General features: G+C 42.4%; 2 protein-coding genes across 16 annotated transcripts in view; one reads left to right on the plus strand and one right to left on the minus strand.

Annotated features, from left to right (window-relative positions):
* Window positions 1-2,145: 2,145 nt before the first annotated feature.
* On the minus strand, window positions 2,146-18,869 carry rpl8 (ribosomal protein L8). 2 transcript variants are annotated; one of them, XM_078232589.1, is made up of 6 exons: window positions 18,719-18,869; window positions 17,767-17,913; window positions 17,439-17,580; window positions 9,376-9,594; window positions 8,293-8,408; window positions 2,146-2,357 (listed from the first exon to the last, which is right to left on the minus strand). In XM_078232589.1, exons 2-6 carry the CDS (start codon window positions 17,902-17,904, stop codon window positions 2,199-2,201), a joined length of 774 nt encoding a protein of 257 aa, XP_078088715.1. In that variant the 5' UTR covers window positions 17,905-17,913; window positions 18,719-18,869; the 3' UTR covers window positions 2,146-2,198. The 2 variants fall into 2 exon arrangements, with proteins under 2 accessions (XP_078088715.1, XP_078088717.1); XM_078232591.1 differs by having other exon boundaries at window positions 18,571-18,738.
* Window positions 18,870-48,846: 29,977 nt separating this feature from the next.
* The window catches only part of ddx3xa (DEAD-box helicase 3 X-linked a), a 51,227-nt gene continuing 27,984 nt past the window's right edge, over window positions 48,847-72,089 (plus strand). For 2 of the 14 annotated variants that reach the window (XM_078232593.1, XM_078232592.1), the window contains exons 1-5: window positions 48,883-49,161; window positions 56,845-56,905; window positions 57,665-57,715; window positions 63,767-63,820; window positions 64,254-64,325. In XM_078232593.1, coding sequence (XP_078088719.1) covers window positions 49,117-49,161; window positions 56,845-56,905; window positions 57,665-57,715; window positions 63,767-63,820; window positions 64,254-64,325 — 283 coding nt within the window. In that variant the 5' untranslated portion in view covers window positions 48,883-49,116. Of the gene's footprint in view, window positions 49,162-56,844; window positions 56,906-57,664; window positions 57,716-63,766; window positions 63,821-64,253; window positions 64,326-72,089 lie in introns of all 14 variants that reach the window. The other 12 variants (XM_078232597.1, XM_078232600.1, XM_078232603.1 and 9 more) reach the window with 10 other exon arrangements.

Consider the following 72,089-nt stretch of genomic DNA (forward strand, 5'->3'; position numbering starts at 1 on the left):
CAGTACTTTTTCCCTATATAATTTTAACATAATCGTACTAAATTCTATATCTCAAATAAAATCATGTGCGTTAACATTTTTAATTGCTAACCTGCAATCCTGTTTTTACTCATTTCACTCGTGTCCCTCGATCCATTTGTTTTTCTACCTCATTCAATTACTTACTTTCTAAGGTGTAATGTTCCTGTTTCACTTAGAGAGCATCACCTCACGTTTAGCTGTGATGTAGTTAATTTGTCACTTCACTACCCAATCTATTTTCTCTTGTCATGTTGCATTCTTCCTTGGTGTTTGTTATCACCCCAGTTCGATATTGCCTGCAAATGTTGCTATTGAATTGGTCATTCCCAAGTCCTAATCATGAATGTAAATTATGAATTTGGGGTCCCAACACATCCTTGTGGAATACTCCTTTCTATGTACATCTAATTTGAATAACTACAGTTTACTTTTCTATTTTAGCCATTTTGCTTTCGATTCAGCTTTTTGCTGCTTGACTCCATCTGCCATTGCCTTTCTCATGTGCTCACTATGTGGTACCCTAAGACCTTTTGGAAATCCAAGTATATGACATGTTATGCCTTACTTTTATCTATTCTTTCAGTTACCTCTCCAAAAAATTCAATCGGGTTAGTTGAGCATAATTTAGCCTTAGAATCCAGGCTATTAATGTTTTCTGTCTCCAGATGTTAATCTATCACTTTTAATATTCATTTGTGTCTTTTCTATCACTGACAAACTGACTAGTCTGTGGTTCCCAAGTTATGGTACATCTTTCCTTTGTATAGGAGCAAGTTATCTGCTCTTTTTCCGAATTCTAAAATTCTCTCAATCTTCCCAAGAGGCTCCATTACAAGATTAATTAGCCCTTTATAATAAAAGCAAAATACTGTGGATGCTGGAAAATCTCAGGCCTGACGAAGGGTCATCCACACATGAAATGTTGGCTCTATTCTCTACACGGATGCTGTCAGACCTGCTGGGATTCTCCAGCATTTTCTATACTTGTTAATTAGCCCACCCTTGTTGCACAATAAATTGAAATCCTTAAACTCCCTAACAGCACTCTGGGTGTACCTGCCCCATATGTACCCCAGTGGTTCAAGGTGGCAATAACCACCTTGAGGGCAATTAGGAAGGGGTGTTAAATGCTGGTAGTGACACCCTCATCCCATGATATTTTTTAAATGCTGCCTTAATGGCATGAGTAGTCACTCTCTGGAAAACAGCTCTTTTGTTCAAATTTGGACCAACATTCTGAAGTGGCGCCACATGCATCAGTGAGCATTGTTGAATGTCAGTTATATTTTTCAGCACTTTAATGGGGGTGATTAGATTTGTGACTGTATTTGCCTAATTGGATCTGCCCTCTTTTGGACAGGATTATACATGGGGGGGGGGGGGGGAATGTTCCTGTTGTTGGGTAGATGCCTGTGTTGTAGCTGCAGTGGAGCAGCTTGGCTCGGAATGCTGCTAGATCTGGAGTGCAGATTCAAGGGACCAATTTGCCTACTTATGTTCCTAATTTGTATGTGTACAATTGGGATGTCAGGCTTATAGCCTTTACTGCATTTGGTGTTTCCTTCTGTGATGCGAGACCTCAGCAGGGGGCTAAAATGGTTCATTCATTCTGCACTTCTGGGCTCTTCACCATTGAAGATGGGAATATATTTTATGCAGCCATTTATTGTTTGTGATCTTAACACCTTAAATTGATGGCACACCCACGAGTCTGCAAATTTAGATAACATTTCAAAGCAAGAAGAGTTTTACTGAGTTGCCAATTTTCCCCCAATAAAGACTCAAGATTTTAAAATCTGTGGGATCTTACTGTACACTGAATTTGACTGTAGAAGTTCCTATGCTTCCTGATGTGGCAAGATGCTACATCAATCCAGAACTTCACAAATAAATCTGGAGTCTAATTTCATAATTTAGTGCATATTAGATAAATGATTGAAGGAGAAAGGAATTATGTTGATGGGTAAAACAGAGTAGGAGACATATGGACCATAAATACCAGCAAAGACCAATTGGGCCATAGTCCGTACTGTACAAGACTACATAGCTGGAGTTTTTAATTATCTGGACAAATTCTTGTAAATAACTAAACAGCAACAGTCAATCTTACACTAGTAACAAAAGTCATATTTTAAATCATTTTTATTGTGGCAAATTTGTGCATATACATTAAGAAACTAGTTCTCCTTCTCCTGGACGGTCTTAGTACCCCGCAGTCTACCAGTACGACGAGCAGCAATGAGACCGACCTTGCGACCAGCTGGAGCATCTCTTCTGATGGTTGATGGCTTCCCTATGTGCTGATGGTTACCACCACCGAAAGGATGTTCTACAGGCTGTGGAAGAAAATGATGGGTTAACAAATGCTGCTCCATACAATTTGTCCGTCAATGCAATTCTGTGTACACCAACACCATTTACACAGACATCACATCAATTAAGTTACCCAACACCTGGTGCTCACCCAAAACATGTACTGTTTTCCATTTCCCCAACCACAAACAGTTTCAATCAATCCAGTAATGCATTTCACAGCTGCCTATTCATCATAAAGCTGTTGTTTGAATATGTCACTTCATGATTGAAAATGCTTTAACTATCCTATTGCATAATTATTTTAAACCTATCACACAACTAATCCTCTATTCTCATTAAGCATTTGTGGGAAATCCATACTGTACCCTATTTCCTTGTCATTGTTCGTATAAAAGGTAAAGCCCAGAAACTTCTACTCCAACTGTGGACTAAAATTTATCAATACACGTTTTTATATTTACTTCATGCCGTAGAATACTGTACAACATTAAACTTTATGATCTTATCTACTTGGAGCAGTTTTGAATTCCAAAATCCCTCTACTTTTCCACATCAAGTTTAATCTAACAAAATAATTCAGCCTGTGTTCACACTGTCCCTCAAGCCTTCACTTCAGTTGTTTCTATGTTTAAGATCACAAAGACCAAGTGATGTTGGAACTTCTCATTCAGTCAGACAATTTAACTCTTCCATGCAACTAAATCTGATTGTTATTGGTTTACAAACCTAAACAACGACTGCCAGCTAAGAATTATTATTAGAGCAAGCTAGGAAATCTCCTGAATCACCCATCACTCAATCCCAGAAGATATTTTTGTAAAAGGATAACTTGTAATAAATTATAATTGATCAAAGTAGTTGAAACTAATTTGGGGGAACAAGTATTAAACTAATAAATTTCTATAATACATAGTAAAATGTCCAACAGTAGCAACATCAAACTTGATTCAATACCAAGCCGCACAAGGCGATAGAAATTTAATTAAAGTGGTATGCTTTAAGGAGGAAAGAGAGGCTGAAGTGCAAGGAGCAAAAGGGCCTCAGACGGTGAAGGCATCCTGCCAGTGGTGGAATTATTAAAAATGATTTTGTGAAGGGGAGGTCGTGTCTCATGAGCTTGATCGAGTTTTTCGAGGAAGTGACGAAGATGATTGATGAGAGTAGGGCAGTGGATGTTGTCTACATGGACTTCAGTAAAGTCTTTGACAAGATCCCTCATGGCAGACTGGCGCAGAAGGTAAAGTCGCATGGGATCAGAGGTGAGCTGGCAAGGTGGATACAAAACTGGCTCAGTCAAAGACAGAGGGTAGCAGTGGAAGAGTGCGTTTCTGAATGGAGGGCCGTGACAAGTGGTGTTCCTCAGGGATCAGTGCTGGGGCCTTTCCTGTTTGTAATAGAGGAAAATGTAACTGGATTGATTAGTAAGTTTGCGGATTTCACAAAGGTTGGTGGATTTGCAGACAGCAATGAGGACCATCAGAGGATACAGTAGGATATAGGTCAGTTGGAGACTTGGGCGGAGAGGTGGCAAATGGAGTTTAATCCGGACAAATGTGAGGTAATGCATTTTGGAAGGTCTAATACAGATAGGAAATATACAGTAAATGGCAGAACCCTTAAGAGTATTGATAGGCAAAGGGATCTGGGTGTACAGGTCCACAGGTCACAAAGTGGCAATGCAGGTGGAGAAGGTCGTCAAGAAGGCATATGGCATGCTTGCCTTCATCGGCCGGGGTATTGAGTTTAAAAATTGGCAAGTCATGTTGCAGCTTTATAGAACCTTAGTGAGGCCGCACTTGGAATATAGTGTTCAATTCTGGTCGCCACACTACCAGAAGGATGTGGAGGCTTTGGAGAGGGTACAGAAAAGTTTTACCAGGATGTTGCCTGGTATGGAGGGCATCAGCTATGAGGAGAGGTTGGAGAAACTTGGTTTGTTCTCACTGGAGCGACGGAATGAGGGGAGACCTGATGGAAGTCTACAAGATTATGAGAGGCATGGACAGAGTGGATAGTCAGAAGCTTTTTCCCAGGGTGGAAGAGTCAATTACTAGGGGGCATTGGTTTAAGGTGCGAGGGGCAAGGTTTAAAACAGATGTACGAGGCAGATTTTTTACAGAGTGGTGGGTGCCTGGAACTTGTTTCCAGGGGAGGTAGTGGAAGCGGATACAGTAGTGACTTTTAAGGGGCGTCTTGACAAGTACATGAGTGAGATGGAAGTAGAGGGATATGGTCCCCGGAAGTGTAGGGGTTTTAGTTAAGTCGGGCAGCATGGTCGGTGCAGGCTTGGAGGGCCGAAGGGCCTGTTCCTGTGCTGTAATTTTCTTTGTTCTTTGTTGTTGAGTATGATCATAAGGCCAGGAGGGGTTTACAAAGATGGGGAAGGATTTGAAAACCGGTGTGTATATTTTCAACAGCAGAGTAAAGGCAAGGGCAGAGTCAGGCAATGTTAATGAGGTGGAAATAATAGAACCAGATGATGCTTCAATATTCCCCATAATCAGTTGGAACAGGTTTCTGTTCACCTAATACTGGATGTCAGACAAGCAGTCTGACAATTTGGAGATGGTGCAGGGATGAAAGGAGGTGATAGTGAAGTAAAGCTGGGTGTGATCAGTAAACATTTGGAAACTGATGATGCATTTTTGAATAATGTTTGCATGAGTGTAGTAGATGTTGAAACAAGAGTGAGCAAAGCTCAGATCCTTGAGGGACATCAGAGCCGAGAGTGCACGAGCAGGAATTGACACCACTACAGGTGATTGAGGCTAAAAAAAAAATCAGCCTTGATCGATAAGAATAAATCAAATACAGTCCTTGTAGCTAGATGGCAGAGACATTGGTGCGGTCAACCATCTCAAAGGCTGCAGACTGCTGAAGAAGGACATTGTTGGAGTAACATGTCATTTCTGATATTAATTAGAGTTGTTTCAATGCTTTGGCAGCACAGAAACCTGACTGGAATGATTCAAACACAAGTTCCAGGAATGATAGACATAGATTTGAGGTGACATCAGGTTTAAGAGCTCGAGTGGAAAAGTGGGTTGGAAATAGGGCAGTAACTTGCAACTATACAGGGGGTTATTTTTTTTTTGTGGATGAGGGATGATGTGGCGTTATTTAGAGGAGCAGAGAAATCAACCAACATGGAACCAGGAAGGAATTTTCCCCTCCTTTGCCTTAGATCCCTTAGAACTTTTGTTAACCAAAGGTATTATCAATCTAAGACTTAAAATAACTGAACTAGCATAAATTGCCATTTTAAGGATTCTAAATTTCTACCACCTTGTGTGCAGAACGGTTTTCTAATTTCATTCCTGAAAGATCTCCTTTTTAAAAAAAAGACTATGCTCTGTAACCCTGGACTCCCTCACCAGTGGAACATTTCTATCCACCTTATCTTGAAAACTATTTAATTGTCCAAATTCCAGGGAATGCAAACCCAGTTTGTGTAAGCACACCCCATAATTTAATCCTTGAAGTCCAGATCATTATTTTGGTAAATCCATGCTGCACTCCCTCCAAGGCCAATATATTCTTCCTAAGGTGCGGTATTCAGTCCTGCTCACAAATATTCCACATGTGGTCTAACCAGGACTTGGTATAGCTGTTGCTACTTTCAATTCCTTGTATTTCAGTCCCCTGGATATAAACGTCAGCATTTTAATCTTTTTGATTATTTTCTGCGCCTGTTCATGATATAGTAACGGTTCTATGTACTTGATGTATTTGAACCCCCAACTCTCTTTGGACCTTCACGGTTTGTAGTTTTTCACCATTTAGAAGGTGCTATCATTTTCAGTCCAAAGTGGATGACCTCACATTTGGCTACATTGAAATTGATTTGCCAGTTTTGCAGATTCACGTAATCTAAAAATATCACTTAATTGTATTGTTCCATTGCTCACAATGCCACTCATCTTTGTATCAACAACAAAACAGGAGATGCAGCTTTCTATCCCAGCATCTTTGTCATTAATAAACACAATGAATGGCTGATGGCCCAACACAGACCCTTGCGGGACACCACGAGTTAGTTGAGCCAATTAGAAAGAATACTTTGTCTGTTGTCCCTACTCTATCTTCTCCCACTCAGCCAATTTCTTATCCAGATCTATAATCTGTCTGCAATCAATGAACTTAAGCTTCAGCTAATAGCCTCACATCAGGGATGTTACCAAATACCTTCTGGAAATCGATATAAATAACATTTTTATATGCACTTTAGGCATCTCTTTCAGGTTCATCAAATGTGGCTTATGTTTTGACAAGTCCCCACTGGCTCTTCCTGATCACTTCGAAATTCTCAAGATGCTCGGTCACCTAAGGCTCAGTTACAGACATTAGCAAATTCCTGACAACAGATGTTAGGCTAATTGATTTGTATCCCTGGTTTCCCATTCTCACTTTTGTTAAATAGCAGTGAGATGCATTATTGTTTTTAACTGAAAGGATGATTCCTGGAGAAGCTGGGAAATTAGTTAGTGCATCTGCAATATTCTCACCTATTTATTTTAAAACCTTTCTGGTCCTCAGCAAAGGGGGAAGCTTAAGAGGAAGTTAAGCCTGGCAAGCTAGGGGAAGGGAGGGAGGCAGCAGAACTAATAGTCCCAATCTTAGTAACAAAGTTGTTCATGAGATCTTTGCACTTTAGTCAAAGGCTGGAAGGGGAGTGGGATTTAGGATGACAGTTTGAAGCAAAGAAAAGATAGGAATTATCCTTGTATTTCAGGATGATCCCGGAATAGTGAGCAACTTTGGCTGATGACGAGTGAAATCAAACTGTACTTTGTGGTCCAGTCAGATCTGGAAATGAATGGCAAAACAAGTTTAAGCCTGGACTTAAGGAAGTTAAGATGAGGATTGTATCAGGGAAAAGAACAAAGGGAGAAAGTTAAAAAAAAGAGCAGATAAGTGATAACCTCCAGTCTGGAGCAGCAGCCAGAATGACAATGGAAGCAGGGAAAATTCTAAGCAGAAATTATAATCCTGTGGTTTAGATCAGAATATTATGAACAATTTGCATCTATATAGCACTGTCAACGTAGTAAAGTTCCAAGGCACTTCAAAACAGTGTGACCAAACAAAATTTGATGCCAATTCAAAAAAGGAGATAACAGGAGTGACTAAAGCTTGGTCAAAGAGATAACTTTCTAAAGATAATCTTAAATGTGAAGGATAGAGAGGGAACTGCAAAGCTCCCTCAGAAGTCACAGCTGCCATAGCTGGAGCAAAGGGTCTGGAGCTACAGGAGGCCAAAGTTGGAAGATGACAGAGTTCCTGGAGACAAAGTTGCAAAGAGTCAGTTTTAACATGAGACTGGTGCAGGAGAGAGGACATACATGTGGAACCCAACATGTCCACGGATGATGTTACAAGGAACAGCACTTAAAATGAGTAGAAGGATCCATGGATAGATTGTTGGTAGACTCCAGAATCAACAATGTGGGGAGAGAACCACCGTTTTGAAAGATTCTCTCACTGACTTGATAAAACAATGTCTGAAATTCCAACTTTGACCAATCAAGGAGGAGCTGTCACACAAAGCTGATGTGGTTAACCATGTTGGACTATAGAGAAATCAAAATTGACAAGGTAGAATAATGCACTCTAATTAGAGAATGTGATTGGAGCTACATTTGACAATGTAGCAACCTAATAGAGAGTTCAAATATGGAGCTGTAGGAAAAATGGACATGCATTTTTGAGGCAACAAGACACTCACAGACTTGGGGAGAGAAAGGGAGGTTGGAGATGGGATTTGCAAGGGCAAAGTGGTTGAGGGTTGTTTTTGGAGCGGCAATGACAGTGGCATTAGAAGGGAAAAAGAATTGTTTGAAATTTCAGTTAGCATGGGGGCTAAGATAAGAAGATCGGTGGTCAACGGTTTAACAAGATGAGGCCAAGATAGCAGGAAGTATTATTGGTGGAAACATTTAATAATTGTTTACTTACATTCATAGCCACACCACGGACACGTGGCCAGCAGTTTCTCTTGGCCTTGTATTTGTGATAAGCCCGACCTGCCTTCAGTATGGGTTTGTCAATTCGACCACCACCAGCAACCACACCTGCATTCAAAGTAAACATTTGACTGGTAATATACAAAGAGATTTCATAGAACCATACAATCCTACAGTGCAGGAGGCCATTCGGCCCATCGAGTCCGCACCGACCACAATCCCACCTCGGCCCCACCCCCACAATCCCATGCATTTACCATAGCTAGTCCCCTTGACACTAAGGGGCAATTTAGGATGGCCAATCTACCTAACCCGCACATCTTTGGCCTGTGGGAGGAAACCGAAGCAACCGAAAGAAACCCATGCAAACACAGGAAGAACATGCACTCTCCACACAGACAGTGACCCAAGCCGGGAATCGACCCAGGTCCCTGGCGCGGTGAGGCAGCAGTGCTAACCACTGTGCCACCCCAGCTATTTAAACGGTAAGTAGCTTAAGTAACCCATTATTCTAACGTTACCAGCCCAATCACTTCAATAAAAGGCCACAAGACTTGAAATAACTTGCCTACTGCTGAAAAAAAGGCAGGTTTCTTTCAGCAATACACTGCACCAAACAACAATTTGTCATTTACTCTTATTGTAGCAATTGTTAAACTAGATATCTAAGATACTTTAACATAAAATCTTTACACATACCGCTGATTAAACCAGAAACAAAATACAATTAATTTTAAACTAGTTTTCATTTTTGCATACCTACAGACATGTATTTTACGTACTATGTATTTGCAGTTCACCTCAATCAAACTTCCAGATATTTTGTCATGGACAAAATATGCAGGCAAGTTATTAAAGTAGATGCCAACATGGAGTTAGATCCCACCAATTTCTGGTTGAAATGCTATTTTAAACTTGCAGGTTATAATAAGCCAGGGTTCTCTCTTCCTAGTTTTGATGTAGTTCAATGACATGCTAAAATTGAGAATGCTCAATAAATAATTAGAGTAAGAAAACAATTGAAGTTTTATAAAGACTAACTTTTTAAAAATTTAAAAAGTAAATGAAATCTTACCAACAATAGCTCTGTTGGCCGAGGAAACAACTTTCTTAGAACCGGATGGTAACTTGACACGACTTTTCTTGGTCTCAGGATTGTGGGAGATGACTGTGGCATAATTTCCAGAGGCACGTGCAAGTTTACCACGGTCACCTGGCTTCTCCTCCAGGCAACACACAATGGTACCTTCTGGCATAGTACCCACAGGGAGGACATTTCCAATGTTCAACTGAGCTGCAAGAAAGAAAAGATCTTCTAAGTCTGCATCTACAGTTTTGGAACAATTATGATGACAAATAAATACTTTCCACACACTGCTTACAATTACAAAACTCATATACTTGTGTGACCATGCCAGGGACAAGTACAGAAATAACAGCAAAAATTGACCATCCTGTTTTGAACATTGTTTTTCCATGCAGCAATGTCCCATACCACCCTGCCAGATCAAATAGGAAGTCTACTTATTAAAAAGATCCATGATCCATGCTATGGTAAAGTATACATGTTTCAGGTACAATGCAAACAAAATGTATAGCAGGACTGAGGATCCCTACAGTGCAGAAGGAAGCCATTGAGCCCATTGGGTCTGCACCAACCACAATCTCACCTAGGCCCTAACCCCATGTATTTACCCTAGCTAGTCCCCCTGACACAAAGGATCAATTTAGCATGGCCAATCCACCTAACCCGCACATCTTTGGACTGTGGGAAGAAACCAGAGCACCTGGATGAAACCCACGCAGACACGGGGAGAACATGCAAGCTCCACACAGACAGGGACCCAAGCTGGGAATCGAACCCAAGTCCCTGGCGCTGTGAGGCAGCAATGCCAACCACTGTGCCAGCATGCCACCCCATGGAAGAAATATATACTTAATGGGCATTTAGCTCTTGTACTGAGAAGAAACATTTTTTTTAAAAGCTGTGCCTGGGTTTTTTGGAATACATTGTGAATTTTTGCAGTGCTTAATGCAACTTGGTAATGTTGGTAAAGTGGTCTGGGAGGGAGGGGGGAGGAGAAGAGAGAGAGAGAGACAAACAAACGTAGGGAGAGAGGAAAGGGTGCGAGAATCATTGTGAACCAGGAACGCATTTGATGTGAGAAACGAAGAGGCATTTCAGGTATGACAACAAAGAAGTCATAAAGGCTGTGTAAGCATTGATAAAGGAAGCAGCCAGCGCAAACTTGAACTGAATGGCCTTCTGCACTGTATATATTCTGTCTATCTGAAAAAACAAAAGTTCCTTCAAAACTACAAGGAAAAATTTAAGGACACAATTTGAAGAATTTCAAATCAGTTATTAACAGCAAGAATAGTTCCTTAGGCAGTCAAGATGGCACTTAGATCTTGCAAACTCAAGTGGAGCATAGCATCATCTCAGAGTCAAATCTTAAAGAATTTAAGTAACATGACAAATGAGTGGTAATGACAGGAACAAAGAACAGTACAGCACAGGAAACAGGCCCTTCGGCCCTCCAAGCCTGTGCCGCTCCTTGGTCCAACTAGACCAATCGTTTGTATCCCTCCATTCCCAGGCTGCTCATGTGACTATCCAGCTAAGTCTTAAATGATGTCAGCGTGCCTGCCTCCACCACCCTACTTGGCAGCGCATTCCAGGCCCCCACCACCCTCTGTGTAAAAAACATCCCTCTGATATCTGAGTTGTACTTCGCCCCTCTCACCTTGAGCCCGTGACCCCTCGTGATCGTCACCTCCGACCTGGGAAAAAGCTTCCCACTGTTCACCCTATCTATCCCCTTCATAATCTTGTACACCTCTATTAGATCTCCCCTCATTCTCCGTCTTTCCAGGGAGAACAAGCCCAGTTTACCCAATCTCTCCTCATAGATAAGACCCTCCATACCAGGCAACATCCTGGGAAACCTTCTCTGCACTCTCTCTAACGCCTCCACGTCCTTCTGGTAGTGTGGCGACCAGAACTGGACGCAGTACTCCAAATGTGGCCTAACCAGCGTTCTATACAGCTGCATCATCAGACTCCAGCTTTTATACTCTATACCCCGTCCTATAAAGGCAAGCATACCATATGCCTTCTTCACCACCTTCTCCACCTGTGTTGCCACCTTCAAGGATTTGTGGACTTGCACACCTAGGTCCCTCTGTGTTTCTATACTCCTGATGACTCTGCCATTTATTGTATAACTCCTCCCTACATTATTTCTTCCAAAATGCATCACTTCGCATTTATCCGGATTAAACTCCATCTGCCACCTCTCCGCCCAATTTTCCAGCCTATCTATATCCTGCTGTATTGCCCGACAATGCTCTTCGCTATCCGCAAGTCCAGCCATCTTCGTGTCATCCGCAAACTTGCTGATTACACCAGTTACACCTTCTTCCAAATCATTTATATATATCACAAATAGCAGAGGCCCCAGTACAGAGCCCTGCGGAACACCACTGGTCACAGACCTCCAGCCGGAAAAAGACCCGTCGACCACTACCCTCTGTCTCCTATGGCCAAGCCAGTTCTCCACCCATCTAGCCACTTCTCCTTGTATCCCATGAGCCTTAACCTTCTTAACCAACCTGCCATGTGGGACTTTGTCAAATGCCTTACTGAAATCCATATAGACGACATCCACGGCCCTTCCTTCATCAACCGTTTTTGTCACTTCCTCAAAAAACTCCACCAAATTTGTAAGGCACGACCTCCCTCTTACAAAACCATGCTGTCTGTCACTAATGAGATTGTTCTGTTCTAAATGCACATACATCCTGTCTCTAAGAATCCTCTCCAACAACTTCCCTACCACGGACGTCAAGCTCACCGGCCTATAATTTCCTGGGTTATCCCTGCTACCCTTCTTAAACAACGGGACCACATTCGCTATCCTCCAATCCTCAGGGACCTCACCCGTGTCCAAAGAAGCGACAAAGATTTCCGTCAGAGGCCCAGCAATTTCATCTCTCGTCTCCCTGAGCAGTCGAGGATAGATGCCATCAGGCCCTGGGGCTTTGTCAGTTTTAATGTTCCCTAAAAAACCTAACACTTCCTCTCTTGTAATGGAGATTTTCTCTAACGGGTCAACACCTCCCTCCGAGACACTCCCGGTTAACACGCCCCTCTCCTTCGTGAATACCGATGCAAAGTATTCATTTAGGATCTCCCCTATTCCCTTGGGTTCTAAGCATAATTCCCCTCCTTTGTCCCTGAGAGGTCCAATTTTCTCCCTGACAACTCTTTTGTTCCTAAGGTATGAATAGAATGCCTTAGGATTCTCCTTAATCCTGCCTGCCAAGAACATTTTGTGACCCCTTTTTGCCCTTCTAACTCCCCGTTTGAGTTCTTTCCTACTCTCTCTGTATTCCTCCAGAGCTCCATCTGTTTTCAGTTGCCTGGACTTAACGTACGCCTCCCTTTTCATTTTAATCAGATCCTCAATTTCCCTGGTTATCCACGGCTCTCGAATCCTACCTTTCCTATCTTTCCTTTTTACAGGCACATGCCTATCCTGCAGCCTTATCAATAGTTCCTTAAAAGACTCCCACATGCCAGACGCGGACTTACCCTCGAACATCCTCTCCCAATCAACATCCACCAATTCCTGCCTAATCCGGCTATAGTTAGCCTTCCCCCAATTTAGCACCCTGCCCGTAGGACAGCACTCATCCTTGTCCATTACTATCCTAAAGTTAACAGAGTTGTGGTCACTATTTGCCACATGTTCCACTACCGAAACTTTGACGACCTGACCGGGCTCATTTCCCAGAACTAGGTCCAGTATAGCCCCCTCTCTAGTCGGGCTATCTACATACTGTTCCAAAGAACCTTCCAGTACGCATTTTACAAATTCCTCCCCGTCCGGACCCCCAGCTCTAAGCACTTTCCAGTCTGTGCCAGGGAAATTAAAGTCCCCCACTACAACAACCCTATTTTTTCTGCACCTATCCAGAATCTCCTGACATATCCTTTCCTCCACTTCCCGTGGGCTGTTGGGTGGTCTGTAGTACACCCCCAGCATAGTGACTGCACCCTTCCTGTTTCTGAGTTCCACCCACAGCGACTCAGTACATGACCCCTCTAAGTTGTCTACCCTCTGCACTGCGGTAATATGCTCCTTAACTAATATCGCCACTCCCCCACCTTTTTTAGCCCCTCCTCTGTCTCGCCTAAAACACTTATACCCCGGAATATTCAGCTGCCAGTCCTGTCCTTCTTTTAACCAAGTTTCCGTCACCGCAACCACATCCAAATTCCGCATAAGCATTAAGGCCCTAAGTTCGTCTGTTTTACCCGTTACGCTCCTCACATTAAAGCAGATGCACTCCAGACCTCCAGGCCCACTCAGGTCATCCTCCTCCAGAGTGCTCCTCTTCTTAGCTAGCCTTGCCCTGGCCCCCAGCTCAACAAGAAGTTTAACAACACCAGGTTAAAGTCCAACAGGTTTATTTGGTAGCAAAAGCCACACAAACTTTCGAGGCTCTAAGCCCCTTCTTCAGGTGAGTGGGAATTCTGTTCACAAACAGAACTTATAAAGACACAGACTCAATTTACATGAATAATGGTTGGAATGCGAATACTTACAACTAATCCAGTCTTTAAGAAACAAAACAATGGGAGTGGAGAGAGCATCAAGACAGGCTAAAAAGATGTGTATTGTCTCCAGACAAGACAGCCAGTGAAACTCTGCAGGTCCACGCAACTGTGGGAGTTACAAATAGTGTGACATAAACCCAATATCCCGGTTGAGGCCGTCCTTGTGTGTGCGGAACTTGGCTATCAGTTTCTGCTCAGCGACTCTGCGCTGTCGTGTGTCGCGAAGGCCGCCTTGGAGAACGCTTACCCGAATATCAGAGGCCGAATGCCCGTGACCGCTGAAGTGCTCCCCAACAGGAAGAGAACAGTCTTGCCTGGTGATTGTCGAGCGGTGTTCATTCATCCGTTGTCGCAGCGTCTGCATAGTTTCCCCAATGTACCATGCCTCGGGACATCCTTTCTTGCAGCGTATCAGGTAGACAACGTTGGCCGAGTTGCAAGAGTATGTACCGTGTACCTGGTGGATGGTGTTCTCACGTGAGATGATGGCATCTGTGTCGATGATCCGGCACGTCTTGCAGAGGTTGCTGTGGCAGGGTTGTGTGGTGGCGTGGTCACTGTTCTCCTGAAGGCTGGGTAGTTTGCTGCGGACAATGGTCTGTTTGAGGTTGTGCGGTTGTTTGAAGGCAAGAAGTGGGGGTGTGGGGATGGCCTTGGCGAGATGTTCGTCTTCATCAATGACATGTTGAAGGCTCCGGAGGAGATGCCGTAGCTTCTCCGCTCCGGGGAAGTACTGGACAACGAAGGGTACTCTGTCCACTGTGTCCCGTGTTTGTCTTCTGAGGAGGTCGGTGCGGTTTTTCGCTGTGGCGCGTTGGAACTGTTGATCAATGAGTCTAGCGCCATATCCTGTTCTTATGAGGGCATCTTTCAGCGTCTGGAGGTGTCTGTTGCGATCCTCCTCATCCGAGCAGATCCTGTGTATTCGGAGGGCTTGTCCGTAGGGGATGGCTTCTTTAACGTGTTTAGGGTGGAAGCTGGAGAAGTGGAGCATCGTGAGGTTATCCGTGGGCTTGCGGTACAGTGAGGTGCTGAGGTGACCGTCCTTAATGGTGAACAATCACTGAAACAACTCTATGATGACATCAACAAGTTCCATCCCACCATCAGGCTCATCATAGACTACTCTCCGGAATCGGTTGCATTCTTGGACACGCGCATCTCCATTAAGGACCTCCTCAGAAGACAAACACGGGACACAGTGGACAGAGTACCCTTCGTTGTCCAGTACTTCCCCGGAGCGGAGAAGCTACGGCATCTCCTCCGGAGCCTTCAACATGTCATTGATGAAGACGAACATCTCGCCAAGGCCATCCCCACACCCCCACTTCTTGCCTTCAAACAACCGCACAACCTCAAACAGACCATTGTCCGCAGCAAACTACCCAGCCTTCAGGAGAACAGTGACCACGCCACCACACAACCCTGCCACAGCAACCTCTGCAAGACGTGCCGGATCATCGACACAGATGCCATCATCTCACGTGAGAACACCATCCACCAGGTACACGGTACATACTCTTGCAACTCGGCCAACGTTGTCTACCTGATACGCTGCAAGAAAGGATGTCCCGAGGCATGGTACATTGGGGAAACTATGCAGACGCTGCGACAACGGATGAATGAACACCGCTCGACAATCACCAGGCAAGACTGTTCTCTTCCTGTTGGGGAGCACTTCAGCGGTCACGGGCATTCGGCCTCTGATATTCGGGTAAGCGTTCTCCAAGGCGGCCTTCGCGACACACGACAGCGCAGAGTCGCTGAGCAGAAACTGATAGCCAAGTTCCGCACACACAAGGACGGCCTCAACCGGGATATTGGGTTTATGTCACACTATTTGTAACTCCCACAGTTGCGTGGACCTGCAGAGTTTCACTGGCTGTCTTGTCTGGAGACAATACACATCTTTTTAGCCTGTCTTGATGCTCTCTCCACTCCCATTGTTTTGTTTCTTAAAGACTGGATTAGTTGTAAGTATTCGCATTCCAACCATTATTCATGTAAATTGAGTCTGTGTCTTTATAAGTTCTGTTTGTGAACAGAATTCCCACTCACCTGAAGAGGCTTAGAGCCTCGAAAGCTTGTGTGGCTTTTGCTACCAAATAAACCTGTTGGACTTTAACCTGGTGTTGTTAAACTTCTTACTGTGTTTACCCCAGTCCAACGCCGGCATCTCCACATCACCCCAGCTCAACCCCAGCCTCAGTATTTACTGACCTACTGTTTTGTTCCCCACCCCCTGCCACACCAGTTTAAATCCTGCCGAAACACTCTAGCAAAACTCCCAGCCAGGATATTTGCTCCCTTCCAGTTAAGGTGTAACCCATCCTTTCTGTACAGTTGCCATCCTGACTTGAAGATTTCCCAGTTATCTATGAATTAAAAACCCTCCCTCTTGCACCAGTCCTTTAGCCACGCGTTCAACTGTAGAATCTCCCTGTTCCGAGCCTCACTTGCACTAGACACCGGGAGCAGTCCAGAGATTGCTACCCTGGAGGCTTTACTTTTTAGCCTAGCACCCAACTCCCTGAATTTCTCTCGTATGACCCCCCTGCTCTTCCTACCTACATCATTTTCACCAATGTGTATAATCACATCCGTTTGACTACCTTCGTTTTTAAATATGCTTCCTACCCTCTCGGAGACATCCAGTACCCCGGCACCAGGGAGGCAGACTACCATCCTGGATTCTCGTTCACTCCCACAGAACCACCTGTCCGTGCCTCTAACCATTGCGTCCCCCACAACTATCGCTCTCCTAAACCCCTTCTTTCCCTTCCGGACCCCTGAGCCTGTCTCCGTGGAGGCGATCTGGTCCTCGTGGCTTACCCCTGGAGGGTCATCCCCCCCCACAGAATCCAAAACAATATACCTATTTTGGAGGGGGACAACCACAGGGGATCCCTCCACAGACTGCTCACTCTCTTCCCTTCTCCCATCTGTTGCCCATCCCTTTCTTTTATGGGAGACTGCCACTGGGGTACTTTCTGGCACATCACCCTTCTGACTATTACCCCTCCTAACTGTGACCCACGTGTCTTCCTTCCGAGACCCTGGTGTCACTACCTGACTATAACTTTTATCTATTAATCTCTCATTTTCCCTAACTAAACTGAGTTCATCGAGCCTCAGCTCCAGCTCCCTTACACGATCCTTCAGGAGTTGCAGTTCCACACATCTGGCACAGATATGGACTTCCGGGAGGCAAGTTGTCTCCAGGAACTCCCACATCCCACACCGAAATATCACAACTATCATGCTTCAAAAACTGATCCATGCTGCCCCCCACACCCATATGCATTTTATAAATGTCAAAGCTTAAAGCTCGAGTCTTCTATAAATTTATTTTGATATTTACTTTTTCTGGCAACGAGCTAAATATAGACCAGGATTAACAGAGAATCTTCCTGGTTTGTACCACTTAGCTATTTACCAAATAAATTGACTAAACTTTGAGTAGAAATCACTTTAAATTAAAAAGGACAATTAAATAATTTCTGTCAACTTACCCTTCTTGCCACAATAGATAAACTGACCAGTGTGGATACCCTCTGCTGCAATGAACAACTCAGTCCTTCTTTTGAACCTGTAAGGATCACGGAACACCACCTTTGCTAAAGGAGCACCACGACCAGGGTCATGAATTATATCCTGCAAAACAAACCAGGAATCTCTTCACCTTGTAATTAACTCTTGCCATGAATTGATCCATTTAAGCAGTTCATTTGATTTTAGAGAAGTGTTTATTGCTTTATCCTTAAACACTCAATTCTATAGATAAAAAGATTATCTCACAAAAATTCAAGAATCAGTATTCCTTCTAAAAAAAAAACTTGCCTTGACAATACCCTTGATATAACCATGACGTTCAGCAAAGTCCACAGCTCTCAACTTTGCAGGCCCTTTCCTGTGTTTCACATGGGCTTTGAAGACAGAGCCGGCACCTTTCCTCTGGCCTCTGATTACACGACCCATTGTGTACTACTGTTAACGCAAAAAAAATTCAAAAAGGAATTTAACAACCGGTTAGAATTCAAAACTCTAGAATGTCAATATTTTGCTTCCATTTAAAAATGAAGCCCACGTATTTCCCCAACACTAAGGGGCAATTTAGCCTGGCTAATCAACCTAACAGCCGCACATCTTTGGTCTGTGGGAGGAAACCAGAGCATCGGGACGAAACCCCCACAGACACGGAGAGAACGTGCAAACTCCACACAGTCACCCAAGACCAGAATTGAAGACCTGGCACTGTGCAACAGCAGTGCTAACCACTGTGCCACCATGCTGCCCACTAGGCAAGGCCCACTTGGCAAGGCCGAAGGGTGGTCGAGTAGATGTAAAATTACATGTGAAATAAATTTGGTTCCAAGATAAAAAGAGCAACAAGGTGAGCAGCATTAATTCCCTTTCCAGCTTTCTATAATATAAAGCGACGCCCGAATTTAATTTATCTTTCCCGTTGCCGTTGCCCATTCTGTGCAACTAAATAAAGTACTAAAAAAACAGGAAGGGAGAAACTAAAACCATCAGTAATTTTTCGTCATTATCCATCCACTAGTTGCAGAGTCGCCACACACTCGAAGGCTCCATGTTATTTGGAACGGGACCCCCAATGGAAATGTATTTAAACTTCCCTACATCAGGATATTTCGGTGAACAGCATCCACCACAATAACATCGACGCGATTCTGATTAATGTTCTTGGGGAATATTGAGCGGATGGCTGTTTAAATGGGAGATTACAGTTGGATTCTCACTCGCCCCCCTCAGTCTCCATTACCCCTACCTTCAGCGGCTGCCCGGCCCAAAGGAAGTCCTCACCGCCGCGCCGCTACTTCTTCCGGATCCATCGACTGCGTGTCCAGGAAAACGTACATTTTTCCACAAATAATGCCCGAAAAGTGGAATGGATCATTTTGAAAAGTGCCGACACTAATCTTTTTGTCAAAAAGATAAAAGAAAGTTTATTTTTTTGTTAGGCCGGAAGTTGTTTACGTGTACACGCGCTGCATGACGGGGGTTGTAGTTCCGCTGCATTTCCGGTGGAGCTGCGGCCTTCCGGTTGCCTCGTTTCTGAGGATTCCCGGTTTATTTACTGCTAAAGAGTGACGTTATCAAAAAAAACAATTTATTCCCCGTATTAAGGACATGTATTATGAATATTTTATCAAATAAATTCAAATTAAGATTTACTTTTGTCTCCTTGCAATGCTGATGTGTCAGTTTTAGCTCAATAATAGCATCCTAATTAATGTCCTTTAGGGAAGGAAATCTGCCGTCTTTACCTTGTCTGGCCTACATGTGATTCCAGATCCACAGCAATGTGGTTGACTCTCAACTGTCCTCAGGAATGGGCAATAAATGCTGGACAGGCCAGTGATGCCCGCATTGCATGAACACATTTTTAAAAATCTTCACGTAAAAGGTTGTTGGTCCAAGCCCTCAATCCAGACACTTAAGCTGATATTCCAATGTGGTGCTAAGGGAGTGTGGCATTGTCTGACATGCTGTTTTTCAGATGAGATGTTAAGCCCATGTCTCTATCCTCTCCCATGCTTGTAACAGATCACATCATCATCATCATCTGTGCCAGATTGGTTACTTTGCTCATTTTTAAAAAAATCATGGGACATGGCCATTGCTGGCTGGCCAGCATTTATTGCCCATTCGTAGTTGCCCGAGGGCAGTTGAGAGTCAACCATGTTGCTGTGGCCCTGGAGTTACATGTAGGCCAGACCAAGTAAGCTTGGCAGATTGCTTTCCCTCAAGGACATTAGTGAACCAGATGGGTTTTTTTGGTAATCGACAATGGTTTCATGGTCATCAGTAGATTCTTAATTCCAGATATCTTTTATTGAATTCAAATTCCATCATCTGCCGTGGTGAGATTCAAACCCGGGTTCCCAGAACGTTAACTGAGTATCTGGATTAATAGTCTGGTGATAATTCCACTAGACTGTCACCTCCCCAGTTTATTGATTAGTGTCACAAATAGGCTTACATTAACACTGCAATGGAGTTACCGTGAAAATCCCCTCACCGCTACACTCCGGTGCCCGTTTGGGTGCACTGAGGAAGAATTTTACATAGCCAATGCACCTAACCAGCACATCTTTCGGACTATGAGGGGAAACCGGAGCATCCAGGGGAAACCCACGAAGACACAGGGAGAAAGTGCAGACTCCACACAGATAGTGACCCAAGATTCTTCAAATCTGTGTCCTGTGTCAGTCTTTTCATTTCCCAACTTCCAAAGTGTTCAGCATTAATATTCTCTTCCTCTTTTTCCTTGAGAATGTCCCTCTATAATGTCTCTTAAGATGTGCCATGTCCAGTCTCTGCCTTTTCCTAATTATGTTCAGTGAATTTCTTTGTTTGTTCACTCTCCTCTTGGATTTCCAAAAGGCATTTGATAAGATACCACCATCAAAGATTACTACACAAAATAAGAGCTCATGGGGGGGGGGGGGGGGGGGGGGAGAACACGGATAAAGCAGTGCTTAGCTGACAGGAAACAGAGAGTAGAAATAAATGGGTTATTTTTGCATTGGCAAGCTATTGGGGTGGCAGAGATCAGTGCTGGGCTCTGAACAATTTAAAATTCGTATCAATGACTTGGATGAAGAGACCAAATGTCTGAAAGCTAAATTTGCCAATGACACCAAGATAGGTGGGGAGGTAGGTCGATAAGAGGAAGTAAGGAGTCGACAAGGGGATATTGATATCTCAAGTGAGTGGCAAAAACTTGACAGATGAAGAATAATGTGAGAAAATGTTAACTCGTCCACTTTGGCAGGAAAAATAGGAAAACAGTATACTATTTAAATGGAGAGACCGCTGAACTCTGTGGTACAGAGAGATCTGAATGTCCTGGTGTATGGATCACAAAAGGTTAGTTTACAGGTGCAAAGATTAGGACTGTTTTCCTTGGAGAACAGTGAGAGGTATTCAAAATTGTAATGGGTCTGGACAGATAGGAAGAAGCTGTTCCCACTCATGAAAGGATCAAGAACAAGAGGGCACAGATTTAAAGTAATTTGCAAAAAACACAAAAGCAATATGAAATAAAACTTTTGCATACGGCAAGTGGTTAAGGTTTGGAATGCACTTCCTGAGTGTGGTGAGACAGGTTCAACTGAGATACTCAAAGGGGAACTAGACTGTTATTAGAAAAGAAATAATGTGCAAGGTTACAGGGATAAGGTGGGAAAATGAATGGCCACCTTCTGTGCTGTAAACATTGTGTGATTCTGAGAAGTGATTGGGAAGGCAAATGGAATGTTGGTGTTTATTACAAGGGGAATGGAATATAAAAGTAGAGAAGTTTTACAGCAGCTATATAGGGCCTTGGTAAGACCACGTCTGGAGTACTGTGTACAGTTTTGATCTGCTTATTTAAAAAAGGATACGATTACATTAGAAGCAGTTCCGAAAAGGATCACATGACTCATTCCAGGGATGAAGGATTTATCTTATGAAAAATGGTTGAACAGTTTGGGCTTATACCCATTGGAGTTTAGGAGAATGTGGGGTGATCTTATTGAAACAACATAGAGGATCCTGAGGGGACTTGACAGGGTAGGTGCGGGAGGATGTTTTCCTTTATAGGGGAAGATGAGAACTAGGGAACACTGTTTAAAAATAAAAGGACTCCCATTTAAGATGGAGTCGAGGAGAATTTGTTTTCTCTCAAAAGATCACTCACTGGTCTGTGGAATTCTCTTCCCAGAAAGTATTGGATGCTGAGTCATTGAATTTATTCAAGGCTGAGTTAGGTAGGTTCTTGATAGATAAATAAGTCAATGGTTATGGGGGCAGACAGGAAAGTGGAGTTGAGGCCACAACCAGATCAGCTATGACCTTATCGAAGGGCCAAATATCCTATTCCTATTCTTAAGTCCGGCGTTTCTCAGTGTTTCACCATTGTTATTTTTCTCTGTCCAGCTAATCCTTCCCATGCTCATCCAAACCCACACTTCAAAGCTATTGAGCAAGTTGGTATTTGCCTTCTGTAAGGTCCAAGTCTCACATCCATACAAAACAACAATCCAAGTCAAGCTCTTTACAAGTCGCTTGAGTTTTTTATTCAGCTTTCAGGTGAGTAACTGTCTCATCTTGCTAAATACATTCATTCCCATTGCAATCCTTGTTCTTATTTCTTTGTTGGCCCTTCCATCTGCAGATATTGTGCTTCCTAAATGTATGAATTATCGCACCTGTTCTAGTGATCCCATAACACCATGTAAAAAGGAGCAAAAAAATGCTTGGCCAACATTAATCTCTCACCCAATAGTAATCAAAATGAGATAGTGCCATGGGAGGCTTCATGCACACCTGAAGGGTAGACTTATTTTTCATCTCATTCAAAAGACAATACTCCTGGCAGTGCAACACTCCTTCAGTACTACACCAAGGTGTCAGCCAGGGATCTATGCTCAAGTCCCTAGAATGTAAATTTAACCACAGTCTTCTGATGGCAACAATAAAGTGCTGTCACTGAGTCACAAAATCACAGGATTGTTACACCGCAGAAGATGTGTCTTCACCAAATGTGTTCATTCAGTGTTCATTCATCCAACAACGGATGAATGAACACTGCTTGACAATCACCAGGGGCAGGAGTGTTCTCTTCCTGTTGGGGAACACTTCAGCAGTCATGGGCATTCGGCCTCTGATCTTCAGGTAAGCGTTCTCCAAGGCAGCCTTCATGACACACCACGCAGAATCGCTGAGCAGAAACTGATAGCCAAGTTCCGCACACATGAGGACGGCCTCAACTGGGATCTTGGGTTCATGTCACACTATCTGTAACCCCCATGACTTGCCTGGGCTTGCAAAATCTCACTAACTGTCCTGGCTGGAGACAATACACATCTCTTCAACCTGTGCTTAACCCTCTCTCCACTCACATTGTCTGTACCTTTAAGACTTGATTACCTGTAAAGACTTGCATTCCAACCATTATTTTGTAAATTGAGTTTGTGTCTATATATGCCCTGTTTGTGAACACAACTCCCACTCACCTGATGAAGGGGCAGTGCTCCGAAGGCTTGTGGCTTTGCTACCAAATAAACCTGCTGGACGTTAACCTGGTGTTGTGAGACTTCTTACTGTTCAATGTTCTGACCAATGAAACCAAACATGCTGAATGTCTTTTTCACCACTCTGTCCACCAGTGACTCCACTTTCAAGGAGCTATGAACCTGTACCCCTAGATCTCTTTGTTCTGTAACTCTCCCCAATGCCCTACCATTAACTGAGTAAGTCCTGCCCTGGTTCAATCCACCAAAATGCATCACCTCACATTTATCTAAATTAAATTCCATCTGCCATTCTTCAGCCCACTGGCCCAATTGATCAAGATCCCATTGCAATCCAAGATAACCTTCTTCACTGTCCACTATGCCACCAATTTTGGTGTCATCTGCAAACTTACTAACCATGCCTTTTTTTTTCTCATTCAAATCATTAATATAAATGACAAATAACAGTGGACCCAGCACCGATCCCCGAGGCACACCGTTGGTCACAGGTCTCCAGTTTCAAAAACAACCCTCTACAACCACCCTCTGGCTTTTTGTCATCAAGCCAGTTTTTTATCCATTTAGCTACCTCACCCTGGGTCCCATGAGATTTAATCTTATGCAACAACCTACCATACGGTACCTTGTCAAAGGCCTTGCTAAAGTCCATATAGACAACATCAACTGCACTGCCCTCATCTACCTTCTTGGTTATCCCTTCAAAAAACTCAAATCAAATTTACGAGACATGATTTTCCACTCACAAAGCCATGCTGACTGTCCCTAATCAGTCCTTGCGTCTCTAAAGCCTGTAGATCCTGTCTCTCAAAATACCTTCCAACAACTTACCCACCACTGATGTGAGGCTCACCAGCCTGTAGTTCCCAAGCTTTTCCCTGCAGCCCTTTTTAAATGAAGTCAAGGTTGACAAGGGTGGCATTCATCTAGTTTTATACCAGACAGCTTGATTTTCAGCTGCTCTGTCCACTGTTTGGCACCGGATGCCTTTATATTTAGTATTTTTATTTTGGGTTGCTAACAAATCGAAACAATTGCTGCCTTGAACAGGATCATTCCTGAACCTCACACTGACAGTGGAGCACTGGCATAGCCCTGTACTCGTTCCTTTCCTAGTTGTGGTTTGCATGATCATTACTATTTAGTTGAAGATTACACAATGACTTGCAAATGGGAGGCCTATGATGACATTCTGTCCATGCACAGTGCAGTGGCAGTGACATCTTCCCCCATGCCACAGTGTTGCTATTCTGATGTCAGTATTCTTGACTTCTGTAAGTGGACACCCTCATCTTAGTTTCTTAAAAGTTTGTAATATATTTAATACCACAGTTTAGACGTTTAACATAGAAATTCAACACATGGTTACCTATTTCTCAGCATAAAATTAGTGTTAAACCTCAGAACTTTGCATCATCCTGCAATACCAGAGTGCACTGTGAACTTCTAGTACTCCAAATATCACAGTTGAGTGCAGCATGCAGCTGCATAAATAACAATTCGGGTCCTATGAAAATTGTAGGATCCCAAATGCAAGAATTTGGTGCAAATGGCAATGTTTGCCCTCATTATACCCAGTAAGAAGTTTAACAACACCAGGTTAAAGTCCAACAGGTTTATTTGGTAGCAAAGGCTTTTGCTACCAAATAAACCTGTTGGACTTTAACCTGGTGTTGTTAAACTTCTTACTGTGTTTACCCCAGTCCAACGCCGGCATCTCCACCTCATTATACCAGGCAGAGTGGCCTAACAGCAATCCTTAAAGTGACCACTAGAGGGAACTTAAAAACAAAACCGAGAAAAGTTTCAATTTTTATTTTTGTGGGATCAGGGACAAAGCTCCTTTTATTATGAGACCCCAGAAGAAGCCATCTTGCTGCTGGTGCGTTCACTGCTAAACGCTCACCTCTACAGAGATTGCCTCTCTAGGCCTGACCTGACTGGATGAGTGTAGGAGTCATCCTAATACCTGTAACCCTAACCACTTTCTGTCCGCAACATTTAAATAAGGATAAAACCAAATTTGGTGCTTCAAACAGTGAACTAATTTTTTTGGTGAAGTGATTGCTTTCCTACAACAACGTCCCACACTACACCAGACAGAAAGATCAATGGATCAATTTTTAGGTCGCAATAGTTATGTAAAAATGGAAGAAGCAAGAGTACGTCACCTGGCCCCTTGAGCCAACTCCACTATTCAGTAAGATCATGGCTGATCTGATTGTGACCTTAACTCCACTTTCCTGCCTGCCCCTCATAACCTCTGACTCATTTGTAGATCAAAACTCTGTCCCATGCAGCCTTGAATATATTCAATGACCCAGTTTCCAGTATTCTCTGGAGAAGAGAATTTAAAAGACTAACAATCATTCTCATCTCCATTTTAAATGGGAGACCCCTTATTTTTAAACTGTGCCTAGTTATAGTTTCCCCAAGAACGGAAACATTCTATGAACATCTATCCTGTCAAGCCCCCTCAGAATCCTATACATTTCAATTGCATCTCCTCTGATTCTAACTCCAATGAGGTCCAACCTACCCAACCTTCCTTCATACAATCTCTTCATCCCAGGAATCAACCAAGTGAATCTTCTCTGAACTTCCTCCAATGTAAGTATAACCCTCCCTAAATAAGATCAAAACTGTATAGAGTACTCCAGATGTAGTCCCACCATTGTCCCGTACAGTTGTAGAAAGACTTCCCTACTTGATCCACTGGAGCAAGCTGAGAGGGGTGATTGAAAAGCAGCAGTGCTGGTAAGAGATTAATTGGATTAATTGAATTGTTTATTTATTTAATTAGTCAGCTAGTGTGTGTATTTTTTTGCCCTTTACTTTAACAGCAGTTTTTCAAGTTTAAAGTGAAAACTAGAAGTGGGCAGCAAAGGAGTCTGGGAAGGGTTTTTATTTTAACTTTAAAAGTCAGTTACCTGGGAGGTTCCCCCTCATTGATCCACTGGAGCAAGCTGAGAGGGGTGATTGAAAAGCAGCAGTGCTGGTAAGAGATTAATTGGATTAATTGAATTGTTTATTTATTTAATTAGTCAGCTAGTGTGTGTATTTTTTTGCCCTTTACTTTAACAGCAGTTTTTCAAGTTTAAAGTGAAAACTAGAAGTGGGCAGCAAAGGAGTCTGGGAAGGGTTTTTATTTTAACTTTAAAAGTCAGTTACCTGGGAGGTTCCCCCTCATTGATCCACTGGAGCAAGCTGAGAGGGGTGATTGAAAAGCAGCAGTGCTGGTAAGAGATTAATTGGATTAATTGAATTGTTTATTTATTTAATTAGTCAGCTAGTGTGTGTATTTTTTTGCCCTTTACTTTAACAGCAGTTTTTCAAGTTTAAAGTGAAAACTAGAAGTGGGCAGCAAAGGAGTCTGGGAAGGGTTTTTATTTTAACTTTAAAAGTCAGTTACCTGGGAGGTTCCCGCTCATTGATCCACTGGAGCAAGCTGAGAGGGGTGATTGAAAAGCAGCAGTGCTGGTAAGAGATTAATTGGATTAATTGAATTGTTTATTTATTTAATTAGTCAGCTAGTGTGTGTATTTTTTTGCCCTTTACTTTAACAGCAGTTTTTCAAGTTTAAAGTGAAAACTAGAAGTGGGCAGCAAAGGAGTCTGGGAAGGGTTTTTATTTTAACTTTAAAAGTCAGTTACCTGGGAGGTTCCCCCTCATTGATCCACTGGAGCAAGCTGAGAGGGGTGATTGAAAAGCAGCAGTGCTGGTAAGAGATTAATTGGATTAATTGAATTGTTTATTTATTTAATTAGTCAGCTAGTGTGTGTATTTTTTTGCCCTTTACTTTAACAGCAGTTTTTCAAGTTTAAAGTGAAAACTAGAAGTGGGCAGCAAAGGAGTCTGGGAAGGGTTTTTATTTTAACTTTAAAAGTCAGTTACCTGGGAGGTTCCCCCTCATTGATCCACTGGAGCAAGCTGAGAGGGGTGATTGAAAAGCAGCAGTGCTGGTAAGAGATTAATTGGATTAATTGAATTGTTTATTTATTTAATTAGTCAGCTAGTGTGTGTATTTTTTTGCCCTTTACTTTAACAGCAGTTTTTCAAGTTTAAAGTGAAAACTAGAAGTGGGCAGCAAAGGAGTCTGGGAAGGGTTTTTATTTTAACTTTAAAAGTCAGTTACCTGGGAGGTTCCCCCTCATTGATCCACTGGAGCAAGCTGAGAGGGGTGATTGAAAAGCAGCAGTGCTGGTAAGAGATTAATTGGATTAATTGAATTGTTTATTTATTTAATTAGTCAGCTAGTGTGTGTATTTTTTTGCCCTTTACTTTAACAGCAGTTTTTCAAGTTTAAAGTGAAAACTAGAAGTGGGCAGCAAAGGAGTCTGGGAAGGGTTTTTATTTTAACTTTAAAAGTCAGTTACCTGGGAGGTTCCCCCTCATTGATCCACTGGAGCAAGCTGAGAGGGGTGATTGAAAAGCAGCAGTGCTGGTAAGAGATTAATTGGATTAATTGAATTGTTTATTTATTTAATTAGTCAGCTAGTGTGTGTATTTTTTTGCCCTTTACTTTAACAGCAGTTTTTCAAGTTTAAAGTGAAAACTAGAAGTGGGCAGCAAAGGAGTCTGGGAAGGGTTTTTATTTTAACTTTAAAAGTCAGTTACCTGGGAGGTTCCCCCTCATTGATCCACTGGAGCAAGCTGAGAGGGGTGATTGAAAAGCAGCAGTGCTGGTAAGAGATTAATTGGATTAATTGAATTGTTTATTTATTTAATTAGTCAGCTAGTGTGTGTATTTTTTTGCCCTTTACTTTAACAGCAGTTTTTCAAGTTTAAAGTGAAAACTAGAAGTGGGCAGCAAAGGAGTCTGGGAAGGGTTTTTATTTTAACTTTAAAAGTCAGTTACCTGGGAGGTTCCCCCTCATTGATCCACTGGAGCAAGCTGAGAGGGGTGATTGAAAAGCAGCAGTGCTGGTAAGAGATTAATTGGATTAATTGAATTGTTTATTTATTTAATTAGTCAGCTAGTGTGTGTATTTTTTTGCCCTTTACTTTAACAGCAGTTTTTCAAGTTTAAAGTGAAAACTAGAAGTGGGCAGCAAAGGAGTCTGGGAAGGGTTTTTATTTTAACTTTAAAAGTCAGTTACCTGGGAGGTTCCCCCTCATTGATCCACTGGAGCAAGCTGAGAGGGGTGATTGAAAAGCAGCAGTGCTGGTAAGAGATTAATTGGATTAATTGAATTGTTTATTTATTTAATTAGTCAGCTAGTGTGTGTATTTTTTTGCCCTTTACTTTAACAGCAGTTTTTCAAGTTTAAAGTGAAAACTAGAAGTGGGCAGCAAAGGAGTCTGGGAAGGGTTTTTATTTTAACTTTAAAAGTCAGTTACCTGGGAGGTTCCCCCTCATTGATCCACTGGAGCAAGCTGAGAGGGGTGATTGAAAAGCAGCAGTGCTGGTAAGAGATTAATTGGATTAATTGAATTGTTTATTTATTTAATTAGTCAGCTAGTGTGTGTATTTTTTTGCCCTTTACTTTAACAGCAGTTTTTCAAGTTTAAAGTGAAAACTAGAAGTGGGCAGCAAAGGAGTCTGGGAAGGGTTTTTATTTTAACTTTAAAAGTCAGTTACCTGGGAGGTTCCCCCTCATTGATCCACTGGAGCAAGCTGAGAGGGGTGATTGAAAAGCAGCAGTGCTGGTAAGAGATTAATTGGATTAATTGAATTGTTTATTTATTTAATTAGTCAGCTAGTGTGTGTATTTTTTTGCCCTTTACTTTAACAGCAGTTTTTCAAGTTTAAAGTGAAAACTAGAAGTGGGCAGCAAAGGAGTCTGGGAAGGGTTTTTATTTTAACTTTAAAAGTCAGTTACCTGGGAGGTTCCCCCTCATTGATCCACTGGAGCAAGCTGAGAGGGGTGATTGAAAAGCAGCAGTGCTGGTAAGAGATTAATTGGATTAATTGAATTGTTTATTTATTTAATTAGTCAGCTAGTGTGTGTATTTTTTTGCCCTTTACTTTAACAGCAGTTTTTCAAGTTTAAAGTGAAAACTAGAAGTGGGCAGCAAAGGAGTCTGGGAAGGGTTTTTATTTTAACTTTAAAAGTCAGTTACCTGGGAGGTTCCCCCTCATTGATCCACTGGAGCAAGCTGAGAGGGGTGATTGAAAAGCAGCAGTGCTGGTAAGAGATTAATTGGATTAATTGAATTGTTTATTTATTTAATTAGTCAGCTAGTGTGTGTATTTTTTTGCCCTTTACTTTAACAGCAGTTTTTCAAGTTTAAAGTGAAAACTAGAAGTGGGCAGCAAAGGAGTCTGGGAAGGGTTTTTATTTTAACTTTAAAAGTCAGTTACCTGGGAGGTTCCCCCTCATTGATCCACTGGAGCAAGCTGAGAGGGGTGATTGAAAAGCAGCAGTGCTGGTAAGAGATTAATTGGATTAATTGAATTGTTTATTTATTTAATTAGTCAGCTAGTGTGTGTATCTTTTTGCCCTTTACTTTAACAGCAGTTTTTCAAGTTTAAAGTGAAAACTAGAAGTGGGCAGCAAAGGAGTCTGGGAAGGGTTTTTATTTTAACTTTAAAAGTCAGTTACCTGGGAGGTTCCCCCTCATTGATCCACTGGAGCAAGCTGAGAGGGGTGATTGAAAAGCAGCAGTGCTGGTAAGAGATTAATTGGATTAATTGAATTGTTTATTTATTTAATTAGTCAGCTAGTGTGTGTATCTTTTTGCCCTTTACTTTAACAGCAGTTTTTCAAGTTTAAAGTGAAAACTAGAAGTGGGCAGCAAAGGAGTCTGGGAAGGGTTTTTATTTTAACTTTAAAAGTCAGTTACCTGGGTGGTTCCCCCTCAGTAGTAGTTTTTTTTTCTCTCGGGCCCCTAGCCCTATAAATTGGTGCAGAGGAGATACCCGATCCTCTACATTGGTAGAGGATCCCACCCTTCCATCCTCCTCTAACCTAATTATAAGTGTGGGGAAGTTTTTTGTTTTCTTTTTTTCTTGCTGGTAATGGCTTCAGGGATGGCAGTTCAGGCAGTATGCTGCATCTCCTGTGGGATGTATGTGGTGAGGAAATCCAGTAGTGTTTCAGGAGATTTTAGTTGTAAGAAGTGCATTAGATTGCAGCTTCTGGAGGAGCGTGTAAAGGAGCTGGAGGGGGAGGTAGAGGAACTCCGCATAATTCGGGAGGCGGAGGTGGAAGTTGATAGGAGTTATAGAGAAATAGTAACTCCTAGAAATGAGGCTTGGGTCAATGCCAGGAGGAGGGGTAAGAAGCAATCGGGAAGACAATCCCCTGGGGCGGTTCCCCTCCATAATAGGTTTTCGGTGCTGGAGGCTACAGTTGAGGAGGAATCAACTGAGCATAGAGAGCAGATCTCTGGGGGTGAGCCGAGTGAGAAAGCTCAGGTGGTTAGGGGCTGTAAAAGACTGGGCCTTGTGATTGGGGACTCCACAATTAAGGGGACAGATAGGAGGGTCGGAACTAAAGGTAGGGACTCAGGGTTGGTGTGTTGCCTACCAGGGGCTGGGGTCCGGGATGTGTCTGACAGGGTATTCAGGACTCTTAGGGGGGAGGGAGATAAACCACAAGTTATTGTACATGTGGGGACACACGACATAGGGAGGATAGGGGAAGGGGATATTAGGCAGGGATTTATGGAGTTGGGGTGGAAACTAAAGGCCAAGACTGACAGAGTGGTTATCTCTGGACTCTTGCCTGTACCACGGGATAGTTTAGAGAGGAATAGGGAGAGGGAAGGTTTGAATTCATGGCTGAGGGGATGGTGCAGGAGGGAGGGGTTCAGGTACTTAAGCAATTGGGGCTCGTACTGGGGAAGGTGTGACCTCTATGAGAAGGATGGTCTACACCTTAATCAGAAGGGGACCAATATCCTGGGGGGTAAATTTGCTAAGGCCATGCAGGGAGGTTTAAACTGATTCGGGGGGGGGGAGGGATCCTGAGTAGTGGGGCTGAAAGTGAGGGATGCATGGATGGGGACTGCAATGCACGGCATTGCAGAGGTGGGGTGGAGCAGGGTTTGAAATGTGTATACTTCAATGCCAGGAGTATTCGCAATAAAGTGGGTGAACTTGCAGCGTGGATCAGTACCTGGGACTTCGATGTTGTGGCTATTTCAGAGACATGGATAGAGCAGGGGCAGGAATGGATGCTGCAGGTCCCGGGGTTCAAATGTTTTAGTCGAAGTAGGGAAGGAGGTAGAAGAGGGGGAGGGGTAGCATTATTGGTCAGAGATTGTATCACAGTGTCAGAGAGGAGGTTTGATGAGGACTTATCTGTTGAGGTAGTATGGGCGGAGATTAGAAATAGGAGAGGAGAGGTCACCCTGTTGGGAGTCTTTTATAGACCTCCTAAAAGTTCTAGAGAGGTTGAGGAAAGGATTGCGGAGTCAATCCTGCTTAGGAGTGAAAGTAATAGGGCAATTGTTATGGGGGATTTTAACTTGACTAATATTGACTGGAATTGTTATAGCTCTAGCTCGTTAGAGGGGTCAGTTTTTGTTCAAAGCGTGCAGGAAGGTTTTTTGACTCAGTATGTAGACAGGCCAACTAGAGGTGAGGCTATATTGGATCTGGTGCTGGGAAATGAGCCAGACCAGGTGCTAGACTTGGAAGTTGGTGTGCATTTTGGTGATAGTGACCACAATTCGGTTACGTTCACCTTAGTGATGGAAAGGGATAGGCATGAACCTCGGGCCAGTGGTTTTAGCTGGGGGAAGGGTAATTATGAGGCTATTAGGAGAGAATTAGGAAACATAGGTTGGACTAGGAGATTACAGGGACTGGGAACGTCCGACATGTGGAGTTTTTTCAAGGAGCAGCTACTGCGAGTCTGTGATAGGTATGTCCCTGTCAGGCAAGGAGGAATTGGTAGGGCTAGGGAACCGTGGTGCACCAAAAATGTTTCTTTGTTGGTTAAAAAGAAAAAGGAGGCTTATGTTCGGATGAGACGTGAGCACTCGGGTAGTGCACTAGAAAGCTTTAGATTGGCTAAGAGGGAGTTGAAGAGCGAGCTTAGAAGGGCTAAAAGGGGACATGAGAAGACTTTGGCGGATAGGGTTAAAGAGAATCCTAAGGCGTTCTATAGGTATGTCAAGAACAGAAGGTTGGTTAGGGCAAGTTTAGGGCCAGTTATAGATGGCAGAGGGAAGTTATGTGTGGAACCGGAGGAGATTGGTGAAGCATTGAACCAATATTTCTCTTCGGTGTTCACGCAAGGGGACATGAATATAGCTGAGGAGGACACTGGGTTGCAGGGGAGTAGAATAGACAGTATTACAGTTGATAAGGAGGATGTGCAGGATATTCTGGAGGGTCTGAAAATAGATAAATCCCCTGGTCCGGATGGGATTTATCCAAGGATTCTCTGGGAGGCAAGAGAAGTGATTGCAGAGCCTCTGGCTCTGATCTTCAGGTCGTCGTTGGCCTCTGGTATAGTACCAGAAGATTGGAGGTTAGCGAATGTTGTCCCATTGTTTAAGAAGGGGAACAGAGACTTCCCCGGGAATTATAGACCGGTGAGTCTCACTTCTGTTGTCGGCAAGATGTTGGAAAAAATTATAAGGGATAGGATTTATAGTTATTTGGAGAGTAATGAATTGATAGGTGATAGTCAGCATGGTTTTGTGGCAGGTAGGTCGTGCCTTACTAACCTTATTGAGTTTTTTGAGAAAGTGACCAAGGAGGTGGATGGGGGCAAGGCAGTGGACGTGGTATATATGGATTTTAGTAAGGCGTTTGATAAGGTTCACCATGGTAGGCTTCTGCAGAAAATGCAGATGTATGGGATTGGGGGTGATCTAGGAAATTGGATCAGGAATTGGCTAGCGGATAGGAAACAGAGGGTGGTGGTTGATAGTAAATATTCATCATGGAGTGCGGTTACAAGTGGTGTACCTCAGGGATCTGTTTTGGGGCCACTGCTGTTTGTAATATTTATTAATGATCTGGATGAGGGTATAGTTGGGTGGATTAGCAAATTTGCTGATGACACCAAAGTCGGTGGTGTGGTAGACAGTGAGGAAGGGTGTCGTAGTTTGCAGGAAGACTTAGACAGGTTGCAAAGTTGGGCCGAGAGGTGGCGGATGGAGTTTAATGCGGAGAAGTGTGAGGTAATTCACTTTGGTAGGAATAACAGATGTGTTGAGTATAGGGCTAACGGGAGGACTTTGAATAGTGTGGAGGAGCAGAGGGATCTAGGTGTATGTGTGCATAGATCCCTGAAAGTTGGGAATCAAGTAGATAAGGTTGTTAAGAAGGCATATGGTGTCTTGGCGTTTATTGGTAGGGGGATTGAATTTAGGAGTCGTAGCGTTATGTTGCAACTGTACACAACTCTGGTGCGGCCGCACTTGGAGTACTGTGTGCAGTTCTGGTCCCCACATTACAGGAAGGATGTGGAGGCTTTGGAGAGGGTGCAGAGGAGGTTTACCAGGATGTTGCCTGGTATGGAGGGGAGATCCTATGAGGAGAGGCTGAGGGATTTGGGATTGTTTTCGCTGGAAAGGCGGCGGCTAAGAGGGGATCTTATTGAAACATATAAGATGATTAGAGGTTTAGATAGGGTGGATAGCGATAGCCTTTTTCCTCGGATGAAGAAATCCAGCACGAGGGGGCATGGCTTTAAATTGAGGGGGGGTAGTTATAGAACCGATGTCAGGGGTAGGTTCTTTACCCAGAGGGTGGTGAGGGATTGGAATGCCCTGCCAGCATCAGTAGTAAATGCGCCTAGTTTGGGGGCGTTTAAGAGATCCGTAGATAGGTTCATGGACGAAAAGAAATTGGTTTAGGTTGGAGGGTCACAGTTTTTTTTTTTTTTTTTTTAACTGGTCGGTGCAACATCGTGGGCCGAAGGGCCTGTTCTGCGCTGTAATGTTCTATGTTCTATGTTCTACATATATTTCATCCCCCCTTCTGGAGTAAGGCCAACATACTTTGCCTTCTTAATTTGCTTTACCTGCATGCTAATGTTTTTTGATTCATGTATGAGGACACCCAGATCCCTCAGTACAAGAGCATTTGATAGTCTCTCCCTATTTAAATAATATTTTGCTTTTCTATTCTTCCTCCCACAATGGGCAATGTCTCATTTTTCCACATTATACTCCATGTCAAACTTTTGTCCATTGACTTAGCCTATCTATATCCTTTTGCAGATTCTTTGTATCCTCCTCACAACTTGCTTTCTTATCTATCTCACTTGATGAAAGAGCGGCGCTCCAAAAAGCTCGTGATACCAAATACTCAGCTGATGAAGGAGCAGCACTTGAAAGCTCATGATACCAAATAAACTTGTTGGACTTTAACCTGGTGTTGTGAAACATCTTACTGTGCCCACCCCAGTCCAACGCCAGCACCTCCCCATCATGGCTACCTATCTTTGTATCATCAGCAAATTTGGTTACAATATAGTTGGTTCCCTCATCCAAGTCATTAATATAAATGGTCAATAGTTGATAACATTCTCCTTCAAATCAGTTGTCATCATCCCTCTCTTCAAAAAATCGTCCTTGAGCTCTCTTTCCACGCTCCACTTCTAACCTCCTTTCCTTCTCCAAGGTCCTTGAACATGGTATTATTTCCCAAATCTGTGCCCATCATTTGCAGGGTTAGAACTTAACAGCACAGGGGCAGATGGATGTCCCTCCCAACTCACTGTAAAATTGAGTGCAATGAGATCTGGTACAGTTCCCAAAATCATCATACTTGATTTTTATATTAATTATGTGGGTGGGATCAAAAGTCAGAAGCCCACCTGCCTTTAATTAAAGACTAATTAATCTGCTTTATTCGACAATTAAATTAAATTTTACACAGCCTGTGTGGTTTCCGGTCAGTGCACTGGCTGAACAGGTGGGTATAATCACGACAGGCACCTCTTTTTTGATTAAGGCTGGGATAAATGCTCGCAGTGATGTGGCAGAGCATGAAGTTAAGCATCTGCTGCTAAGGTTGCAGTATTGTCTGGTAGGCCTTTCATTTTCATCCACTGTGTTGTCATGTGCCACATCCTCTGCTAATTTTCAGAGGCTCAAAGAGCTGCAATCTGGAGATGAGAAGGAGGGAAATACGGCCAGCTAGCCGGGGCAGCAGCAGTAATACATCTGCCATCAAACCCGACTGAAAGACACCGAAGGAGCTGGAAGCTTGTGAGGGGTGTAGGGGAGACGAGGTCAGCAAAGGTAGCAGCACCTTGTTAGCAGAGCTTGCCACCAGCGCTCAAACTATTTAGACATGACAGAGTTTAAAGTTTTTAAAGTTTATTTATTAGTGTTACAAGTAGGCTTACATTAGTACTGTAATGAAGTTGCTGTGAAAATCCCCGAATCGTCACATTCCGACGCCTGTTCAGGTACACTGAGGGAGAATTTAGTATGGCCAATGCACCTAACCAGCATGTCTTTCAGATTGTTTGAGGAAACTGGAGCACCCAGAGGAAACCCATGCAGACACAGGGAGAATGTGCAGACTTCACTCAAGCCAATAATTGAATCTGGGTCCCTGGCGCTGTGAGGTAGCAGTGCTAACTACTGGATATAATGTAGGAGAGGTTTCACCTTTCAAGGGGCCACAGTCACTTCAACTTGTGAGATGATTTGTGCAGAGAAAGCATCAAAATGTGTGAGAGGGCACCCAATGTCAATCACACTGAAAGTTACTTTCACCCCTAACTTTTAGGCTTCAGGGTCCTTTCGCAATCCGAACCTGCAAGCCAGCCAGGAGTTCTTGTTAATTGTAAGGCGTTTCAGATGACAACGTTAGAAATGCAGGTACCTTTAAGAGTGAACAAGGTTTACTCAGAATTCAGAATGAAATGACAGCTGGTGATACTCATTGAAGCTTGTACTTATGAGGTGGTGTTTTCCCCAGTAGGAGTTGCTTCTGGACAGATGGAGGATTCAGAAGCAAAGAGCGGCAACCAGTGTTTGTACTGAACTATCGTGTCACAATAAAACAGTTGTGAACCATTAGAATGTCTTCTGCTGCCTAATTTGGTAAATGGATATTCACCTGTTTAACATCAGTTGCTGAAGGTCCAGTTTATCTGCAATCGCCAGCAGTGGATTCTACAGATTTGTGCATGATATCCTGGGACTTACCATGATGCTTGTGTTCTCCAGCACTTCCTAGGCATCACAGCATTTCACCCCACCAGAAGTGGCTAATGATGCCTGTCAGACATCCATGAACCTCTACAGAGGAGAAGTATGATGCCAGCCATGTCTCCACAAGGGCCACTATCAAAATGACAATTGGTCTACTGAAAATGAGGTTCTGGTGTCCCCTTAGCTTGGATAACCTTGGCAGGTGACGGATTTTAGCCCCTTAAGTTAGGATAAAAAATTGGAAGATTTGTAAACAATGAGGAGAATTTGAAAATGACATAAGCAAGTTAGTGGAATGGACAGAAAAATGGCAGATGAAATTGAATGCAGAGAAGTGTGAAGTGATAAATTTCACTAGGAAGAACACAGTAGGCCCAGGCTGCAGAATCGGCGATGAAACCCAGGAATAAGATAAGGTTCAAGGGGGCAAGACAGGAAGGCCTGGCAAGGCAGGGATAAGGGGAGTCAATATTTAGACCAGGTTGGAGTCTGTGACTATTACGGAAGGAGTTCCAAGATTTTGACCGAGCAACAATGAAGGAATGGCAATATACTACCAAGTCAGGATGATGATTGGCTTGGAGGGAAATTTCCAGGTCGTAGTGTTCCCATGTGTCTGCTGCCTTTGTCATAGAAACTAGATGCAGGAGTCAGCCATTCGGCCCTTCAAGCTGCTCCGCCATTCATTTTGGTCATGGCTGATCATCCTTCTACTTGGTAGCGATCATGGGTTTGGAAAGCACTGCTGAGCCTTTGTGAGTTCCTGCAATGCATCTTGTACATGGTACACACTGCTGCCACTGTGTCAGTGGTGGAAGCAAAGAATCTTTGTGGACTGAGTGCCAATCATGCAGGCTGCTTCGTCCTGGATGGTGTGAAGCTTCTTGGGAGTTGTTGGAGCTGCACTCATCCAGGCAAGGACAGAGTATTCCATCACACTGGTGCCATGCAGATTGCAGGCAGGCTTTGGGGAGTCAGGAGGTGAATTACTCACTGCAGAATTCCAAGCCTCTGACTTCCTCTTCTGGCCACAGTATTTATATGCCATTCCTATTGAGTTCTGGTCAATGGAAACCCCCAGGGTGTGGAATCAGCCATTGGATATCAAGGTACAATGTTTAGATTCTCTCTTGTTGGAGGTGGTAATTGCCTGGCACTTGTGTGGCATGAATGTTATTTGTCAACCCAAGCCTGGATAGTGTCCAAATCTTGCTGCATTTGGACATGGGCTGCTTCAGTATCTGAGGTATCACGAATGGTGCTGAACAATGTGCAATCATCAGTGAACATCCCCACCACCTTATGATGGAAGGAAGGTCATTGATGAAGCAGTTGAAGATAGTTGGAGCTAGTACATTCCCCTTAGGAACTTCTGCAGTGATGTCCTGGAGCTGAGATGACTGATCTCCAAAAACCACAGCCATCTTCCTTTGTGTTAGGTGCAACTCCAATCAGCAGAGAGCATTCCCCCTGATTCTCATTGATTCCAGTTGTGCTAGGACTTCCAGATGCCACGCTTGGTCAAATGCTGCCTGGGGGAGGGTGGGGGAGTTAAAACTAATTGGCAGGGGGATGGTTGCAGAGTGGAGGTATATAGGGGATGATGCTCAGCCAAATGTAGAAGAAAAAACATCAGTTTGAAAGGCAGAGTGAAGGTAGACATGTTAAGCCACAGGGGGAATATAGCAAGGCTGGATAGCATTTATTTCAATGCAAGGAGTCTTACAGGTAAGGCAGACAAATTGAGGGTGGTAATTAACACATAGGAAATCTATCCCTTTTAGCACGATGGTAGTGCCACAGCACAATGGAGGGGTATCTTCAATGTGAAGATAGGACTTTGTCTCCACAAGGATTGAGTAGTGGCCACTTCTACTGATACTGTCATGGATGATGCATCTGCGGTAGGCAGGTTGGTGAGGGTGAGGTCAAGTATGTTTTTCCCTCAGCACCTGCCACAAACCCAATCTAGCAGCCACATCCTTTAGGACTCATCCAGCTTGGTTTGTAGTGGTGCTACCAATGATTGGTGATGGATATTGAAGTCCCCCACCCAGAGTACATTCTGCACCCTTGCTTCATTCAAGTGGTGTTCAACATGGAGCAGTACTGATTCATCAGCTGAGGGGGAATGTTACATGGTAATCAGTAGGTTTCCTTGCTCATGTTTGACCTGACGCCATGAAATGTCATGGGATCGATGTGGAGGACTCCTGAGGCACCTCCCTCGTGACAGTATACCACTGTGCCACCACCTCTGCTGAGTCTATTTCACTTTTGGCAAAGGGCATACCCAGGGATGGTGGTCCCTTATTATCTGTTAGGCGTGATTCTGTGAGAATGACTATGTCCGGCTGTTGCTTGGCTAGTCTGTGGGATAGTTCTCCCAATTTTGGCACAAGCCCCCAGATGTTAGTAAGGAGGACTTTGCGGGGTCAACAGGGCTGAGTTTGCCAATGTCATTTCCGGTTGTCCATCTCGTTTCATTCCTTTTAGTGGTTTGATGCAACTGAGTGGCTTGCTAGACCATTTCATGGGGCATTTAAGATTCACCCACTTTAGTATGTGTCTGGTGTCACATGTAAACCAAATGAAGTAAGAATGGCAGATTTCCTTTACTAAAGGATATTATTGAACCAAATGGGTTTTTATGACAATTGACAATGGTTTCATGGTCAGCATTAGATTTTTATTTGAACTCAAATTTCATCATCTGCCATGGCGGGATTTGAACCTGGGTCCTGAGAGCATTACCCTGGGTCTCTGGATTACTAGTCCAGTGGTTGTTGGTGATGAATCATCTCGGCACCCCGGACATCGCTGCAAGAGTTCTCAGGTCAATGTCCTATGCCTAACTTGCTGTTTCATTAATAACCATGACTCCATCATAATATCAGAAGTGGAGCTGTTCACTGATCCTTAAAATGTGTTCATTCAGAATTGAGAAGATGAAACAATCCATGCCCATTTGCAGCAAGACTTGCACCACATCAAGGCTTGGGCTGAGAAATAGCAAGTAATATTACCGCAACATAAATGCCAGGTAATGACTATTACCACCAATGAGGAATTAGTTTCGGAACAGGGGTATACACATTACCATCGTGCGGAAAGGGAGGCTCCCAAAGCTAGAGCTCCCTGGACAGAAAAAGGGGGTATATGCCAATAAGAGAAAATGTGGAGCATGAGAATATTAGATTAGATTAGTAGACAAAGAGGAACTATAGCCTCCATGACCGGTAGCAGGTTTTCTGCTTTGCAGCCTTTCAAATCCTTACCATTCCTTCCAACAACAATCCCTTCTGACTGAAAGAACTTGTCTCAACACCTTCAATAACACAGTTCCACAGGAGTTCCACTAATGCAGCAGCAGCAAGAGAAAGTCAAAAACGTATGAGCTGAAAGTTCCATGGTGATGGTTTTAAATACCAGTATTGGGGAGATCCCTTGAATGTTCAGCTGTCTAAATTTAAGAAAGGGAGAGTTTAAGAAAGGCATTAATGTGATGCTCAAAATTACAGGTCCTGCCCAATATGCATACTTCTGGTGGACACCCCAGATGCTAGTTCCATCACTAAATCAGAGTACCAAAGTCTGTTGCTATTTACCAATGAAGCAACAGCATGAAAAACAGTTATTTTCAAATCCTGAAGTTCACAAAATTGAAAACAGGACAAACAAATAAATATAAACACAATTAGAACAGAGTTCCCTCGGTTCTAAGGACCAGATTGTCTCCTATTAGGAGTTGCACTCCTGAATTAGGGACATGTCCATAATATCTCCCTTGAAGGGATTTGCCCAATTTTGATGTGAATGGATAGTAAATGAAGAGAAAGTATTTTTTTTTCGAAGTAGGGACGAAGTAAAGAATGAATGTTGAAAACTGCAGTGAATTGATATGAAGAAAATATATTGCAAGGCAGTGGGATACAGAGCCATAAAATTATTAAAGTAACACATATATTACAGTTCTGGTCACCTCACTACAAGAAGGATGTGGAGACACTGGAAAGAGTGCAAAGGAGATTTACCAGGATGCTGCCTGGTTTGGAGGGTAGGTCTTATGAGGAAAGGTTGAGGGAACTTGGGCTTTTCTCTTTGGAGCGGAGGAGGTTGAGAGGAGACTTGATAGAGGTTTATAAGATAATGAGGGGGATAGATAGAGTGAACGTTCAAAGACTATTTCCTCGGGTGAATGGAGCGGTAACTAGGGGGCATAGCTATAGGGTTCTTGGTGAGAGATATAGGAAGGATGTCCGAGGTAGGTTTTTTACTCAGAGAGTGGTTGGGGTGTGGAATGGATTGCCTGCAGGGATAGTGGAGTCAGAAACTTTAGGAACATTTAAGCAGCTATTGGATAGGCACATGGAGTACTTCGGGATGATAGGGAGGAAATAGCTTGATCTGGGTTTCAGACAAAGCTCGGCACAAAATCGTGGGCCGAAGGGCCTGTTCTGTGCTGTACTGTTCTATGTCTATGTTATATTACCCCAGAAATTTTCCAGCTCATGGCAAGAGACCAGTGTCAGTGACCTTTGGACCCACAAACCCAACTGTTGAAATAAGAGAAAAGTTCTAAAATGCCCCTTTGGCGGAGGGAGACAGCATGACAAAATACTTGGGTGAATGGCAATTAAAATACAACCATAAAAGTCTGGAAATGTGATTAAGGTATTCCTAGATACTTAAGCATATTGTGAATGATTAATTACAGTGCTGCTTTTTTTTGATTTTATGAACTCAAGTTTGTCTTTCATCTGACTGCATAATCCCAAATTATCATGCAGTATTGATCAAGGGGAAAGGGTAATCAAATTCTGCATAACAATTTAGAAAATAGGAGTATTGCATCGTTTTGGACACTGCATCCCAAAATGTGATGTTAGTGTATCTTTGAGAGGCTTTAAAAAAAAAAATCATGATTTCTACATCTCCCACAGCTTCAGTGTTTTCTCAACTCACAGCCTTAGCTGATGTCATTATGGCACTGGCTTGACTGGAGATGTCCTTTTATTGCTGCTTAAAGGGGTTTGTTTATTTTTACTGGGACGTTTATGATTCTGCATTGTTAGGAGAAAAACTGGTTGGCAGGTCAGATGATAGGAGATTTTTTTCATTTTCAGTTTGGAGTGGAGTTTTAGAAGGGACAGCAAGCTGAAAAGAAGTCTCTCTCTCCCTGGTTTTGGAAATTCTGCAGGTTAGCTGAAAGGCTTCATAGAGTAGATTGATTGCAGTCTGCAGTTCTCTTGATACACCCAGAACAGTTGGAAGTCAGAACAACTTCCCAGAATCCCAGGTAGACTCTGGTCAAGCCACCAACAGCAGATTTTCTACTCTATGAAGCCTTTCAGCTAACCTGCAGAATTTCAAAGTAAGCTGACAATAGTAAAAAACTTCTACTTGGGAGGGTGTAATTACAGTGTGACAGTTTACAGTGACGGTTTCCATTGTAATGTGAACAATGGAATGTGTAATGGAAACAAATCAGCAGAGATTAGTGTCGATACATAGATACACAGAATTGATCAGAATTGATTGAGCACTAAAATCCATCACTAAGGAGGTAGCAACCAAACATTTAGAAAATCATAAAGGCAGAGACAACATGGTTTTGTGAAGGGGAAATCATGTTTGACAAATTTATTAGAGTTCTTCGAGGATGTAACAAGGGTACCAGTAGCTGTAATGTATTTCGATTTTCAAAAGGCATTCAATAAGGTGCCACACAAAGGTATCCACATAGGACTTAGGAATGGGAGTAGACCATTTGGCCCCTTGAGCCTGCTCTGCCATTTGACAAAATCATAGCTGAAGATTATGGTTTCAAGTCCACTTTCCTGTCTGTTCCTTGACTCCCTTGTCCATCAAAAATATATAAAGTTTATTTATTAATGTCACAAGTAGGCTTACATTAACACTGCAATGAAGTGACTGTGAAAATCCAACTCTATCTTGAATAAATTCAATGACCCAGCTTCCACTGCTTTCTGGGGAATAGAAATCCACAGATTAATGATCGCTGAGAGAAAAGATTTCTCCTCATCTCCATCTTTTATGCTAGCAAGGTCAATCATTAACCTTTTCTCAGTCACACTCTTTGTTGAATGTAAATTATCTCACAGAGAATGGTTCAATGGGTAAACTTTTCTCTGAATGTCCCTTCTATAGGATTTCCCTCAAACTTTTTGATAAGTCAAGTCCTATAACTATCGCTTTTACTAGAGCCAGTGCTTCTGCAGCTAAGGTGTTTTTAACTACTCTTTATTTTCTTTGCTTCCCAGGCTTATGCGCGTTTGTTCTTTGCCACCAAGAATATAATAAACCCTGCTGTACTAGAATATCCATCCAGAAGATTGGCATATGAAGCATCACTAAAAATGGCATATTTCTGTATCATCCAAAGCTGGAAACTCCAAAGTACATTTCTCTGAATGTAATTTCTTTAACATTTTATTTGCTCTCACAACATCCTCAACTATAGCATGTTTGATCATAGTACTCAGTTCCAATACACCAAAACTATCATCAGGTCTAGTCTGAGTGCACAAGCAGTTCAGCTGTTCAATCTATTTCTTCTTCAGGTGCTGGATCCTCTTTGTGAGGACCTGGCCCAATTTATTGGGATGTGATTGACATTTTTAAATAGGACTGTTGATTCATGGTCAGTCCTGAATTATTCTGCTTAATGTCTAACCCTATATATTTAAAGGGCCCCAAAGACTGACTTCCAATCTTAGACTTCTTTATTTAATCTGTCACCCATTGCTCAAATTCTCCAGAACCTCCCCGTAGAAAATCATCCATGTGCATCATAAAGATGCCTGCTAGTTTCTCCCTGTGATATCAATAGAAACTTACAGGGTCTCCTTTTAGCTGAATACATCTCATTTTCAACAGGATGGACCTAACTCGGAAATCCTACACCTTTGAAGCATCATTCAACCTTTAAACACATATAATGTCCGCAGTTTCCCTTCTATATTGTCAGCTTCATTAGGTGATTCCTTTCCAAATTTCTTATTCTGCAAAAATGCAGCTTTGATATCATTCAATTTACATTCCTACGAATATGTTACTAAAAGAGCCAAGAAAATCTTCAAGCTCACTGTTCCTGCAGTGGGATATACTATTCTGATATTTTGATCACCAAGTCTTTCTTCAAACTCATGAGCCACACTAGTCTGACTTTAGCCTTACATGTTGCATCAGAAAGTACCACAAGTACCTTGTGTAATAAGGCAGGCTGTCCTCTGTCTGGTGTTTCAGTCAATACATCAAAAAATGTTCAACTCTTTTTGTATAGCATCCTTTATCAACTTATCTTCTAATTTGTTCATAGCTACTAAAGCTCCTTGATCATAAGGGCTTCTGTTTCTAATGGCATTTCTAGCCTGTTCAATGTTCCTTCTTCTTGTCAAATGATCGACTCACCTTCCAACCCTTTTCAGGATTGCTGCTGCCCCTCCTTCAATTAACGTTCCTCACACATGTCCATGATATTTTCTTGGGTTGTGATCACTTGCTGGCCTTCCACCTCTTTACCTAGTTTTTCCAATCAATAGGTCTTGCCTTCTAACTCTCATCTTGCACATTCAGCCAAGGTTTATATTTGCTGATGGCTTCTCTTGCTCTCCCTATAATGGTGACATCCCTCCATTCACTGGTCCCTATTGGCTTATATGTTACTCTAATACCATCTTGGGTAGTTGTCCTTTGGGATAAATAGCCTTAACCTGCACTTCAATGTCACTTTATTCATATTTAGTCCACCCTTTATCAGCCATAATCTGCTCCTCATAATTGCCCAAAATGTGTATGTGAAATGCACGCTGCCTCTTCACTTTCTATTACCTGTTCACATTCTGTAAATGTATAATCAGTGTCATTTAGCCTCAAGGAACATGCCCTAATAGTTTGATTGCCATGATATAAAATTACTGTTTTTCCATCACTGCCTATAATCTTTCCCAGGTCTTTCTACTCTTCTTGCCCTTCTCTTTTGTAATATATCATGTTCCCTGGATTAAAATGTATTTCTGATAGCTTTATGCAGTGTCATAAGGCTCACCTAATTTTCTCTGAAGCTTCAGCCCTTTTCCCTGCATGAAGGGCTTTGAAGTGCTCAGAAAACATTGAACTAATCGGAGTCCCTTCCAATGCCGGTGGATGATCCCACATCACAAAAGGTATTTTTGGATTTCTCCCTTAAACTAATTAATAAGGTCTGCAGCCCTCAATCATTTGAAGTGAATTCTTTGCAAGCATTGCCCATGCCAGTGCATTTATCAGTTTACAGCTCACTTGACCAGCTAAGATTTTGTGAAGCATCTCATCATTTATTGCGCGATTTCTTTCACAAACCCCATCACTAAAGGAACATTTTGCTACTGTGTTCATTACTATGATTTTCATATTTTCACATATACTTTCATAGTTGGCAAATTCCACCCCCCCCAACCTCATATCAGTTAGGAATTTAGATGGTGCCCCCAGACCAGTTCCTCCCCATTTTTTCATTTTCTTGCCCACTGCTTTTTATCTTTACTGTATAGTATTGTTCACAGACAGAGCGAGTCTCATTGCCATGTCTATGAAGTGTAAGAAAAAAAAATGTTTTTGTCCTTATTTCATACCTTCAAGTCCATTGCTACAATTACATTAAAGTCTCTTGGTAATGGAAGACTTACTACAGACCATGATGGTATCCTCCTATATTTTTTACATATATTGCATTTCTCACTGATCTCTTCTACAAGTTTAGTATATTCATCATCTGCATCCTTTAGTAAATTTTTTTAACCTATAACAAGATGGATGGAGAAACGGTTGATGTCGTTTTTAAAACACTTCACCTTTTTTCCTTTACACTCCGAGCCACCCACTGTCATCAATACCTCTAACATCATGATTAGAAATGTGAGGCCCTGTTAAGGGGATACAGTAATGTCCTGATTATGTAAATTGTAAATCCACAGATTTCCCAATAATGCCTTATTGCATTCCATCTCTAATTTCAGTGCAGCATTTTTCACAGATGGTTTACTTGACTGTAAGGTTATTTGACTAGATACTACAGGCGGTATTTTATGGCCTTGCTCAACCAAAGACCGGAAAATCCCACCCAAGGTCAACGGACCTTCCCATTGTCTGCCCCTCACCTGCTCCAAATCCCATGGCGGGTGGGGCAATAAAATTCCAGCAAACATCTCTTTTGACAAAATGGTTTACCCCAGCTATTTTACATGGAAACACCACTGGTGTTATCGTCCCCAAACCTAAAGTAAGTAAAAGTTTCCTATATATCCCCCCCTATTGATTGGCTTCCTGTACCTTGGTGCCATGGCCAGTCCACTCATTGACTTTGCAGTCCCGCTTTCATCAGCTACAAGAACCTTTAACCTGTTGAATAATTGCAAGGGCTGAGGCTCCTCCACTTCTACCTTCTCAATCCCCTTACCTGCCTCGCTCACAGTCACATCCTTCTGTCCCTGACCACTGACCAAATGAGAATACTTATCCTATGGTGTGTGATTGCCTCCTGGTACAAAGTGTCCAGGTAACTTTCCCCCTCCCTGATACATCACAGTGTCTAAAGCTCAAATTGAAGTTCATTAACTCTGACCTAAAGTTCTTCAAGCAGTAGACACGTTACATAGACATGTTTACTTGGATCACACTGGTGTCCACCAGTTTGCACATACTCTGTCACAATATAACACCTACCCTGCCATCTTCATTGTGTTAATTAATTATTGTTCTTAATTAATTGATAATTAATAAATACTACTAATAATGTGCTTTACTACACCTAGTAAACCTCACTACTACTAATTAAAACCTACAATTACTAACAAATTACCTGTGTTTCAGAAGATAAACGAGAATACTCACCAATCAATCACATCACTGCTTTTTCTTAGAATGCAGTCAGTCCACAGGCTAGCAACTCTGCCGAATTCTTTTTAAAATGAAGCCTTCGCCACACACCTCACTCTTTTTAAAATGAGGACTTTGTCGCTCTCCTCGCACTTTTTAAAACAAGACCTCTGCTGTGCTATCCTTTTTCCAAAATTAAGCCTCTGTTCCTCTCCTCACTGGGGGACTTTCACAGTAACTTCACTGCAGTGTTAACATAAGTCTACTTGTGACACTAATAAATAAACTTAAACTGTTTTTAAATTGAGGCTTCTGCCACTTTCATTCTTTTAAAAATGAAGCTTCCCTCACTCTCTTTAAGATAAAGCCTCTGCCGGGGTCTCTCTTTTTAAAAATGAAGCCTCTGCCACTCTCAAATGAAGCCTGTCACTCTTCTTGCTCTTTTTAAACTAAAGCCTCTGCGGCTCCTCTTGCTCTTATTAAAATAAGAGTCTGCCACTCTCTGTGATAAAGATAGTCTGCTCTTTTTAAAATGAAATCTCCGCTCTCTTTTTAAAATTAAGCTTCTGTCACTCTCCTTATATTTTTAAAATGAAGTTTCTACTGCTGTCCCATTCTTTTTAAATTAAGTTTCCACTGCTCTCATGCTTTTTTAACAATGAAACCTTCACAGTCTTTTTAAAGAGGTCTCCACCACTGTCAGTGCTATTTTTAAAATCTAAAGAACAGCTTATGGTTTTGGGGACATATTAACATGGATAGAGGACTGGCTAACTATCAGGAAACAGAAAGTCAGGATTTATTATCAGGGTGGAAACTAACTATTAGAGCCACAGGGATCAGTGCTGGAGCGGCAACTATGTACAATCTATATTAATGACTTTGTATTACAGCCTAATTTGCTATGATATATAGGTAGATAGGAAAACAAGTTGTGATGAGGATGCAAAATAAGTCTGCAAAGGGATATAGATAAGTTAAGTAGACAAAAATTTGGCAGATGGGTATAATGTGGAAAAATGTGAGTTGTTCATTTTGGCAACAATGGCCAAATATTATTTAAGTGGAGAGAGACTGCAGAATGCTGTGATGGAGAGGGAGCTGGGTATCCTTGTTTTTGTGTATAGGACTCATCAGATATTTCTTTCGACACCAACCAAGTAAACAAACTCAAATTAACTTAGGGACAAAGTAAAAGGGGCAGCTCCCCAAAAGGAAGGGGGAACAGCCCGAACCAAAAACAAAGTCAAAAGGAAATTTAAAACATCAAACCAAAAGGTGATTATCAGGGTCAATAATACACCCCAGCCCCTGCGGTGCCCAACAGTCATGGAAAGCGCTGGCTATCCTTGTAGATGTATTACAAAAAGCTAGCATGCAGGTACAGCAAGCAATTAGGAAAGCAAATAGAATGCTGGCCTTTACTGCAAGGGGAATATGGTGTAAAGGTGGGGATACCTTTCAGCCCCTCGAGTCTGCCCCACCATTCAACTTGATCATGGCTGATCTTCCATCTCAATGCAATTTTCTCAAACCATCCCCATATTCCCTATTGTCTTTAATATTGAGAAAATAATTGACCTTGTATTAAACATACTTCAAGAGTGAGTCTCCACATCGCTCAGAGGTAGAGAATTCCAAAGATTCACCACTGTCTGAGTGAAGAAATTCCTCCTCATCTCAGTCCAATTATTCTGAAACTAGACACCTCAGCAGGTGGAAACATCGTTCCTGCATCTGTTGAGCCCTGTGAAAATTTTATATGTTGCAATGAGATCACTTCACGTTCTATCTGGACGATACACGACTATCTCCTCAATTTCTCCTCATGAGGCATCCTGCCATCTCAAGAAACTTTGACAAATAGCAAATCTATATATTCAAGGCTGAGTCGGTGGCTTTTTGATCTTCAAGGGAGTCAAGGGTTACTTGGATAGGCAGGAACCTCGTGATAAGGCGGCAGTAAGATCAAGCATGATCTTATTGAATGTTGAAGCAGGCTCAAATGGCCTTCTCCTGCTCCGGTTTCTTATCCCTTAGCTTCCTGCCACATGTCTGGCATTATCATTGCGTTTGGCGAGTTTGTCACACTCTAGCAATTTGACAGCATTGGGCAACAAAGCATGTGGTCATCGACATGTGGCTCATCACATCCCAAGACTTACGAATGATGGATGTTACAAACACCTTTATGATGAAGTGCTAAAACATTTCAGCCTCCGAAACTGATTGAAGAATCAACGTTTATTGGGAAAGGTGAGCTCAGCACCCAGAAAACAGTGAGACAACTTACTTGCCTCAACCGCTCCATGTGGTAGTTAGTGGGCAGGAAAGTAAAACATTGACAAGAGGCTGAAAATCTGAAAGAGGGTGATGCTGCTTTTGGACGCTACTAGACATAGAAACAAGAAGCAAGAGTAGGCCTTTTGAGCCTGCTCCACCATTCATTTTGATCATCGAATTCAATATCCTGGTTTCCCCCCCCGCCATATCTATCCCTTTAGCCCCAAGAGCTATATATCTAACTTCTTCTTGAAATCAGACCCCAGTACTCCCAGCTTATTTTCTACTTATTAAGAAGGCATAAACTTATTTTTTTTAAAAAAGAGTAACAACCTGAAACGAAAAGGAGCGAGAATGGTATCATGGCTGATAATGAACAGGCAAGGCCCGCCAGAGCTGACCAACTTAAAACGTTAAAAATAAAATTCAGAGCAACGGCCATGGCTCGAGCACCGGGGAACGGGGAAGGGGAGCGGAAGCCTCGCGATACTTGCGGGGGGAGTGGGGCAGCGGGAGGACAAGAGGTAGTTCTCGCGAGACCGGCGCCGTTCTTTAATCCGCTCTCGAGCGCGCTCGAGCGGCACGCTCGCTGATTGGTCGGAGGGCGCGTCACGTGTCGGACCCCCCGGCTCCCGGCGGCCATAGCGCGAGTTGACGATAACGAGACGCCAAGGAACGAGGGGAGAGAGTGCGGCAGCGGACGGACGATCGGCAGCGCTTCTTCTACACTACTTTGCTTCACTGTTAACGAACGAATCGAAAGCGGGCGGAAAGGAAGGAAGGAAGGAAAGGAAGAGATTTCTACCAGCAGAAAAAGTTCCCGACCCTTTTTAGAAAAAAATCAACTTTTTTTTTCATTTTTTTTCCCTCGGTCAGAGATTTTTTTACTCACTATTTTTTAGTTATGAGTCATGTGGCCATCGGAAATGTACTGGATCTAGATCAGCAGGTGAGTGTTGGCTCTGAGCTCCGCGTTTTATTTTCCAATGATGGTTTTTAAAGGGGATGTGGGGGAGGGGGAGTTCTCTCTCTCTACCAATCCCCCCCCCCCCCCCCTGCCCGGCTGCGGGGAGCTCGCCCACAATGGCGGCTTTTGTCTCCCTCGAAGTCGCCGGAGCTGCAACAACTAGTGGGGAGGAGTCGGTTTTTAAAAAGTTATTTCCCCCCCCCCCCCCTTCCATTTTTAATAAGTTGGTGGTGGTGGTGAGGGGCGAATCTTAACCATCGGATGGCCTGAAACACATCCTCTCTCTCCTCTTTCTCTCTCTCTCTCTTCCCCTCCCCCCTTTCCAGTGAGTTTGATGAACTCCGGTTTCTCTCGACGGCTTGGGCCCTGATGGTGGCGTAAAAAAATGTGGCTGGAAATAACCCGAGCCGCGGTCTTTGTCTTCGACCTTTCCGAGCGGGGAGGAAGTCTTCTCTCTTTCTCTGCCACCCCCCCCCCCCTCCCCTCCCCTCCCTTCCCAATCGGTTAATTTTTATTTTTGACCATGTAACATTCTTTTTGACTGATCTGTTTGGTGGGGAGGGGGTGGTGGTAGTGAGGACGGCTTTCCTTTCCTTACTGCGCACAGGGAAATTTAACCAGTGAGATGTGTAATGGCGGCCTTTGTGTTAAACTGCGAGCCCTTTCTTTCTCCCTCCCTCCCCCGAGCATTTCCCATCGTTTCCAAAGGCCCATTGGCTGTCATTTAAAGCCCACCTCGGGGTCTTTCACACTCTTTCCCCCCCCTAAATTCTGTTTAAAAATAAAGCTCGGATGTCGGTGTTTTAAGGGGAGACAGCACCGGGAGGTGAAGCGTTGGCCTGGTTTTGTATGGAAATTCCATCAAATCCACTCGAGTCGCTTTCCAACTCAGGATAATTGATATTTATTAATGGGTTCGACACGCCAGTGGACTAAAATTCTACTGAGTCTTTAAGGAATAATTAATCTTCACATTCTCCCCCCAGTTCCATATATCCGTGGCAGTATTGCTTGGATTAAAAAGCCAACAGTTGAGGGAATTATGTAACTTCCTCATATTTACCATTCTTCTAGAGCTGTTTTGTGCGGTATTGGCACAAGTTTTCTACACATTGGATTCGAGATGACTTGGACTAATTCGTGTTTGTAGATGTTTTTTAGGGATCTTTAAATAAAAGCTAATGAGACTGTAAATGCTTCTGAAGAATTGGGTGTTTCTGTCGCTGGGAGTGCAGGTTGGAGCTGGAGACTCGGCTCCAGTGCCCACTGCTGTTGGCCTTGTTTACTCGGTATCAGTGTGCTAGGAAACTGCGCCATCATTGTGTCTGGCGCAGCACCTTATTAGCTGGAGCAGGCGAATTCTTCCTGCGGGCAGATTAGGAAATCGTTTCGGGGAAGGTCCTTACACTTTAGTTGAAAGTTCGTTCACGCAGGGATTGCAAAACTGTATTTAGAAGGCAGATGGATAGGAAACGCACAATGGGTGGGGGTGGTTAAATAAAATTAAAATGGAGCTGTCAGTGATTAATTTCTCTGACGAAGACGGGGCGTGTACATGTTGAAGACTGACGGGCGATTGTGGAAAGGGTGGAGAAGGTTCGTCACAAAGGTTTAAGTTTCCTGGAAACGTAACGAACATGCGATGCCATTTTCTCCTGTCGTGCGGTATTTTTTACTGAGATGAACTGTGATGCAGAAAGCGCTGGCTCAGCAACGTGTGACCCGTTTGCTAAACGAGATCATTTTCACAGCGTTGATCTTGTCGCAGTCATACGGCAGTGTCTCGGTTTTAAAAAAAAAGACGATCTTAATCCCGAACGGATTGTTTTTGCGAACTGCCAATCATAATTTCCGGCGTTAGACTTTGAATTGCAGAAGTAGGTCAGGGTGGCTTCCACCCACCGCGTGATCGCAAAGTACCAACAGTATTTCTAGAGTGAATGTCCAGATCCGCAAGAGGAATCGGTGTGAGCATCTTGAACGAAATATACATAGGCTTCGAGTAATAATTTTGTGCCAGGACGATTTAATCGCAGTCCACAAAGACAAGTATTTTCTACTCGGATGTAGAAATTGTTTTTTCCCTCGAGAGTTCTCCGGAGCTTGCTAAATTAATAATGGGTCAGATTGTTTTATTTCCTTTTTTTTGGTAATTACATTTTGCACTGGAAATACTCAGCATCGAATTGAAAGAGCAGTAGCCTGACCTACTGACTGCCTAACCAGGTAGATTTGTTAATGAGCCAAGTGTGAATCAGGAAGTCATTTTGTTTATTTCAAAATCAATTATCTACAGGAAGGTTGAATTATTGACATGGATTATTAATTTGTATCTTCTACCATACCTAAAGGAATGAGACCCACGCTGAACTTTAACTTTTTAAAGTTAATTGTATGGCCATAATTAACGCTACTTGTGCTGGAATGGACATTCCCCAGCTTTTTCTGAATTTGTGTATATTGGGTAAATGAGACACCTTGGATGCTGATCTTGAAAAGGTTCTATAGGAACAGTGTGTTGCACAGGAGCTTCTAGATGAGTGTGCGATTGAAAATTTCCATGTCAATAATGGTGTAGTTACCTCTGCAAGAATCCACGATAACATGCTTATGACTTCCTTTACCACTTAGGAAAACTAAAGACATCATGTATTTCTGCTTATTAAATTTAATTGGCAGGGTGGTCTTCAGGAAGAATCGGCAGCAGTTAAGTGAAGGTTTGCTTGACTCATTTCTGGTATGAAGGACTTGACCTTTTTGAAGAAGTCGGGACTGCACTCATTGGAGTTTAGAAGAATGAGAAGTGATCGTATTGAAGCATAGGGTCCTCTGTGAACTTGATAGGTTGTATAATGGGAGGATGTTTCCTCATGCAGGAGAGACTAGAACAGGGGAGCACAGCTTAAAAGTAAGGTTTTTCTTCATCTGAAGAGTTGATCAGTGGAATTCTTCCCCAGAAAGCATTTAAGGTAGTGAAACATGTAAGTGAAGTGTAGTTGACCTTAACTAATGGCAGTGCAGGCTAGGAAGGCTGGGTGGTCTGTTGCTACTCCTAAATCCTATGCTTCTACTGTCCCCCATAGAGACAAGTATATTATTCAAAATGTATTGAAGCATTTGGCTCCTGAAACATTTGTAGTATTCTGCTAGTTATTTAATTAACCAAAAATCAACAGCAGAAAGCAATGGCATGAACAAAATGCTTCATTTTACATTAGTAGTTGCACGTCTGTCGTTTCCAATGCTTAGACTGTTTGGTGTGTTCCTTGGCTCAGCCCAAACCTTTGTTACAAGGTGGTGTCACTCTCGCCATCAGTGCCTTGCTGTGGGTCTTGCTGGTGTGTGAATGTACTCCACAACAGTTTCCTGTTACTGACAGGTATACGGTACCTATAACCATCCATGGAAGGTATACCTTGTGTGACCTTTAGAATGAAAAGTAACACTATAACTGAGGGAAATGACGAATTCTAGGACCAGACAAGCATGTAGGAGCAGATATATGCGCAAAGCTAAAATAAATCATCACCTTGCCACCGAAAACTGGGAAGATCCACAGTCCAACATGTACACTCTCCTGAGGTTGCTGGTTTTCAGACTTCTGATGAGACTGGATGAACACAGGCCTCTGAAGCAAGTCAGCAGAAGTGGAACCAAAAAGTGGCTCTCTTAGACACAGCAAACATGACTTGTGTACTGAGTGAGTACTTTGGCATAATTGAAAATGCTCAATATTCAGGCACGTTGGGTAGCATCTTTGGGGAGAGAAACAGTTAATGTTTCAGGTCAGTTTTTTAAAGTGACAGGGCTGATATGTTTGACAAAAGATCCCTGTCCATGGTACTAAAGGGATAGGGACATGAATACAAAATTGGCTAAAGGTAAAACGAGTTTTCTACGTATTTAGGAGTGTTCCTCTGGGTAGTATTGGGATCACTACCTTTGACCCGAGCATTTTGGAAATAATGTCAAACTGTAGGTGATGTGCAATTAGTGTTGTTAGACTTCATTGGATATACAGGACAGACTATTTGGTCCAGTTAACCATCTACACTGTTTGCTTCAACCACCCCCTGTGGTAGAGTTCCACATTCTTAGCACTCTGGACTTTCTTACTGAGAGTATTATCTCAGCCTGTTCCTTTCCTGATATGGATACCAATGTATTTATGGTAACAGCCTAGTAAGTTTTTCACTGAGGCATCCTGAGCAGGTCTGGTTTCTTGCCTGTTCTGTGGTTAGTTGCAGCTGGGCCAGAGGCTCTCTAGTTCCCTGTGGATCAGGGAGTGGGACAAGTATAAATAATTGATCAGTGATTCCAGAGCAGAAAATTAAGCAAGGATAAGAATTTTCACTAGGGTGAGCTACTAGACTTTCTCATTGCCCTGAGTTGAATAGCACATTGGAGAAAATTCATTCAGTAGACTGGAGCAATATTAAATTGGTGCCTTTGGGAAGAACGCTTCCTAGTAAGTGCCATATGCCAAAGAATGTCTTGTCTACTATTTCCTCGGTTATGAAATAACTTCTACATATCTCGACTCTTGGAGTATGGTCTCATAGAGCTCTGAACTCTGAGGCAGCTACAATATTTAAATCGTCAAGCAGCTGTTCACTGGGGATGGAGAAACAGGGTTATGTCCAATTTCAATTGGCACCTTCCGTTATAAAGTGGTGTTTATGAAGTTGACACATGAATCATAACAGGACATGTGATTCATGATGACAGGAAGTTTATTTGGATGTGTTGGAGTTGGTATTTTTAATGAGACTTGTTCTGATAACCAGATTTTGCTGTGCGAATACATGGTGTGTACAATTTGTGCTCATGAACCTCAGTAAATGTCTGAGGTGTATTTGATCTGCATAGCGCAAGGGTATGTGGTGCCCTTTAAATTAACACTTAATAGAAGCTTTAACAAGGTGATTGGGATAGTGGGAGGCAATGGCCTAATAGTGTTATTGCTAGAGTATTAATCCAGAAACTCAACTAATGTTCTGGGGACCAGGGTTCGAAACCTGCCACGGCAGATGGTGGAATTTGAATTCAAAAATCTAAAATTAAGAATCTACTGATGACCATGAGACCATTGATTGTCAGAAAAACCCATCTGGTTCACTAATGTCCTTTTAGGCAAGGAAATCTGCCACCCTTACCTGGTCTGACCTACATTTAACTCCAGAGACACAGCAATGCGGTAGACTCAATGCCCTCGAAGGGTAAACTAGGATTGGGCAGTAAATGCTGGCCAGCCAGCGATGCCTATGTCTCATGAATGAATTTTAAAAATGAGGCAGGGAGGAAATGCAGGAGCTTGGGCACAGCCACCAATGGTGACATTAAAATTGAGTGCACAAAAAATGTGAAAATCTAGGAAAGCTTGTAGGGTGGAATAGATCAGGATTTGAGAATGCAATGCAAATAATTGAAATTGTAGAGTTGTCAGACTGCTCACCAGCATATGTTCATGAGCCATGGGATGATGGTCATCAAGCTGAACTTGCGTCTCATTGATGTTTAAGTATAGAAGAGCTTAATTTGGTCTGTGAAAGCAATCCCCCCACCTCTCAGAACATCTTTTATATTAAGGAACATTTGTTATAGGATAATTTTGTCTGGCTGACCTTCTTGGAAAGAATGTGGCAATTTATTTAATTTGAGCCTGTTAAAATTTCTACTAGTCTGTTCATGGAGTTTGTTTTCAATTTATGCAGCTTTGAATGGAATAAGTTTGCCAGTAAACAGTGTAACATCTTGGTATGGATGGTTTTCTGTCTCAGACTTGGACAAAATGATTTGTCTTTCACAAAAGGCTGAGCACACACTTGGAAGGGGGAAACAGGGCAGGGTTACATTTTTGATGATTCCTCCATTAAAGGAAATTAAAGAAAATCAGAGACTTGGTGCTGGGCAGGTGACCAAGAATCCAACAACATTTGGACTGTTTTCATTATCCACCACCACCTCATCTCCAGTTGCTGATGGCCTGGCAAGTTGGGCCCTTCTGTACCAATGGGACTTGCTCTACATATCAAATTTTTTCAAATCGGCCGATTACATGCAGATCTTTCTGTAGCAGATACATTTAAAGAGCAGCCTTGAACTCCAGAACTTGCTGTGCCTCTAGCCAAGCTGTTTCACTATGGCTACAGCATTGGTATCTCCTGGCAATGGGGAAAATTTCCCAGATATGTTCTGTACACAAGGCAGGACAAATCCAAACCAGCTAATTACTGCCCATCACCTACTCTGCTGTAACCAGCTCTCACGCCACTGGTTGGTGTCATATCTGACGCAAGATGGTGGTTATTCAATCACTGCAAGAGTTCCTCAGGGTTCTGAGCTAGACCCAACCATCTCAGCTACTTCATCAATGATCTTCTTTCCATCATAAGTGGGGATGTTCTCTGCATGAGGTTCTGTACTGTTCACCACTCAAACACTAATTCAGTGACTGTGTCTTGGCTATATTCAGGCTTGGGTTGATAAGTAGAAAGTAACATTCCTGCTACAATCCCAGGCAGTGACCATTTTCTATCAAGTGGCATGAACTGTAACAGCTATGTAAATGCTGCGGTTAGAAGTGCAGGTCAGAGGCTGGGAGTTCTGTGGCAGGTAGCCCACCTGTCCACCATTTGCATGGAAGAAGTTGGAAGTATGATGGAATGCTCTCCTATTACCTGAACAAATACAGGCCCAACAACACACAGCTTGACTGTTTAGGACAAAGTAGTCTGCTTGATTGGCATCCATCCAAATGTTCACTCCCTGCACCACTTGCTGCAAAATGGTTTGTACAATTTGCAAGATGCACTGCAGCAATTTGCCATGTGTCCTTTTTTCAAAGCTATGACCTCTACCATCTAGAAGGGCAAGATGCATGGGGATTACATCATCTGCAAACTCCCCTCCCAAGCACTCACCATCCTGACTTGGAACTACATTGTTAATTCTTCACTTCTGGGCTGAAATCCTGGGACACGGTAGGTGTACCTACACTAATGGACTGGGGTGGTTCTAGAAGACAGCTCACTGGCACCTTGAGGCACTTGGAGATTGAATACTTGTTGGTTTTGCCAGCAGTGCCCACCACTTATGAGACATTGAAAGGATTTGATGTTTGGTTATTCCAAGCTGTTGCCTGTAAACTCAAAAGCCAGGCCAGGTGGAGGTTGGGACTATTGAGGAGCTATAATGTGATATTATGTGGGGAACTTCAAAAAAAGAATCCCCTTTTGTTTTTGCTTGCTGCTTGTCATTTGGAGAGCAGATTTAATTTTTTGCCTGTAGTTTCAATCCTGTTGGACTGGCACAGGACAGATGTGGCAAAGACTGAGCCAAAGACCTGCCTTTAGGCAAAGCACATTGCTGCCCACCCTTCTGACTGCTTCATCTTTTAAGTCATACCATGAGCGATACGTGTGTTCGAAAGCTGCTAATTACAGTACATCCCATAGCTATGTTCTGTAGGCTAATGACAAGTGTACTGAATGGCCTGGGGTTGTGTAAGTAAATTTGGCTTGATATAGTAGTTACTGCATTCTGTGTATGGGTCTGAGTCTTTCCACAAATTCACAGCCTGAATAATCAACACTGATGTAATTACAGAAAAGGTGGATATAGTAACTGCTTAACTGAATCTAAACCTTGTTTGTTCTGTTTCAGCTTGCTGGCCTAGACTTGACATCGTCAGCTGGTGATGCCCAGAGTGCTGGTGGTGCAGGCAGTAAGTAGTTTTTTGCAGGTATTTCCATTACACGAGCTACATTTGTACCGTAACTAAACTATATTGTGATAGAACAATGTATCTGGCATGCAAAGTATAACAAGGTAGCAAACCTGAATGTAAGTCCTGGGGAGGATCTTTTGGCTTTTGCAGTTACAAACCAAAATAATGAGACTTGAAGTGATTGGTCCAGCAGCGCTGAACGGAACTGGTGTTGCAATTTGTGGGCAAATTGAACAATTACACACCTTTTGGATTGGGAAAATTATAAATGACACTATTGCTTAGGGGGGGAGATGTACAAATCTGTCAGTTTAACATGGGCTGTAGAGAAGTTTTGAAAACTGAGCATGATTATGGATTTGAGTGGCAGTTCATATCTGACTATTTTATTTTATAAAGTCACTTGCATGTTTGATTATTTAAAAATTCTGCAATTGTCACCCTAAATCTTAGCGTTAGTGAGTGCAATAGTGGGCCTTTGCTACTCTTGAAATAATTGAATGGTGGACGGGGACAGTAAAACAAACGTGAATTTGGCCTGAGTGGAAAAATGATGTGTCCAGGCTAATAACATTGGGTGTGTAAAAGTACAAAAAAGACATAGGACCAGCAGCTCAATTTTGCGATTGATGGGGTTGATGGTGACATTGAACTTGTTTTTTCAAAGTGGCCTAAACCCTGTAAATGGGCATTTTTAACCATTGGAAAAGTTCACCATGAGCAAAATTTCAAATGTTGAATCTTCCTTTTTTATAGAGGGGCGTTATATTCCTCCTCATCTAAGAAATAAAGAAGCATCCAAGAATGGTAAGTAGATATAACTTGCTCAAGATCTAGAATGAGTGGTTGAAATATACTGAGTTAACACTTTGTTGTACCCTGCTTGAAACTTAATTGGTCAGGTAAGTATGGAGCACACAACTGATAATTGTAGATCCTGCATCTTTCATATTATTCCTCTGCTTATTCATCACATTTTATCTTTGACTGCAACGGTCCTTTTCTTCCACTGGAATGAGATGTCCTCGTTTGAATTTTATTAGCATAGCCGTTTCACTTTTCGTGGAAGTTTCCAGTTTTTCTTAGTTGATGTAGTCTTATCTACCATAGGTCAGCAAATGTTCCACTAATACTGGTACCTAAATTGTAAAGTTTTTGTCAATTTAGCAATGATACACTATTTGCTTCCATAGTTTCCATCTAATGGCTTCACATACAAAGCATATTTCAAACTCAACAGTTGGAGTTGAACAGAAGGAAATATTCCCCAGCCCTAAAGTCTGAACTGCCTGTGGGTGGAATCTGGTGAAGGATTTCTTTCTAAATGAGAATTAGGGGCATAAGTTGGGATATTCGCAAACTTGCAGATCAAACTAGATCAATTCTGATTAGCACAGGTGAATGTTTCCCTATCGGAAGCAGGATTTCCACAAGTACCTCTGGCTGAATTACTTCCAAGTTGTTGATTCAGGATAGTGCTTAAATGGGGTCAGTGTTGTCCTTATCTGTTAAACATGTGCTTTAGTATTTACAAAGTAAACTACTTGAAGCAGGTTTTATGCCAAGCAGATTGCATGCTATTTAGACGAGAGTTGATCCAGCCTGTCAGGATGTTATGGGAAACATTGGCTGAATCACAAAGTTGCTGCCTTTGTGTTTCCTAACAAGTTCACATGGTTCATTTTTCCAGTCTGACTTGCAGCAGCTTGGTGTTTCTTTGGGGTCTATTTCAATTGAGTTTTTGAAAAGTCCTGCTGGGATAAATGAGCAATCCTGACTTTCCTCGGGGATCCCTATAAGGTTATGTGTATGTGAACTGCAGAAAAGCACTGTCATGTTAGGATGCTTTCTCCACTAGGAGGACTAGTGGTTTACTTTATGGCATTTACTTTAACTTTACTTTCATTTACTTTATGGCATTGTATTATTGTTCTGATGTAATTGGGGAAGGAAACATGTATTTGATTTGTAGACAGCAGGTTTTGTATTTAAGCTGCTGCTGTCTGGTTACAGCTAGTTGCCTTAAGGACAAAGCAGCTAGTATTAACCTGTAACCAAACCAAGCTACATAAGAATATGCATTATAATTAGTATGCAAAAGTCATCAGACATGGTGCTCATCAGTTTGACTGCTGCAAGTTTAACACTGGATACCAAAAACTGGCCAAGAAAGTGGGGTTTGGCTGATCACACTTATATTTATCTTCAAACTATATTAGTTATCTTGAAGCTGTCTTTCTCCAGTCTGTCTAAAGCCAGAAGGTGTGAGCAGTAATTTAATGTCTGAAAACTAGCCAGGAATTTGTTGCAGTAGCATGACTGACAACTCCCATAAGATTGCCGGACACCCTGACCTCCAGTGTTTATTCAAAGCAAATGTTTACGCATCGCTCCTGCAAAGAATTGGTTAATTGCATGTTAGTTTACAGTACAAGCAATGTCTATAGAATCCCTACTGTGCAGAAGGAGGCCATTTGGCCCATCGAGTCTGCACTGACCACAATCCTATCCAGACCCTATCCCCCATAACCCCACATATCTACCTTGCTGGTCCCCCTGATACTAAGGGGCAATTTTCCATGGCCAATCAACCTAACCCACGCACCTTTGGAGTGTGGGAGGGAAAACGGAGCACCTGGAGGAAACCCACGCAGACACGGGGAGAAAGTGCAAACTCCACAGTAACCTGAGGCCGGAATTGAAACTGGGTCGCTGGCGCTGTGAGGCAGCAGTGATAGCTGCTGTGTGAAGTCCTTGCGTACTGAAAATAATTTCACTAATGGTGAACCAGCTTAAGATCTTAAATCAGTTGAAACTATTACAAACTCCCTTGGAAGCTGATTTAACAGTACAAAATGTGTACAGTGGAACCTGCCTCTGATATGACTGACAGCTATCATGTAGGGTCAGGAGTGCATGGAACAATGAGGTTAAGGTGTGTTTAAGCTCGAAGGCTGCAACTGGAGTTTATGTCCATGATTTTGAATGTTGCTTCTATTAAGCTGCTTTTTGCAGCTGTTTATATAGATTTCTCTCATCTAAAGAAATTGACTGTAATGACCCCTGTGGAGTGTATGAATTGATCTCTAAGAGAATAGAGGACGAATGAAGTGTTTGTACATGCAGTACCTTTTCAGAAGCTCCTGCTGGTTCAGAGCAATGACATAGCAGTGAAGTTATTTATACTGCTATCGATCTATAACGCACAGATGTTCTGTTGCAAGAATATATATTTAAATCATGGCAGCTGGCATAATTAAGAAATTTAGGTACTTCACAACTACAAGCATTTCAAAATAATGAGAAACTTGGGAATAAGACTTTGTAAAAATATTTATCTGTCCTTGCGGTAGAAGACATGAGCAATCCAAGAATAATAGGAAAACGAAGTGAAAGGGAGAGAGGAACTGAGTTCTAGCAAACTAATGGAACTGAAGGCTGACGGGACTTAATGGCCTGCATCCTTTGAATCTTAAAGGAGGTGGCTGCAGAGTTAACGGATGCATTTTTTAATCTTCAAAATTGTCTCGATTCTGGAAAGGCCCCAGTGGATTGGAAAACCACTAATGTAACTGAGGGAGGCATGAAGCAGGGAACGATAGGGCAGTTGGTCTAATATCTGTCGTTGGTGAAATGCTCGAGTCCATTATTAGAGACAGTAGACATGGCTTTGCAGTTTTTGTTTGAACATAAGAACATAAGAAATAGGAGCAGGAGTAGGCCATCTAGCCCCTCGAGCCTGCCCCGCCATTCAATAAGATCATGGCTGATCTGACGTGGATCAGTACCACTTTGGCAAGTTCTTTTGAGGATGTATCCCAGCCATGCCTTCTGCCCCCACGTATCAGCCCCCTTTTTGGTTCCTAATCAACCTAACCTCTCCTCTTTATACTTCGGCTCAGGGTTTTTGGAGACAGATTCAATTGGAGTAATTTGTTTTTGTTCCAAATGAAAATTCCAAATGTTTACTATTGGATACCTTCCCAGAAATGGAGTGTTTTGTACTTTTGTAACTTCTCTTCTGTAATTGTAGATTTAATTAGTAGTAAACTTGTTTTCCAGAACCCTACTATTTTTTTATTAGGTACTTTAATAAAGCGCGCACAGCCAACCCAAGAACCACGTTCTGTGGGCATGCAACTGATTTTTGACAAACATGCATGACTCTTGGTTTATAATTGTGCTGTAAACACAGGATTGATAGCTGGAACATTTTGGAAGTGAAGTTTGTACATTGAAATATAAATTGAAGGGTAGGAATGTGAACAAAGTTCAGTCCTGTCTCTGAATTTAAGTTGCTTTCAATCTGCTAGATACACATGATGAGCAATGATCTGGGAGGAGCAACTAGAATTGCATTTGGAGAAGGGGAGCCAGCAGCTGGTTCTTGAGGATCTAGAGTAATTGGAACTGAACTGCTTTTGATCCTGTTTAGAGAAGTGTATATATCTGAAACATCCATCGGTTTACACTGATTTAGTTTTAAAGTTCATCGTAATATTTCAAGAGGTAATGTTGAGTTCTGGGCAGGTTATAGTTGTGAAGGTAGCTACCTAAAATGCTAGACTTTACAGGTTGCCAGAATGCAAGACAGTTCCCATGTTTGTTTGAGTTAGAATAGAAGAAATGCAGTCATACAACAGCAGGTGGGCTTACTTAGCTGGATGCCTCTGCTGCTTGGGGGTGGTGGGGTCCAGGGATCTTTTGGGAGTTAACCTTGTTTAAAACTCCATCCCCATGCAAAAAGTAAACCCTGAGTAGAGAAGATCTGCAGGGCTAATTTTAAAAACTGTTCCGGAATAATAAACTGGTTCCTGATGGGTGATACCTGGTATTATTTGAAGTCCAAAGGTATGAAGTGTATAAGATGCTTGAGCAATGTTCCATGCCAGTTCATAACTTGACAATTCTAAATGTGAAATTTCTCACGTTTTTAGATTGTTCAGTACTATAGCTATTTCTGGAATAGTAGCCTACCCATGTAGCTGTTCTAAATCTCAACCTTTTGTATAAGTCACTTGAAGAATATCATTCTCACTTCCCCTGTGCTGGGACTAAATCCAGATCTGCAGATTTTAAAAATTAGTCAGTTGTTTTTAATCTGCTACCTGCTATTAAACCTTGAACACAGTCTAAAACTTATTTCCAAAGTCTTTTTGCAGGTGGTTGCACTGGTTGAATATTCCAGTGGTATTTTACTTTTTGTGGATCCCACTAAATTGCTGTGCTACCTTTTTTGTAGGATGTAGGTAAGTCTCGCTCAAACAAATTTGCCTCTCATCTTGTATTGATTTGATTATTGCAATGCTATATTGCTATTCTAATGTCTCATGACCAACATGGCTCCTGGTCCTCAAATTACAACTTGGATTGTCCTTTGTCTTTAAAGCATCTGGTTATGCAGCTCAACTCCAACCCTACAGCCTCTTCTGTTTCTCTATTCTTTTGACACTTGGGCTCGTGGCTCAACAAGAAAAGTGGCCATTCTGGACTTCTGGCAATAAAGCTATGGAAGGGATCTGATAGCATTTTGGTGCAGTTATTTATGAAGTCCTTGATCCCAGGTGCTTGTTGTGTAATTCAACCTTAAAAATTCTATACTTATGAACCTTCTGGCCACTGCCCCCACTGTGCCATTGAATCTATACTGTCTCTGATCTCCTCCTCAGAGCAACACCTCATTCCTCTGTATTACATTCCATCTGCTGCTTGTCTGCTAGTCCATCAGTCTTGTTGATTGGTGTAACCTCTCATTTGCCAAATCTCCTAATTTTGAAAATTTGTTCTATTCTGATATCCAAGGCACTTCTAAAGTATATCAAAAAAGTGGCCCTGTTGCACTCCCTTGGAAACACTGCTGTCTACCATCTTTCAGTCTGAAAAACAAACATTTGCCATGACTTCTTTTCTGTCTTTAATGCAAGCTTTTTATCCCATTTAACACTGCCCAACTTTGTTAACCAACCTAATTATGTGGCACATGTCAAATGCTAAACTTTATTTTTAAATAAACTTGTACTTTTGTTCACTATTTGGTCGGTGCAGGTTTGGAGGGTTGAAAGACCTGTTCCTATGCTGCAATGTTCTTTGTTCACTGCGTTACAGTGAGGATGTGATTAAATTGGAAGGGATACGGGGAAGATTTGCAAGCATGTTGTCAGGGCTGGTGAATTTTAGCTATCTGTAGGTGAAATTGTTTTCATACATCATAGAGGCAATTCTGGGGGGATTCATTTGAGGGCTGAGGAAGAGTGCATAGGACGAAGCAATTTTCCTTGGCAGAGGATTGCTACCAAGTTAGTGTAGTAGTGGTCTGAAAAATGTTGCAAATTCTCCAGTTTGGTAGAACCGGAAGAGAAAGTTAATTGTTTCCTGTCATTGACTTTTTGTCATAGTATTAATTGTTCACTCTCCAGATGTTATCTTTATAATATAGTACTTTGCTCCTCTATAAATAGTTGCTTAACTTGGATCAAATTGTGTAGTTCAGTTAAGTCCTTCATTTCCATGGTTAGGTGGCCCATTGCAGAAATGTGCTTCATACACGTACAAAAAGTTAAGCATGGGCGAAATGTTTTCTTTCTCTCCAAGCACACCACTGTTCTCTTTGTTCTCATCAGAAAATTCCAAATTGCAAAGTGGAAAAGATTAATTTCTACTTGGAAATATGCAACTCTTGGACTGTGGTTTTGCTTTAGTAAGTTAATTTAAAAGTTGTCTGCAGATCGTGATGTCGCCATTTTTATTAGCAAAAGTGGCAAAGTTGATCACCAAGTTGCAATGCAATTTAATGCTTGCAGTTGGCTAAAATCCAAATGGCTGCATCTGGTGAATTGACAGTTCCCATTTCTTTTACAGCTTATAATCCACTTGGAACAAATCGCTCTAATAATTATCCAATGTTGAGGATTTGTAAGTCTGCACTTTTTTGCACTTAAATTAGTGTGAGGAAAAAGCATGAAGTTTGGCATTGAATGTCATAGGATCTTTCACATAGAGCTGGCCTGACACTTGTTACTGTCTGCTCGTTTTGTCCCAAGTTTCCCTACCTTCCATTTACCAAGTTAGCGTTAACTTTGATCGGCAAGCAAAATCTTTGACACAAATGACAGCACTAACAGCAATAACCACCTGCTTAGTAACTTGTCACTGCCCAACAAAAGGATGCTCTTTTTGTTTCAGCCATATATTTCAAGTTATTCCTGCAAATTGCACTGCCACCCTGTCTTTTAGGGAACCGGCAGCCAGCTGTTGGAGAGAGTTTATGTAGCCAGTAAAGTTTGTAGGCACTTACCTTGTTTTTGCTGTGGATAGATTCTGAATAATGGCTTATACTGTTGCTCAGCTTTTCCAAGAGGTTCCTGGCAAGAGGTGGACGTACATCAGAACTGCAATGATGTCTGGCTGGACCGACCTGGTACGACATTTGGTGTACTGGTGCATGATAACATGCAGTTTTGTACTAACAATTGCATGCACCACTGCATTCTGCTGTCTTGGTAGATGAATATTCAAGTTAAATGGTGTTTGTGGTTAAGTAACTGCATTTCCCAGCATAACTTCATTGGAGCCTAATCAGTGATCCATGAGGTAGTGTGGGACAATATTCTCGGCGACAAAGGTTAATGCAGTAACTTGAGATTACTGGGGTTGATGGTTCATTGTGTGCTTTGAGCTGTGTTCACTCTCTCCATTGGCATCCATTGTGTGGTACATGTAATCAAATTTGACGGTTCTTAATAATTGTAGATATTTTACTGCCATACTTCCCAACTTCTGCAATCTGGATGGAAACTGCTTAATTTGGTGCTTTTAAAGCCGTACCCAGGTATGCATGTTTGAGTAGTTGATAAAAAAAATAGCTAACTTGAAATTCATGTTGGATTCTAAATATACTGACACGAGACTGACTGCAGGTAGATTTTTTTTGTGCCTGCTCGCTATACAATCTACTTTGTAATCCAGGCTTCCTACTTGTAACATGAGCCCTCAACCCAGTTTTTGGTGTTTGATCAATTTTCTTTTGACTCTCCTCTGCAGCTAGATTTAATACTGGAATGTACTTTTAATGCACCTAGATGCAATTAAGCTTGCTTTTGGCTTTATCTCGTGGTGCTTAAAACTGCACAATATATAGCATAAATAGGCCAGTCATCACATGTCATGTTGGTGATTATGCTCCACGTGATCCTCTTTTTGTCCTTTTCTCCTAGTGTCTCTCTCCCCTTTCTCCTTTTCGGTGGATTCCATTTTTATTAATAGATATAAAATTGGCCACCAGTTCTCTGGCTGTACCTTTTTCCAGCAAATTATTAAATACAAATTATTAATAGTGTCTGTCTAATTTTCTAAACTGCACAGCTGCCACCCATTCAGACTAGTTGTCTATCCCAAGTTGTTAGTTTATTTCTAATGAATGCAGATCATTTCTTTTTACTCCAAAACCACGTCCACTTGATTGTTGTTGTCATCACTCTACTCCCTCCCCAGAAATATTCACAAACAAATATACCAATTTCCTGTCACTGCATGCGATACTATACTGACATTTCTGCACTTTTACTATTTTTTAATTTCGTAGTTCACTTTGTTCTAGTTTTTCTCCCCTCATGCTCTGACCTGCTGTTCATGTCTTTATGCATCAGTGGTGTCTGTTTAGTTTTTAGCAGAATGTTACTGTCACTTGCCTCTTAATTTTCCTGAACTCTGATAATGCATCCTCCCTTGTGTACTGGGTTAGAAAGGAGTCCTGTGGCCATAGTAGGAGTTCCATGCATTTGCCTCTTCCAGTCAATTTCCTGATGATTCTAATTGTTTTTACTTCTGCTTGCACATTTCTTGCTCAACTTCCCCTTCCACAATTGTCATTGATTCTTAGCACTGCTACATTGCCAAGGACCTGGGACCCAGGTGACTGTGGCATTTGCAAGTTCTCCCCATGTATGTGTGGGTTTCCTCCTATAGTCCAAAGGTGTGCAGGTTAGGTTGATTGGCCATGCTAAAATTGCCCCTTAGTGTTCAAAGATGTGTTGATTGGGGGGGATTAGTGGAGTAAATAACTGGGGTTTGGGGATAGGGTCTGGGTGGGATGCTCTCAGTTGGTGCAGACTCAGTGGGCGGGATGGCCTGCTTCTGCACTGTAAGGTTCCTATGATTTCTGTCTTGTTCATTGTCTTTCTACTGTCATGGTTATCAAATCACGCCATTCCACATTTCAAAAACCATTACACCCTGCAATGCTCCCAGTCATGTCTTCAGTAATCTGGTTTCTTGCAGTGGATTGCCTTAAGTTCCCTTGTTTCATTATGGGCATGTTATTCTATAGTGACTCCTTTGCAATAACAATCTTTGCATTCCTCCCCTTTTTCTTTAACTTGATTGCTTGGTCACTTTTGTGTTCATATTAGGCTTGCTTCACCTCATAAATCTCTTGTCTTCTATTTAAGTCCTATGCCCGCAGGTTTAGTTGGTAGTGTTTCCATACCTGCCTTCTGAGTCACTTGTTCTCTTAAGCAGTCTCTCTGTCAATGTGCACATGGCTCAGGCAGTAATCAGCGATTATCCCTGATCCTTGAAATGACCTGATCTGTTCTGCCATGCACCGCGATGACTGGGTTTTCCCTCCCAAAAAAGGGTGGCATGGTGGCAGTGGTTAGCACTGTTGCATCATAGTGCCAGTGTGAGGCAGCAATGAGTAGGTGACGAACAGATATTTGCAGATGTGAGAATACATAGTCTTGCAGTCCATATACTATAACTGTGGCATTAATCTATTGATCATGAAACCATTGTCAATTGGAGGAAAAACCCATCTGGTTCAATAATGTCCTTTTTAGAGAAGGAAATCTGCTGTCCTTACCTGGTCTGGCCTATGTGTGACTCAGCCACAGCAATGTGGTTGACATTCAACTGCCCTCGGGCAACTACAGGTGGTCAATAAATGCTGGCCAGCCAGTGACACCCATGCCCCATGAATTAATGAAAAAATAAAAATCACCCCAAAGCCTCCTGCGCTCCAGGAAAAGTCTGTCTATCCAGCCTCTCCTTATAACTCAAACCACCAAGTCCTGGTAGCATCCTAGTAATCTTATCTGCACTCTCTGGTTCAATATCCTTTCTATAATGGGATGATCAGAACGGTACACAGTATTCCAAGTGTGGCCTTACCAATGACTTGTACAACTTCAAGACGTCCTAACTCCTGTATTCAGCGTTCTGACAAATGAAACCAAGCATATGGAATGCTTTCTTCACCTGTCATTCCATTTTCAAGGAGCTATGAACCTATACCCCTAGATCTTTGTTCTATAATGTTCCCCAATGCCTTACCATTAACTGAGCAAGTACTGTCCTGATTCGATCTACCAAGATCCATCACCTCCCATTTATCTAAATTAAACTCCATCTCCCATTCATCATCCCTCTGGCCCAATTGATCAAGATCCAGTTGCAATCCTAGATAAGCTTCTTCACTATCCACCATCCCACCAATCTTGGTGTTATCTGCAAACGTACTAACCATGCCTCCTAAATTCTCATCCAAATCATTAATATAAATGACAACAGTGGACCCAGCACCAATCCCTGAGGTACACTGCTGGTCACAGGCCTCCAGTTTGACAAACAACCCTCCACAACCACCCTCTGTCTTTTGTCGTCATGCCAATTTTGTACCCAATCAGCTATCTCACCCTGGACCCTGAGATTTAACATACTGTGCGGTACCTTGTCAAAGGCCTTGCTAAAGTCCATGTAGATAATGTTGACTGCACTGCCACCCTCTACCACCTTGGTTACCCCTTCAAAAAAAACTCCATCAAATTTGTGAGATGTGATTTTTCCACTCAAAGCCATGCTGACTGTCCCTAAATAGTCCTTTCCTCTCAATGCCTGTAGATCCAGTCTCAGAATTCATACTACAGACCGTGGGTGCACCTGTAGTTAGTTCCCAGGCTTCTCCCTGCAGCCCTCAAACAAAGGCACAACATTTGCCACCCTCCAATCTTCAGACACTCCCCCATTGTCTGATTCAAATATTTCTGCAAGGGGTCCTGCAATTTTCTCCCTAGCTCCCCACAACATCCTGGGGATTTATCTACCTTGATGTGCTTTAAGACTTCCAGCACCACCACCTTTACTCAGCAACCTGCTGTTCAGCATAGTTATTTGCCCCCACTGAGTGTCAGGCTTTTGAAACTTGAGTTTGGCCCTTTTCTTGGTCCATTGGGCCTTGATTGAAGGCAAAAAGCAACTGTGCCCCAACTGGCCTCACCGGCTTAACCTGACACGTGTATACCCTTAACAGTTGCCCCTCTGATTAGGAATCGGATCAGGGCAGTGGATAAAGTGTTACCACTAACGAGCAGTAGATGTTGCACTGTACAGCTCAGTGGCAATGAGCACTGGTCAGGCCAGACACTTGGAAAACAGTTCCTTCTGCTATAAAAATTAGAATTTGGCTTGTCACAATTGGTGCCTAGACTGTGATGGTATAAATGAGTTGTGAAGAAACATTGAAGCTTGATGTGCTTCAGAAATTTACAGGGCTATGGCAAGAGTAGGACCAATTAGTTTCTAAGTTGGCACAATGTGGTTCAAATGGCCGTCTGTTGTGATTCTGAACCTAAAGATTTGGAAAGAAAACAGTTGAGAGGCTACCTATGGGTGTAAAATATGCAACTCTGATCCCAGATTATGTTGAATGCTGAGTCAGGGCAAATGAGAAATCCAATTTAGCATGTTGCTTTTCTAGGCCAAACTGTAGATTCGCATGCTGACTTGTCACGTGATTTTTACTTGCCTAGAGCTGAATTAGGCCCCAACTTTAAATGTACTTATTAGGGTGATTGTGGAAGATACGTTTTGCAGTCTTTATTGTATTGATGAGTCCCATTTATCATTGTTGCCATAGTCCCAAATGACCAAGCTGCTCTCCCCTTTTGAGGGGGAGGGGAGAGAGAGTTGACTGATGGTGATTTAACCTGAGGGGCAAAGTGGAACTGACCAATAAGGTGTTCAGTATGATTTTTTTTTTCCCCCCAGGTGCTCGAGTCATAGTTAACTTGTCTGCGTTGATGTTTGAGCAGAACCTTTTTCCATTTACTATGAGCAACATTGCTCAGGCTTTCAAAATGAAATGTAATGTGTTCTGCTGGATGGCAGCTAGCTAGTGATACTTGGATGTTTACAAATTGGCATGAAACTCCATTCTGAAGACTGCTTCTGATTAATATGAATGCAAGGTGTATTTAGAATGTTGCTCTCTGTGCTTGGGGTAACTGGATTACTAAGACCTTCTCTGGTGGAATGTGTTTTCCTTTTACAACATGGTATTTAGAAAATGCAAATCTTAATGTAGCAATAAAAAGCCAGATTAAGTGCTCTTAACTGTCTTCAGTGCTGGTTTTGGCAAGTGATGTCCAAATCAACAGGTACTGATAGCAAAGGGATTTGTTTTAAAATGTTGTCAGTTTAGTGGATCAGATTTAACTCAGTTTGCAGTTGATATTTACTTATTCCCAGTTTTGCTAACTACAGCCACCTTCGTTGCAGAAGTTTAGTGTAAGCTATTGTTTCAAATATTAAACATGATGGGAAATGGAAGCAAAACTAACATTGTGCAAGAGTGCAATTTGTGAACAGTGTCATGTCAGTTGGCTAAATGTAAATTTTAATGAGGAGAAATAGGATTTTTGTTTCAAAAATCATTGGGTACGCTGATGACTTTAGTTCCCACCTGTTCTCACTGGCAGTGCTTTTGTATACACAACTGTAGTATAGATTCCAGTTATGGCAGCTACTTGTATTTATATAACAATGAAAAATTCTGGGGTATTTCACAGTGCAATCATGCAATTATTTGACATCAACCCATAACATTAGATTAAATGGAGAATTCCAGAGCAAAAGACATGGACAGCTGAATGGAATCCAAATTGGAGTGTTGAAATCTGGTGAAAGGAGGGGGAAGGCAATGTAGATTTGATTTGGCTAATCAACATCAAAGCATTGCTAAATTAGGAGCCAGTGGGTCAGTAGACCTTGCATGGTATTTCAGAATGTTGGTTTTAAAACTCAATAGATCTTGTTCATGGTAGCAAAGTTAACTGGTGTCTATTTCAAAATCTGCAAGGTTTGGTCTCTGAAGAGTGCAAGTAAAACCAGTGGAAACATAAAGCTAAGTCTAAGAGCATTTTGATGAAAGATGGTCAGAATTGATCTTGTGCACTGCATTGACTGCTGCCCACAAATTTACTTTTGCTTTACATTAACAATACTGCTACTGAAATGGTCTGCAGCACTATCCACCAGACAGGAAGTAGTGGGGTTGATTTGAGGTGGATTGTTTACGCAGGTATGCTGACAACTGGGGCAAAGAGAAGGTGGTTGAGGAGATGTTGTTGCAAAGAGGTGTGCTGTGCCATAACTGCAGCAGTAGGAAAAGTAAAAGTGAACCCACTAAACTGAAGATGTTGGATCATGTAGCCCATATTAAAAGTGGCAAGTCATGAGCAGACCATGTTCAGTTTGAGGATGTGTGCCTTCTGATTTGGACTTCTTTCTTGCTGTAGTGGGGGGCTAAATTTTGTGCCCTAAATTTTCTCTCATTGCTTAAGCCCCTCTAAATCTCAAACTTGTAAATCTCCTCTCATTGCTTAAGCCCCTCATTTTGCCCTACTAAATTTCCTGTTCGCAAGTTTTTTTTCATTTTATTTTGAATCCTATTTCAACCTTTCTATTTTGGTTGAAACTCTCAGCACCAATCAATCTGTAGTGTGCAACTAAGTTCTTGATATTTAATTGAGGCAAGTAGCTGACTGTAGTAATGTGAACAGTTTTTCTGGAGGGTGAATAACTAGGACAATTGCTATGCTAAATGTGCCAGTTTTTGTACTGGAATGGATTAATTCTTGAGATCCCTAAAGCTTGCTGCAGGTACAGGGGCTGTTGATGTCCACACTAGTAAATCATGCAAAGGCAAGAAGTGCTTGTAGAAGGAATGAAATGGCGTAACTTGTATTTTAGACATGTCCAATATTTAAGGCCATTTGTTCTTTGCAAACTTCAATATATTAACTAACTTTTGCACCATCAGATGTTCCTCAGGCCATAAATTTGAGCTGTCTTGATGCATTTCCAGTACAGCTTGGCACTGGGCTTTGAGACACTTTTAATGTAATCAGTGGTTATGGTATCAGATGCAAGTGCAAATCCCCATTATGGTAAGTTGTGAAATAAGTTTGTTTTCTCTGGTACTCATCAGACCTGACTACCTTGATGTCCTTCCAAAAGGTCGCTAACAGTACCTCCTCTTGGTGTCACCTACCAAAATGCTATTTGACAGGTAGGGATGGAAAGTCCAATGCTAGTAGTGACATTACTATTGCTGAATCTTCCTCTATCAACATTGACCGGAAACTGAATTGGATCAGCCAGGGTGTATAAGACCATTAGATATAGAAGCAGAATTAGGCCATTTGCCCCATTGAGTCTGCTCTGCCACTCAATCATGGCTGATATGATTCTCATCCCCATTCTCCTGCCTTCTCCCTGTAAACCTTGATCCACTTATTGATCAAGAACCTAGGTATCTCTGTCTTAAAGACACTCAATGACCTGGCCTCCACAGCCCTCTGTGGCAATGAGTTCCGATTCACCACTCTGGCTGAAGAAATTCCTCCTCATCTCAGTTTTAAAGGAGCGTCGCTTCACTGAGGTTGTGCCCTCAAGTTCTAGTCTCCCATTAGTGGAAACATCCTCTCCATGTCCACTCTATCTAGGCGCCTCATTTTAGACACACACACCCCATCCTTCTAAACTCCATGGAATATAGGCTCAGACTCCTCAACTGCACCGCATTTGACAAACCCTTCATTCCTGGGATCATTCTTGTGAACCTCATATGGACTCCCTCCAAGGCCAGCACATCCTTCCTTGGTATGGGGCCCAAAACTGCTCAATATTCCAAATGGGATCTGATCAGAGCCTTGTACAGCATCAGCAGTACATCCCTGCTTTTGTATTCTAGCCCTCATTGAATTTGCCTTCCTGACTGCCACTGAACCTGCATGTTAGCCTTGAGTCCTGAACCAGGACTCCCAAATCCCTTTTTGCTTCAGATTTCTGAAGCCTTTCCCCATTTAGAAAATGGTCTGTCTTTTCCTCCCAAAGTGCATAACCT

This window comes from Mustelus asterias, chromosome 17 (assembly GCF_964213995.1).
Source record: "Mustelus asterias chromosome 17, sMusAst1.hap1.1, whole genome shotgun sequence".
NCBI classification, from domain to species: Eukaryota; Metazoa; Chordata; class Chondrichthyes; order Carcharhiniformes; family Triakidae; genus Mustelus; species Mustelus asterias.

Bases quoted from the DNA above. Each gene is read 5' to 3' on its own strand.
- rpl8 (XM_078232589.1), bottom strand. From the start codon at position 17,904: ATGGGTCGTGTAATCAGAGGCCAGAGGAAAGGTGCCGGCTCTGTCTTC. The intron at 17,581-17,766 runs GCAAGTTTTTTT...TTTGTTTTGCAG, and splicing joins ATATCAAGGGTATTGTCAAG to GATATAATTCATGACCCTGG. The intron at 2,358-8,292 runs GTAAGTAAACAA...TTTCTTCCACAG, and splicing joins TCCGTGGTGTGGCTATGAAT to CCTGTAGAACATCCTTTCGG.